Genomic DNA, 72089 nt, shown 5'->3' with positions numbered 1-72089 from the left:
CGCAATTGACAGGCGCAATGGAATATGATTATAAATTATAACGTATTATTTGTTCGTCGTGGCTACTACATATATGTTGTGCATAGGTGCGCGTATACGCGTATATTATTATTATAATATATTCGTAGGCATCATAATACCTTATAATGGTTGTATAATACGGTCGTTAAACAATATTGTATCGCTCAATTACAATTGTAATATATTATTGTAACACGAAAACGTACGTCGCACTCGAGTATATTATATTTAAATACATACAAACGCATACAACCATATGCAAACTCGTAACTATATCATTCATTTTATACATAAAATATTAATTTATAGCGCGTCCCGCTGCGTTTGCAGTCATCACCCGCCCACCTGTTTTATATTATATTTTTAACCCAACTAGAAAATCGCTCAATCAGCCTATGCCATTAGTGTTGTCAATACTGTGATAACACAAACTTATTTTTGATAAGAAAAATGACTTTTGATGGAAACTAAAATTGTTAGATAGTTAAAACACTTACTTTGTTGTATAGTATATTATGTAATAGTATTCGAAAATAAATAATCGGAACTATTTTTTTCTGTCGAGTTATCTAAACCCAATTTAAAATTGAAAACTTGTTAATATTTTTGGAGAATTTGGTTATCGACGGAAAAAACTCACAGTCACACGCATGGCAGGGTTACACTGTAAAATATAATATATATATATATATATAGGCGTATAGGCAATTGGCGTGTTTTTTCTCTATGGTTTATTTTGAATTACTAAATTACCGACGACGATAGCATACGTACACGCGTCATTGTAAAATATATAACATAACAGGTATATAATATTATAGTATTATATGTGCATCGAAAACTTAAGAAAAAAAAAGGTCACCGATACGTTAAAATATCTAGTTTTTTCGTGATATATTATATTAAGTTTCAGTGTATGGTGTATAGTAGACCGTAGCCGAGTCGTACACTATTTCGATTTTGGTGGACGGATGATGGTTTGCTATTACTAATTTTACTAATTGCTATAATTACATTTTACCGTGTAAACAATATCGTGTCGATTTCATTCAATGATATATAAAAACAAATTGTGAATATTTTCATTAATGTAACGCTACACGTTAGTCCACCTCATTGTATTTTTTTTCCTTAAATAACTGTGAAATCGTTTAAATGTCAATAAATACGGTTAAACCGATTCATGCTAATTCCACGCTAATTATTGTTATATTTTGTTTCTGAACATTTTTAATGTCACTGCAGTACATGATATCACATGTGTTCACATATGGGGAGGGAAATGAATGATATATCCACCCCGTTATTAATTTTTTATCCCTAACCTGAATATAACTTTTAATTTTGATATTGAAATATTTTTCATTAAGCGATAATATTTTTGTAGTTGATAAATATTTTTATTGAGTATCAACAATTAAAAAAAACTTATTACATTTCACCTAAAGTTAGTTAGAAATAAAACATTTAAAACCACTATATTATTACAAATCTAAGAATACAGCAAGCAAAACTAAAACCGTAAATTTCATTACAGCCCTCATAGATATTATACGTTTATGAAATCGTTTAATTTCTCAGTGTCTATTTAAAATGTTGTAGCTTATACCCTAAAGGTAAAACTTTCTTATACCAAATAATTTTTTTGGGTGATTAATTGATTTTTGAATTTTTCCGCGCGTTAAACTATAACGAAATTACAAGATATAGGTTGCACGCGGAACTATTGGTTTTTTTTCTGTCGTAAAGGGATTTTTGTTTAATACGGATGGACGGATCCTTTATAAAAATGTTTTATAATTTATTGTACCTGCGTATTCACGATAATTCCTGAACTAATATATTCATGTATAAAAATTCTGAAAACCTATCTAGTAGAATTAATAACAATAATGATAATGATTGGAATTAGGAGCATATAAATTAATATAACTTTTTATTTTTGCTGTGTTATCGTGTATTTTTTTTGTTCTTATCATATTATCATGTTTCGAAAATCAAGAAAAATAGTTAGACTTTTATAAATAAAAATAAAATCCATTTTAAATACGTGCCACGAGGTAAAGTACCTATTTATTAAGATTTAATGTTTATCATTCTATTGTAAGTTTGGCGAGGATAAAGGCTACAACCACATAGAAAGCTTTAAAATCTAATTTTTTATTTCCTATCATTAAAAAAGTCTTGGAACGTCACTTGCAGACAATAAGAGTGGGGCAGCGCATCTTATTTATACGTTTTTCAGAGCCTAAAAGTTCAATACATTTTGGAACCGAGGATAATGTGTTGCCGGTTTCATTTAAATTAAATTGTTTTTTATATATATGGAATACACAAAACGTAAATGGACAAAAACAGTAATATTCGAATCGTTATTTTTATCATTCTATAGGTACTATTGTTTTGGAATTTCAACTTATTATGGTCTCAGGAATGGATTTTTTTGTGGGCAATTAACTCGATTGCATTTGCATATTGGCAAAAACTCCGTTTAAGGTAAAGAAAAAAACAAAATGGGTTCCTTACAATATACTTTGTACGTTTCTGAAGTATTGTGTATTTTTCATATGGTATCAAATAAATATATATTTATCCCATCAAGGCATCAACTCGTGTAAATTATTATTTTTTTTTTAATATTTAGAGTGGATTTGTCGGATTAATTCGTATTAATTGTATTATATTGTTATAGTGTTAAACGATACCATATTCTGTAGAATACATGTTATGGTATATCATTATAGTTTTTTAAAATAAATAACCCGATAATTATTAAGAAGTCCTATAAATTACTTTTATTACTATTATTAAATAGTTATTAGGCTTATATTATGATATAAATTTTCGGTCAAGGCCCGTACATAGTTGAATCGTCACATGGCGTGGAATGGAGATCTGCTATAATATATAATAATAGAGCATTTCTAAAGTACACGATTTAACCGAGAGGAAATAAAGTCAACGACTTCGCCTTGAAGATAAAGTGAGAACTCATAAAACCATTGTAAAATATCCGTATATTTCTGCGAAAACGGACAACGAGTTGCACGTGAAGGATTATATTATATTATAGGTTATTCATGTACTCTTATGATTATAGGTATTAATGCGGATCAATACTTATTTTCTTTTCACTATGCCTCATCGCATGTTAAAGTTTCAATTGACTTGCTTGTGTTTTGTTCGCAAAATCGTTTCAGTTACTGTGTGCAACATGATAATTTAATAAAGTTTATCATAAAGATCTGTATTATTATTGCATAGTTCTATAAAGGAACTAGTTAAAGATCAAGGTCAGTTATTTTATTGTAATTTGGTCGATGGTCTAGGTTAGAATGGTTAGATAAATATCAAAACTTGCAGTATTGAACTGTGAAAAAAAATTATGCGACGATCGTGTCATCGCATTGTCTTTTTAAAAACATATTTTATTTTTTCTAATGTAGAACCAACTATACAGCTTATATAATATTCGAATAATAACTAAGTGATGCAAAAAATATGCATATTTGAAATCTTTTACAGTTTTGTGTCCTATCAATTATTTGTTCTCTGTTCAGTTTGATTTTAGTAACTTTTTTTCCAAACACAACCATAAAAATATATTTTTAAAAATTTAAAAAAGTGGCCTTGTAAAATATATAGTCCTTGTACTACAAAGCAATGTTAATCCAGAATTTTTTTAAAGATATATTGTATAGGTATATGTTGGTAAATAACACATCTATAATTTTTTTGTAAAGCAGCGTTTGATTAAATAATATAACTAAATGGTTTTGTATAATTTATGTATTTAGGCAGATGTATACAATAATAAAACATAAATAGCATACAAATTAATTTTAATTCTATTCTACTGAGAAAATAAATATTAAATGCGAAGTATCTTTAACTATAATAATACCCATTGGTCATTAAAAAGTAATTATATAATACGCGTATTACCATTTTTTACAAAATTATGGTATTCGGTTATTATGCATTTTTAATGTCGTAATAATAAAGTATAGTGTACATAAATATAAAAAAAGAACATTTTTTTTAAATTTGTTTTAATTTTTAAGGTAATACATATTGACGTGTTGGCTAAAACGTATTTGTCGGAGTACTATAATCATGGTTGAAAACCCAAGTTATTATTATTGTTTGCGTAATTGCGTGTATAGGTAGTAATTTAAGTTCTTCAATTGTGTTTTTCAATGTGAATTTTCACTTTTAAACGTTAAGCAAACGCAATGTACCTATTAAATTTGGTGGTAGAGAATTGTTTTTCTATTTTACGATTTGTTCTAGTGATCTTCACATCCAACGCAGCCGTCACAATTACGATAGGTGTACCTACACGCGCGACATAAAGGTGTAAGCAATTTGTGTAGTCACGAATTCGTCATTTGCTACGCATATTTTATCAGTCCATGTACCTATAATATACAATATTTATACCTAAAGCGTATTATTATTTGTCTTTCGAAGTTTTCGTTAACAGAAAAAATACAGGAACTCGCGTATCGTTTAAAACTTAAATACCTAGCGACTTTGCAGTATAATATATTTACTAACTATATAAATCCATAAAGTATATACTATATACTATACTTTGAAAACCGACAAAACTTTTTTTTATGAATATAAAAAATTAAATTGTAACGTATTTTACATATATCTCGACAACGTTGTTATGATCGGTAAATAATCTGTTCAAATTGATGCAGCAATCTGCACGGTTGTCGTATAAAATATTATCCTTGCACGTGGTTTTCACATTTGATTTTCGTAGTAATATAATATCATTATACTTAAGTAATATCTACCTACCCATTTTAATATATATATATATATTTAATATTATAATGGTGTATATTACTTACACCAGTAGATGGTGTCGGTGGTGACATAATTAAGAAGGAAGGTTATGCACTTCTCCTGCGAAGTATATAATTGTTTATTCGTTATCATTGTGGTGTAAAATATAGCAAAGCAATGCCCATTTTCAGTTTAACTAAAAACGTAAATTTATTATCTAATTTATTTAGATTCTGTTTTGAGAAAGCTGAATAAGCTTAAATGATTTTTTTAAAATTATTATTAGTTATAATTTTATATTTTTTAATGTCTGTAATTAAAAATTAAAATGTATTTTCTACTCTGTATATAAATATACGTAATTTGATTACAGATGTTGTAAGATACAGTAATATTATTAACATCGAAAATTTATTGTAAAGTTAATTCCCAAACTAACCTCTAGAATTTAGCGGGCTTTGTAGTAAGCTAAAAGCATATAAACCAACAAATATATTAATTTGACAAAATAGTAGATTATTTTTTTAATATTATTATTAATATTAAGAATAAATAAATTCAACAACAATGATTATTAGCCTAAAGTAACACTTACAAAATATTATGAATTTTTAAAATACTAGAGATATCATATGATACTTACATATTTTTAAAACTTAAGTCTATTTGTTTGAAAAATTTAAAAATATTGGCGGTGTTGTTTTGATTGAGGGCTTTTTCAAGTGTTAAAAGATTGTTGAGGATAAGACGTGAAGTATTTGGTGCAATGGATAATCATGTACAATTGTAAGGGGAGTTTTGCATATTATATCGCACGATTGACCGGGTTACTATATTGTTATTAAATTGGAATAAGTAAGATGAGAGTGGCTTAATCTTACTGTATTTATAAATATTTCTTCTCATCTAGACGAGTTGTCAGTATACGCACATTTAGTAAACTTTTTTTTTACTTTCCTCGTTTTGTTGTTGTCTGTAATAAAATACCGGTGATTTTGTCATGTTTTTATTATTCGTTTTTGAACTTCATTCATCAGGTCTTTAGTTGGGATTTTATTATGAGATTTATACTATCAAGTTATAGATGTAATCACTTCATACACCATTATGTCAGCTTTTTTGTTCTCTCAGTTTCTTGAGATTCCTATACTTGCGATGTATATAATAGATTATTATAAGAACATTTTTATACGATAAATTAAAAAAAAATATTGTTTTTATTCTAAATATAAATTACACTTCAGAGTACATTAGTTTAAACTATTAATCACATAGAACATAATTAAACAAAATAGTGAACTCAAAGTTATTTATTTTAATAACCGTTAATAGGAGGTATATTATTACACATAGTCCTTACTCCTTATTATACATATCTTTATAATAATATATATACGTAACACGTATTGCTCACGTATGTACAGTTCGTCTTCACGCATATGCAAGTTTTTTGTTATTTCGTAATACGTACATCCAAACCCAATATCTAACCAGCTAACATTACTCTGCTCCGAATAAATATACATAATAAATATTTTCCGTTTATTGTTGTCGAAGGCATACTAGGGAACGTTATTGGTAAAAATAAGAAAATAATAATTTAGTGTTTCGATAACCGCGCGGGCGTCGTTTAACGCGGAGAACGGGTGATATATTATGGCCGTCGTCGCCACTTAAATAAATACGACTAGGTATTTTACATTACGGTCAACAGCAGTTATACGAGTTATTGGTTATTTTTATTTTATGCATATATATATATTAAAAAAAAAAAACGAGGCGACGGTTGCTATGAACCGAAGCTGCGAAAATAATATTACATAATACGACTCGTGCCGGCGTAACAGGCAATGATAAATTTAAGCAAAGCCAACATTATCAGAGATGCGATCGAAACTCGCTAACCCTGACACAAGAATTGAAATGTTGGCGTGCAAGGGCTTTGAACTGATGTGATTTTTGTTGTTGTTTGTATTCGTGTTCCAAATAATTGCTAAATCACGACAGACACACACACACAATAATTGGTGTCCCACGATCAGTAGCACATTCATCATAATAATATATTAATAATATGTGACATACGCGGTATACCTATATTATGATTTATGATACACCATATGCGGGGTGATACATTTAACGTAAGACACTCATTATTTCAGAAAACGATAGTTTTTGAAAATGTTTCTTTATCATAATTTAAAGTTAAAAAATGTTCGAACAAAAAATTGTATTTTTAGTTTTTACCATCTTTCTATTGCTAACGATGTTTTATGTTATTAATTTTTCCAATGACAATATACATTTATAGTTTTATATTCTAATGCAGAATATTACTATAAAAATAAAACATTGAACAAGCCAGTTTTATAAATAATATAACAGTAATAATAAGTAGTTACAGTTTAGATGGATGGAGTTTCATAATCAATATGGTGCAAGGTACACCGTTCCACCCTGCTTGCTAATTTAAACTTTAAAAACTTATAACCTGATAAACTACTCGGTTAAAATTCGATTTTTCTACATCGAAGTACCTACTGTAAAAAATATTTTTCTTTGGAATGAGTATTGATTTTAAATTGCATGTCGTCATTAAAATTTATAAGAAAAATGTTGTTTTTGAATGACTTAAAATTATGTGAAAAAATATTTTCAAAAACGTTAATGGTTTTTGAAATAATGAATGTAGTTCGTCAAATAGATCACCCGATACACTTTACTCGTTTATTTATAATTATATAATATAGCATCTCATAAACCTGAATTTAATTCCAGTTTTAGCACTTACATAGTGATACTTCAAAACTGATATTGATAATTTATTGACAAGAGTCTATACACGTGCCTGCTCGTCATCATCGTTGTGTGTATATATTTATACAATACAGGTAAATAATATCATAATTTATTAGTATATTATAATAATTTATAAAATATATTTTTACTCAAGATTTTTCAACCGTAACTTTATTTCCTACAGTTTTCATTTTTTTTTTCTGTATAAATTAATATTAATGATATTAATATTTTTTTTTGCAGTAAATTTTACACACGATAATAATATTATAATCGCACGTCAATAATAATATTAAATTACAGTCGTCTATACAATATGTAAAATATAATATGCTATTATGCTAACTATTTTCATAACAACAACTCAATTCCAGAAAAAAAATATATAGGTAGGTAGAATAATTATATTTCTGGAAAACGATTTATAACAAATATTTAGTTGTATATACTTTAAATTCTATAGTACGAGTACACATAAACATATTATAATGGACCAAATCAACTAGTTTTCGATTAAACACGTTTATTACAGGTATTATAGCTATTTACAAAAATAATGTGGTTTTCCTGATTAATATTTATCATTTTAAGTGCAATAACACTAAATAATTTAAAATATATTATATAATATAATAATATATAATATAAGTTTTTTAAAGTTGTTTAATAGAATTATTAATAAAAATATTGATTTAATAACAATTTTTAAAAATGCCCTACGTCATATTGTGTACAACATCGTGTAAACCTATTAAAATCAGTGCATTGCAAGGTCCCAGTCCCCAGATACTAGATATACTAGATATTAGACAAAATTATAGACATAGTGTATATTATTACCGAATGTATTTCAGTAAATACTTATACTAGCTACCTAGTATTATAAAAATAAAACTATAAAACATTGGAAAAATCCGAGCTCATCACGAATGGTGTTTATATTGCTGATCCTTACCAAATCGTTGAATATTAAAAAAAATAATTTTTACAATATTGTCACCTTACGAAACATAACTGCTCTAAATAATAATTATCCATTTTACAAAATGCCATTGAAGTAATTTGTTACTATATATGTATTATATTATAGGGGCGGCCAAACAGTCGATCATGTTAGAATTTATTTCGGCCACGCGCACGAAAATTAATCAAGGTTGTATAGTGAACAAATTGTCGATAAGTTTAATCTGTATAATTTTCTATGGAAGTCGATCCTCAAAGGTGAAGTATATTTTTATTAGTTCGAGACCAACAAAACTTTGGCCACTCCTGGTATATCATATACATGTATACATTGTACAAGTACATACATTTTTAATTTTATACACTATTATGTTTTTAATATAGTTTCATGTAAATTTCAATAATACAAAATCATCTTAAATGTTGAATAAGTGCGTTAGCGCAATATATTATACTGTGTAGTTTGTAGTTGACGAACAACTATGCAATTGTTTCCATCTGCATTCCGCGATATGTAGTACTAAAATAATTATTGTCCCAAGACTCACTAAAAGTTTATCTTGTTTCATATATATTGTTGATCTATTCATCTACGTCAATCCATTGTCAATGAGATTCACTAAGTTTATGTTTGTCGATTTAATACATTATAGCAGAACTATACATTATACTTAATCTGAATTGAAGAGAAGTATAGTTCTACAACTATTATTAGAAAATTGATAATATTATTTAGTTATTATGATTAGCGTGAAATTATATAGAAAAAAATATTTAAATATATATATTATTTAAAACCTCATAATATTTTGTTAAACAGTAGACCTATCATACGATTTGCGAAGGTATATTTCTTTTTTTTTTTTAATATAAATTTTCATAAACATAAAATCTGTACAATTATAAGTAAGTAGTTAATATTTTTTTTCAGCCAATTTTCATAAATCATTAGACAACAATAATTTATCTAATAATAAGAAAATAGGTAAAAAATATCAAAGTATCTTCCTACGAACACGAACGAGAGTCATTAAATTAAACCGTATAACATATTATTTTATTATTGTAGTTGTACAATAAATAATGAGAAAATAATATGCAAGCATGTAGGTATTATACAGAGCTACAACATAGGACTGTAAGTATACAAAATAAACTATTAAGTGTTTGTAAAATGTAAATTCTGAATAATTGAATAATTATATTCATTGGATTCGTCATAGCTCACAAGTAGTCGAAGTCGGAATGTATAGCATTTTCATGCACATTATTATTCTTCAATATAGATAGGTATTAGGTACCTATCTATACACCGTATAATGTACATTCACGTATTTATACAGCTTCAAAAGTCGTAAACTAGTAACTACCTCTGTACGTTTCATTATGAAAAACATCGTTAAAATTAAACGTCTTTGTAACGACAGCCGATTGTACCTACATGTATATTAATACGTATGTAATGAGTAAATAAAAAAAATCCTACCGATATATTTTTATTATTTAGGCTGCCCCTCTGCGTGTATTATATTTTAATTAAAAAAAAAAAAAAATTGATCTGCGATCACAGAATTCGATATTAATTGCGTGTTGCTTTTTCAATAATATAACTAAAATTCATACTCGAAGAGCGAGCGATGAATGTATATGGATTTGATAAAGGTCAAATGGCCACGAAGCTCAAACTAATTTTTGAAAAGGTCGCCTTTGAAAACGTTATAATTAACGTGATAGGTATGTACTATATATATTATGTATAATAATAATATACAATGTTATGTAACACTGATCTTTACGAAGCGACGAAAGATTAGTGTAACAGGAAATGTGAATTTCGGGGACGGTGAAAACGTATAGATAAATCCGCCTTTGGCGCCGTCTCGATTATATATAATAGTGTTATGTCCTTTACATATTACATCATTCGATATTCGTTCGTTAACAAGTCATAAAACGAAACGCATTTTCGTGGAAATATATTATACATTTAGGGGCAGACTACGGATAGGTTACAGGTTTTCGGTATAATATTATATAACATTATCCCCATTAAATATATTAAACCATTCTCAAATTATTACGCGTATAAATACCCGAAAATATTATAGTCTGTAGTTGAGTGGCGAGGTTAGCTCAGGTTGGCTTCGAACTCTATAAAGATCAAACGGAGCTTTAATGTAATAATGTTAAACACTTGATTGCTCTCGTCTTTCCCCGTTCTTATACTTTTTCCAGGGTGAAAAGTTGTAGACGTCTAATCGAATTGCATCTATGTTAATGTGCTCGTATAATATATTTATATGTAATACTAATTTGAATATTGTAATTTGGCATTAAAAAATAGCTCATAACTGATTTCGCGCGTACCTGATCTCCAAACAAGCTCTCATATACCGCAGTTATCAATGAAAATAACTGTTTTATGTACTGCGCGAATAAGATAAAAAATTCGGCTCTAGGGACGCACCCCCGCACCATTTAACCCATCCCACACCATTTAACGCACCTCGATCCATTTATACTCGTTAACGTGATGGAGGATAAATTCACATAAATTATTTTAACCTGTATTAGACGTATTTCAAGTTATCTTATCACATGAATACATAATGATAAGGTATAGTAAGAACATATTTGCATAAATAATTTTAATGTTTACAAATAACATACTGATATATGGCACTCAAATGTAACGTAAATATAAATAGAGTTGCAATATAAAAAACCTATCGTTTTAGTACCTACCGGCTAGTGGCTACTAATGTTAAGAAGTCGACATATATGTATCTAAACCGAAAAAAAAAAATAAAGTTAACGAAAAATAATTCAGACTTTCTTCGTTCTTTGCAAGTATAGTTATGAATTGTGCATAAATAAAAATATAATGAATATATACGTATGCCTATCTTATCATAATGTATTCATGTGATAAGAGAACTTATCCATAGGTTTATACTGGTTAAAATAATTTATGTAAATGTATTCCCCATCGAGTTAACGAGTATAAATGGATCGGGCCGCGTTAAATGGTGCGGGGGTGCGTCCCTAGAACCGACTTTTATATCCTACTTGCGTGTATAACTATTTTTGGTGGATATTTTCACTCAAAAATCGTATATTATATTCTACCTATACTTAATTCAAAATAAGATCATAATCGGCAACCAACTTGTGCGTAGGAGCGTATCTTCACTACACGGTATACCTATACGGTATTACATCAAAGTACACTTTAATACCTATATTCAATGTGTTTGGGCCGCGGGCACGAAAAATATGTCAGACACAGCACTACAACAGTCTGAAGGTCTGCCGGTCACTCGGTATAGCGACGACTCTCTCATCAATATCAGACCACACCTGACAATTTTCCTCGAACAAAATTCTGTAACAGAATATTTTATAATTTTGCGAGTTGTCAATTAGTGATGAGTAGGACAGGGATTTAAATGCCACGCACAAAATTAAAATACCCAACTATGTAATCAAGAATTGAAAATATTTAATACAAATTTTAAAATACGTGATACAAAATTGAAAATTATATTAAAATATATATATATTTTTTAATGTGAATGAAATACTAAAATAAATAATTTTTAAATCAATATTAAATTAAATCAACTTTTTGAAAATATAAAAGTTAATTACAAAAATATAACAGTGGTATACTATACCTATTTCAAATTATTGCAAAAATAAACAACAAAATATTTTGCGACATATTATAATAATTCTAAGACCCTTTGGTACCAAAATCTAATACTATAATATTATGTCTTTACTTTGTATTACTATAATTGTCAATAATATTTTTTGTTAAAATTTTTATGATATAAGCTAATAAATTATTTTTGTTTTGAGTATTTTAAACAAAATTGTGAAATAAACAAGGAAATTTTATAAATAATGTAAAAATATGTGAAAGTTTTATTTTATTACAAGTACTGTGAAACAAAATTATCTCTATGTAATTTAATTTAAATATTTTTTTTTTTCATATCATTATGTCACTATTTATTGAGTGTATTTAAAATTAAATCATATCTTGATTTACAAATATTTAACATTTGGACAAGCGGAGCAGAGTGGAGGGGTTCAAGCCGTTTGAGGGTTTGAGGGTACATTCTCTCTCCCAAACGTTTTGATACACTATTGCGCTAATATAAAAGCTTAATAATTCAGAAATTATTGATTTGGATTTCAATTTTCGGCAATTTTCAAAAAAATGTAAAGTTTAACAGAAATTAAGTACAATTTTTTTTTTGTTAGAATACAATTAGTTTGGACACTTTTTAATAAGCACACAAAATGTTAGTACTTGAATATAAGGTCTTAATTTTTACATAAAATTCCAAAAAATCATTATTGAAGGAAATAACGATATGCAAATTGAATCACTCTGTATACTTTATATTACATGACGTGTTTTTTCAGATAGATCTTACACAATTACAGTATGTTGAGAAAAGATGATTCAGAGACAGATGACAGGGTAATTAATAATCAACAATAAAATATTAATGTGTGCTTAATAAATAGGTACCCGATGATTCAATTTAAAAAAAAACAACAACAACAACATTAAACAGATATCAAACGTGTAATAATTGTTATACAAGATATATAATCATATATAATAACATATAAATAATTTATGTAGGAAGTTAATTAAAAAAAAAAAATATTAAAACATTTGCTTTTTTTTAACGAAGGTAATATTATTATTCCTTGTACAGGCACCTCTTATTGGCCACCGAACAATTTTTCCGTGATCTTCGAACAGTCAATATTATTAGATAGTTTCACCATTTCACGTATGAATACAGAACTACATTAGTAAAAACTAATGATAATTTCAAAATTACTAGTGAGAGTTAACAAGTGGTTTAAAGGGGTGCCCGATTTTTATTTACACATATTATGTATATTTTTAATGAAAACTTATTTCGTCTTAATGAATTTGTTGAAGAAGTCGTACTTTCAATACTAATTAATTAAATTCAAATTTAAGTTGAAAAATGAGCGATCAATTAACTAATTGGGCTTTCGTGGGGTGAAAATCGATATAAAAACTTTCAAAATACTATATTTTGATTAATTTTGGATTTTTATTAAAATCAGATTCATAAAAACAATTAATATTGTCTTTACTTTCATTTGCCAAAACTTATTTCTGTGAAACTATATATTCTACTCTTATCATTATAAAAAAAAAAAACAAATCAATTACATAAAAATATACACCAACGCAAAATTCAAGTCCCTCTCATCCAAACAAAGAAAAGCATAGAGTTCATGTGGTTACCGTCCCATATCGGTATAGTAGGAAACTAAAAAGAAAAAAATATTCGCCAACCGCGCGACAAAAACCATTCTAAATCCAGCCATAAATAACATTTCAACAGACGAAATTAAAATCCACAAAAAAAATTTACGAAATATGTCAAAATCATTGAAACATCAACGAACGAACTCAAAAACATAGAAAATGACACGCAATCATAAACAAGACATAGCAATCACCCAAAATCAAAATTGGACACACTTTCCTAACACATTCTTACTTGATAAGCAAAGAAAACCAACCAATGTGTGACATATGACTTAAAGCACTATTTGTAAAACACATAATTTTGAAACGCACAAAATATACTACGACGCGTATAGACCTCAACATAAAAAAAATCCCTCAAAGAAGAGCATACATTGAAAATTATCAACTTATGTCCTAAATATATCATTAATATTATAAATAAATTGTAACTTTTCATCGTAAAACCACTAAAACACATAGGTATTTTTTAAATTTTAAATAAGCCCACTATGTAATGTAATGGAAGACCATATGCCAAGCTAATAACTACTAATGTTGAACTCTAGATTTGTATATAATAACAAAAAAATAATTAGCCAAGATCGAATGTTGAAAAAAATTTACAAGTCACTGTTTTAAATACATGTGAACCCTAAAATGGAAAGAATTATGTCAAATATACAAAAACAGGTCGTTCTCATTAAAGTTTAAATTTTACTATTTTAAAATTATAATAAGTATCTATACAGTTAAATGAGTGTGTGTGTATGCGTGATGTTGGGAGACCGGTGCAAAATAGGTATTGAGCACAACTTACTGCCATAGTATATACGACGCCGTTTGCGTACAAATGACGGCATCTCTTTTTACATGCTGATCATTATCGCAATTATAATATAGGTGTACTAAGACCGATAAAATCAAAATGCGACGACTTCACACATTTTGTTTGTTATCACGAGACGATAAAATGGAAAAATCACGAATTACTGTACAGTACACACAGGTCATAGGTACGATAAAGAGTCGCATAAGTGCACACAATATTAAATAAGGATGCGCGTCTTTATTAATCAGAAGTCAGAAATATCATAATATAATATTATGTGTAATTTAAATAATAAACTTACATCATAATATTTATCGATTAACGAATTTCCGATTAATTTAAGATTAACTTGTACATATTATTATGGGCACCGAGAGCTACATAAAGGTTAGACACATATTATATTATAGAGTATTAATAGGACGTATTATCAATTTATCGTAATAATGTAATATCATACAGATTTGCAACGGATTCGTATATACTATTATAATTATTAAAATAATGCGATTTCATAATATTGAGTATTCTAACGATTTTTTTTTTATAACATAAACATACAACTTCATAATAATTATTAATTAATAATATACAATACAAGACCTACCTGTAGCACGTTGCGCGCGCGCCACAAATCATTTTGACAATAATAATAACAATAATAATAATTATTATTATTATTCTCGTAATAACCGCCTGCACGGTAATATATTATTATTTTAATTGCTTTACTACGCGCTTGCGAAACGATATACTCGTATTTTTTTATTTAATAAAAATATTATAAACAAGGCTTAATTGGTATTTATTTTCGTAAATCTTTGCCGTGCAAACGTTTGTCATATCACAACAGACAACAGTACTCTTCCATACTCCTTATAAATTACTTCACCTTATATGTCGTTACTCGGTAAATTGCAATAATAATTGTGCGTAGGCATGCTCTAAAAATGATAGTAATAATTTTATTATTATTAAATTGTTACCAAACGACGAATAATACGTATCGCATCCAAAGTGTTATAAACTCTCGCGCTATATTAAAACAATATATTATTATGTCTGATTGTCTGTATAGACTTTTTGGTTTGGTTATCTATCAACCGTATAATCCCCTCCCTATCAATATATTGCGTAAATGTATACAATATTATTACGACTATAAGAACTTTTGTTGGTTTTTCCCCGATAATTGAGTGGCATAAGGACACGTCCGGTGTGTATATTATTTTAATAATATAATATAAAATTCTAAGTTCATTTGTATTTAATATGACATATATATGTGTGGTGAAAACATAGTCCTGGACACGAAATAGTCGGAAACGAAAATTTAAAAGTATTAGACATTCAGCGAGGTATGCACACGATTTTATGATCAGATTTTGAGTTCGTGCCTTCGTGGTATATTTTTGGGTTTGACCAAACTTCTAGGGATACACACGATATTATATGTTATTGGTTTTACGACGATGATGGTGTTTTAACCTTAACGCAAAAATATTGCATCCGAAAAGTTTCACTTGAGTTAGGGTAATCGATATTTATAGTTTTTTTTTGGATTTTTGAAATACATTTTATAAAAACTACCCACAAAAAAATATACCCAAGAGTATTGTAGTACTCTAATCAAAATCCTTTTTAATGCAATTGATTGAAAATTATACCGGCTATCTATCTTAATACCGAGTCATAGATTTCTAAAATAATCTCTATTTATTATTTAGACGGTTCTTTCGGTTCTGGTACAAGTAAATAGGTTTAAATCGTATATGAATTTAAAAAAAAAAAACATTAATATTTACTAAAATTACTGTATGAATTTATTGGCTACGTTCCAAAAAATGAATTCTCAGGTAACTAAAGTTTCTCAGTACTGTCCTCCGCCGTCACTATGCTAGTGACCATAATATATTTAATACCGTGATTTAAAACGTCATAATATACTACACCATTGATTTTATATATATATATATAATAGACGTTTCACGTGTCTCGTTATAAAACATATCATTATACCGCTCCTACTGTATGTACTTTTATAGTTCATAATAAAATGTAAAATCGTGTACGCAATATAAATAAATATAAATAATATGTATTATATAGCACCCGTTCAATTATAATATGAATACCAGAACATCTATACATATAATATATATAACATGATAATATATTTAGATATAAGCGAGAAAAAATTTAACATTTTTTTAGTGCGAGTTCTTGAATTTTGCAAATCTAACCCACCTTTTATAATATAATATATAATTTAAGTAGCCACTGGCCGAGTAAATATAAAACACTGTATAGTTCAAAATATGTATTATATTACGCCCGTAGTGTCCCTAATATATTTCGTAATTAAGAGAGCGCCATATATGTACCTAATGTATAATAATATTATATGATATTTACCATTCGTCAAACAAAAATTTATATGACTTTCGACAGCGAGTCGTTTTACAATATCATATAATGATAATACGGAAGGTAATAATATTATGTAGTTTATGTTGTGTACACACATTTTATACAGGTATATATAATGGTTATATTATATACTTTTTTGGTTTGACACAAATCGAATTATAATAAAACAAACGAATATAATACAATAAATACGTATTTATACAATACATTTTATATATTAACGTTATTATTAAAATGTATTATTTACATTTTAAATTTAGAGATTAGATCGAAATTAAAATCAAAATTGTTTAATTCGTTACGAGATTTAGGCGAGCGACATATCGTCAATAGCTGTTATTAATAGCGTTATATTATTTCAATATTGTGCTATTTTTATGTTATTTAGGTGTGCTGCAATACGTGACGTGGCAGTCGAAAGTTTATGTATTATTATTGATTGTGCGTTACTATAGTAATGTATAAAATATAAATAATCGAAGATATTATAAAATATGTGGTACGTATCGCGTTCTATAAAATATAGAGTGTTTATATTATGCAGATATTATATGATAATATGAATCGATCGGACCCGATGACTGACAGTGACACTGTCCTTAAACGCCAGTTAAATAACTGCGAATATATTTAATAACACCGTTGTGCTGCACAGCGTTGCGGCGTTCATCATACTATTCTGCAAATAATATTATATAATTAACGGCGTTTTAATAAGCGTCGGTCGAAGTTAAATGGAAAATGTTATCGCCGTAAATATTCAAAATACCTATTATATACGACCGCCGCTGTAGCTATACGTATCTATATAATAATAATAATAATAATAACAATATTAGGTATAGCTGATAGGTAATACCTTTGCAGACCCTATAATAATCGTATTTCTCATTTTCGCGTCGATGCGATGTATTGAATACATTATCTCCGTTACCGTGTAATGTTATTATTACCGGGTATATTATTTACCATTATCATGATACGTTTAAGTACGATTAAACGTGACTCGCCCCTTAATAATATTATTTAATTGAGCCGACTTTGAGTTTAAGCGGGATGGATTATAATACATAGCGGGTATGATATTATTACTCGCCAGTTATCTAAAACAAGCATATTATCAAACCCGCGGCCTGTGGCCATCAACGATTCATTAAAAACCCAAGTTGAAATAAAATGTTTTTTCTTTATTTTTTCATGCATATGTATATTATTAAATGACCCGCGTAATATTCTATTCGATTTTTTCGCTCGGTTCATATTTAACGTTAAACATGTAACCTGACCTATAAAACATAATATTATTATTATGACGTGTTCGGTTCGAACCGACTAAGACGTAAATCGTCATCGTCGACGACTATAACCCACCGTAATAAAGACAGATTATAAATAATCGTTTGTAAAATTCTCACAGATAAAATGTAGGTATACTTCATTGAATACGAATTTCGCGCGATATCTATATGTGGACAGGTATATACACTGTATATTATCATAATATTAAGTAAGATATCCCGTAGTATTATCACTTTTACCTGGAACTCGATATTAATACACTAGTATATATAACCCGTTGACCTATATATTATAATTTTTTTAATATGTATACATGATAAATTATTAAATCTGCATAATTATAAATTATAATATTATATGTGCGCCTTGGCAAAAATGTACTTACCAATAATTAGCATTCGTTACATATCACGTTTGCGACGAATTATAATACGAGAATTATATTATATTATTAGCATACAACATATTATTATGCGGGATGTGGAGATATTTATCATAAGTTACAAGGGATTCATTTAAAATCTCAAGATTAACCAAAAATATAGCCCATTTATTATTTGTAGATGATTTACTCATTGTAAACATCAAAAAAATAATTTATAGTCATTTAATATAAGCATAATACTGTTAGTTGTTTCTTTCTGTATTGTCTCTACATCTCTCTTCTTCCTTTCTGTGCTGTGATTATTATACAATATAAAGCTGCATTACCTGATTATGTCGCGAAAACATTAAACAATTATAATGTAAGAATCACAGTCTTTTAACGCGCATTTTCACATCTCGTGAAATGTTTGTAAAAGACCATTTTTAAGTACGCATTTATACTTTAGATATCGTTGTGGTGATTCGCGGTGCGGAAGTTTTAAACCATGCGTGGTATACGGTTAGGTATACTAGAATTTCAAAAAATTATTAATTATCTAAAGTTGTATAATACACGACGATAGTCGTGATGGTACGTACTACGTGGGAAAAAATATGATTGGTTCATAATATTATAATTATTATAATGTTATGATTTATATAACTGCAGTGTAAACGTATGGTGTGTATAATGAATAGGGTACATAATATCGTTATTAGCTAGTCAGCGAACTGCGATTGTGTTTTGTCGGTTTATAACAGAATCACATTTTTGTATTACAGCACGTGTACGTCGCATGACGAGTGTAAAAATACTGCCGACTCGATAAAATAGTACCGTTTCGTAGAGGTTTCCGAATTTTTTTTTTTTACGCATCTTCAAACGCGTTTGATGTGTGTACGTTCTTTTTAGTCTAGTCTCGTTTAAAACGTTCCGACGCTCATCGTAATTATTGGCATGTGGCTGCCGTGTTGTGCGTATGTCACTCTGAAATAGATTGCACACTGCGATTTATTATAACATAGACAACAATAGTAATACGATATAATAATATAAACATTTTACTTTATATACGTATACCGTCCGCGCAGTCGTATAATGTCATGCATCATCTATGTATAAACGCAAGAGTGCAGAACGTTAACGAGTTAAGTTAGTTGAAAAATAAAAGTCGAGTTACTTATTTTTAAAGTAACTTCAAACTTAAAGAATTGATATTCATTCCATCACACGGAGTTACTAATCAGTCGATTAATTTTATAATCGCGTCTAGTATTTTATTTTCCTAATAAGAATCTCGTGTATTTAAAATATATTTTGTTAATATACATATACACAACTTTATATAAATTTTATAGAAAATTTCGGATCTCAAAACCTACTAGATAACTCGATTGAACGTATATAAAGAGGCGTTTATGTTTTAAAATCCTATTAAACGTTATTATAATAACTTCGGTAAGTAGGAAGGTACTATCTATCATTTAATGGTTTCCTCTTCCGTGATGTTTTTTATTTATTAATATTTAGTACCATTAAATTCATTATATTTACTGTATAATATTTTTGTTTTTGTGTATTAAATACACAAAAAAATATTATACTTTTATCAGATTTTGTTATTGCAAAGCTTTAGCAAAAATCGCAAAAAAAAAATAGTGCAACTGGTTAAGGTAAGTCACATTTACTAGTCTAAATAGGGTAATGTGAACGTATTTATTTTACAATAATGTGTTTTTTTTTATTGCAAGACACTTATAGTAGAAAATACTGATATTTTCAGCTTTAATGTCTTTTCTGATAGAGATGTAATTCTAATTGAATATGGTTTTTCTTTTTTAGAGAGAGATCTAATGAAAAAATACACTGTACTTTTCAATTTTTCAAATAATTAGGAAAAAAGATAGTTTTTACACAAAACCAATTTCAACAATATCAATTTTCTCATTTTGTTATAATTCAAAAAATAATAATCATAAATTCTTAGGAATTTTCACCAAATGTCTATTACTAGGAACTTATATCAAGTATAATATTAAAAATATTCTAAATTTCATAGACTTTAGAGATTGGTTTTCTATATATTTTCACTCAATCAACAAACCGTAGATTTAATGAAAATTTTAAAATTATTTTACAGATAAAAATTTATGAAATATTCAATTTCTATAGCTACTCTGTGAGAATTTGAAATTTTTATGCCAATTATATTTTAAATATACAATGACATTTTGAAAAATTCAGATTAATTTTATGCTATATTGCCCATTTATACCACGAATATACACCGTTACACGGTAAATCAGGATTGTCTCAAACAGTGAAATGTTAATAAAAATAATACATGATATAAATATATAATATTATATTACAATAATTCAATTTTAATAATATAATAAAATATGCACTGTTTCTGGTCCATTTATTTAACTTGACGTCGTACGAATATTATTTTAAAGTACCTACTATAATAGTAATTTATAAATGTGTCATAAAATATACTTAGTAATATAGGCCAACAGGCCGTCGGCCAACTTCGCTTAGAATTATTTTTTGTATACAGTGTCAAATTTAATACATATTACATGCATTACAGATTATAATTTATTTACTGTGACTAACTCAATTATGGGATCCACCCTAAACTTACTGTACAGTAAAGTGGTTATACCTGTCATTTTCTCCCTTTTTCCCTTAAAATGTAATTTTTATAACTTAAAAATAAAGAGAAAATACTTTTAACTTTGAACATAATTTATAACGAACCAAAATTATTATTAATTAATATTCCCCAGCCTTGTATAAGTGTTATATAAATATTAATTTAAATTATTTTCAGTTATTTGTTTCGGTGTTAGTAATATGTTTTTTTGGGACGTGTACCTATACGTATAAAACAATTATAAAATCAAATGATTTTTGATAATTAGGACAAGGCCATTTGTATAAAATTTGCTCTCGCCTATCTCTCGAGACATTATTTAGGTCTTCTACTTTATCGACTTGACGCGAAACGTGATATCAACGAACACGGAACCGTCTTGACGGAGTTTGATACTAAAGCGTCGTATACATGTATTTTTTTATGAGTCAATCGAGTGATTAAACTATTTTTTTCTACAATATCAATATTCATATTATATATTTTACGATTCCAAAACATAAAACTTATACATTTTTTTTTTCATTTTTAGATATTATAATATGCATTCGTGTGACTATACAGAAAACATAATTTGATGATGACACGTGCGTATGTGTAGATATATATTACATTGTATTGTCATTTGTCATGAATTCTGTAAAATCAGATTATACACAGTTAATCTCAACGTCATATACTATATTACGCTCTTTTGTTCGCCTCGTTCCAACTCTACTTTTAAAATATTAAGTAGATACTTATACAAGTAATTGCTCGGCAAATTCAGATTTTTAAAACAAATATTTTATAATTATTTTTTTCTGTTCAAGTAAACAAAACAAGAAAATATATGAATTTATTATAATTATAATTGTGATTGTCTATGATACTTTATTAAGTTTTCAAACTATTAATTAAAAATACAATTTTTGTTTGAAAAAAGCAAGGCGTATACAAACTTGTAAAACCACTTACGGTTAGCAGTAGTCTGAATATATTATATTTTATTGTTAATAAAAATTTAATAGATTTTCAAATAATTGCATAATTGTCGTCGACGCTGTTCTGCTGCTGTAACATAATTTTTTTATTATTATGTTTGTTGTGTGCTTTTATTTTGGAGCTTACAGCGTTGCCACTCGACGAGGTGCATTTTATTTTATATTTTGCAATTTATTAATATTTATTATAATAATATACGCGTATACTCCAACAGCATCATCATGTGAACAGAGAACTAATTGCGTCAGAAGAAATCATTGTTTTTACCGCAAACAACATAGGATTACATTCGAGATACGTTTCCGCTGGACCTGTATCACAATATTATTACGAATTGGTATATGTGCGTGGTCTTTCGATATAATTTAATATATATATATATATAAATATTTATGTTTTAAAATTTATTCGATCGTTTTGTGCGAGCTAAATTTAATATCTCGTATAATAATATTATTATATGATATTATTGTCAATCGTTGCTGTATATTATGATGAAAATCGATTGGCGCCGGGGTTTCGCATTGTTTTCTTCCGAGGCAAGTTTCGCGACGACAGAACACGCACCATAAAAACAACACGACGACGACGAGAAAAATAAGCTGTTTTTCAAGGCTCTAGGACTACGGCTACGGTATATAATATTATTATTATTGTTTTTCTGCGTTGCGCACCGTTCGAATGGATTTTTATTTTCATATACGCTGCAGGTGCCTGTGTCATTGTTATCTACTAGAAAAAAAAACCGATAATAATAGTATAATATGCGCGGTGTATCGATCCTCCGAGACGTTTGATGTAGCATAATCTATATTATTCGTCTTGATCGCGGTTATCTATACATGCATAACTACTATGGTCTGAATATATAATAAATTATTGTAAAACCATAACCAAGTCGATATTGATTTCAGTTCGAAAACAATTACACTGCGGGTCTAGCTATGTTTCGTATCTACCGATATAACATTATAATCAAAGGACGATTCGTTGTTGTCCTGTGAAAAGTTTACGATAGTGTGTGTATACAGTACTGTATGCTTCCATGCACAATTTAAAGTCTAAAAGTTCACGTTAGTCATCTAATAAATGTCACCGGCCGTCGATTTGTTTCCGGAAACCGGATACCGCGCTGCTACGCCTTTGTATACATCATTGTTACGACGGTCGCTTTAGTATTCAATTGCATTTCTGCGTCATTGTTTCTCTTTCCGACGAGTTCCACATTTACCACCGCCGCACACACAAAACAAAAAAACATGCAACACACACACGCACGGGAATTGTGTTTGGGATTTACACTGTGCAAAAGCAATTTCCTTTATCCCGACTCGTGGTGGTTGATGAATGATTGGGGGTGGGTAAGGTTCTTTCCGGTTTTTCGTTCGTTTTCTCGCTGATACACATCGTTAGATCTTCGTGTTTTGCACATTATATCTTACATAATTATATATTATTTATATATATATACGCCAGTTGCTCTGGAAATTGTATCTCCGTCCTCCTTTAATACGCCTAAGCGTGTCAGAAGACAGGTAAAAATTACGATTGCTCAATTCTTTGCTCCTTCCTCTCCTAGTTCCGCAACCGGTCGTACAATTTTTATAATATACACTGTGCACACTGCGTGTGTTTTAAAACATAAGGTAGGTGCTTGTGCACACTGCGTGTGTTTTAAAACATAAGGTAGGAGCTTGTGCACATTTTCAAGGTTTATTTTTTGCAAAATTACGAATACACGTGTACGAAAACGATTTATCGTATGGGTATTACCACTATATACTAATAGATGTTCGTATGAAGTATAAATGTATATTAAGACGAACATTGTGATGATAATAATAAGTAATAACTTTATATTGTTTATGCGCGTAGAGTAGTCGTCGTTATTTTGAGTACGATTACCATCACCATCGCCGTCGTCATTATCACGACTATAATATAATTCGCAGAACCTATACCGACGTACTTCCCAATAATATATACACGCGGTACCGTGCTCCGTAGCCGCGTGTATCGCAACGAGCAAAACGCATAATGTTATGTACTGTATGACCGTGTGTACAGGTACGCCGAACGTACGCGCACGCTGCCCAAAACGGCGAATAATATATAATATTATACACTCGTATACGATATTGTTAACTCCAATCACGCCGAAAGTTTATTAGCCAACGCGGCTCTCGATGGCTCGTCGTGCGACGCATTGTCATAAGTCGAAACAATAATTAATAATGAATTACGAACAGGTAATACAATGCACACACACACACACACACACACATATATGTATATATACATATATTCTATATTGCTGTCTATTGCCAAATGACGATGATAATGATTATTATTTGTTTATTCGGAATGCGCGTTGTTGATGATAGTAATGATGATGATGATGATGATGATGATGATGATAATAATAATAACTATATTGCTGCAAGTACACGGGCTATTCGTAAAGTTTTATGGGTAATTAAGTGCTAGGTGTGTATGTGTGTGTGTGTGCGCGCATGTAAGTATATATTATCAAAGCGTTTATTACACGTTTTTTATTTTCTAACATGTTGTACAAAGTGATTGTATTAATATTATGTATACGACTAAATGCATTAATAATGTATCATTATGAAATATGAGTTAATATTATATACTTATACGTACCTGTATCTGCATTTTTATCATTGGTATATATTTTCAAAGCCACCAAAAAAATATCCATACAATATGATAATTATAACGAAAAAACAAAAATAAGGACAAATACAACGTGGACTGCAGGAAATTAAGTATTTTTTTGTCCTCTCTTTTTAGCAGTCATCATAAGCGCAATTTGAGGGTATTTGGGTGTGCTAAGCATCCCCAATTTAGAAATTAACACCAGCAAATTGTTTAATGTTAAATTTAAATTCTTTGAGTGTTATAATAATTAAAAATTGTACTTTCTAAACACCGCCGTTTGTAATGAGTATTAGTCCCACTATAATAATGGTAGGCCTAGGTAAAGGAGAATTTAAAACCATTTACATTGTCTAAAATATTCCGATGGTGTCTTCTTTTAGAACTGTGATAGAAAATTTAAAACATAAACATACCTAGAAAAAATTTTCGAATAAGCAGTAGTCAAAAGATTTTCAAATCGTTGGTATAAAAATAAAAATAAATACAATAATTTTAATTACTAGGTCTTGTTCTAAAAGAAAACATAGCGTGCTACTTGATATTTTCTCTGGTTCATAGAAAAATAATGAATCATTGATATGTTTTATGTTGGGTTCAATTTTTTTTTATTATTGTGATGTAATAATATTATTCATCGGTTACTAAGGGCAACCTATAGTCTGTAACGCGAAATTATAATTTTATAACAAAATACAAAATTGTATCCAGCCCAAAAACAATATCTATGTTAAGAAAAAAAAATCGAATTCATTATTTGTACAAAAATATAATATACTATGAATTTTGATTTATGAGTAAAACTCGACTGACCAGATAATTTACTTAGATAAAACTAATTGTATTCAATATTGCGTGCCTCCAAAAGACAAGCATGTGATCAAAGTTCAATTAATAAGTAGTTAAATAATTACATATCGCTAATAAGTTATAATATTGCTGATAATTGTAGGTATTTACAATATTAATATACAGTTGTCAATTTCGTTAGATAAATCATTTACCTTTTTAAAATGTATATTAATACTATTTTGAACTTTATTTATTCATCACGTCGCATTTTTTCTTTTAATCAATCAAATGTGCCTGGAAATTCAACCGTGAACTTTGTTTTTATTGAAATTCTAAAATAAAAAAAAAACTTATTTTGGAATATGGAACCAAAAATGTACGCTCAAAATTCAAAGAACATATGACTTCACAAAATATAGAGTTGATATATATTGTAATATATTAGAAAATAAAATGTATAATAATTTTAATGAAAACTCGCATATTTCAAATGTAGGTACTTATTAATATTGAAATCAAACTACTATTTATGGAGTTCGAACCATACTTAGATAATATAAATAAAATAGATATAATTAAAATAAATATATAATCTATAATAATAAATAAATAAACACCTAAAAAATTAATATTCTATAATATTAACAAATCTAAGTATAAAAATTTCAATAAAATATAACAATTATTGTTATATTACAGTATTTATATTTCAAATTGATATAGATATTTTATAATTAATTATTATCAGTTTCAAATGTTTCGATAATAACCTCGAATTCGAAAATAAATGAGGGTTACATCAATTGGCCCATTAACAAACGATATATCTATATATATTATACAATATAATATATTACAAACGTGTGTATCATCTTATATTTATTAATCGTTATTTGTTATCACGAAGTCCTGCCGGTCAGGTTACTTATAACTCTTTTTGATTACTTTACAAGATTTATATTTATTTATTATTAGTTTTGCTACCAAGTCATCAGTAAAGTAAAATTTATAATATTAATATTTTATTTCAATATACTCACGTCGAATTTTGTACTCTGAGTATAACTAAGTGTTTTGACTAGCCGTACTTTCCTCTGTTTGATATTAATTTGTCACCAATTAAATTATAAACACTATATTAGAGATAGCCAACATTTTATAGTTACTACATATACCATGTAACATACTTAATAAATATGTATGAAAATGTTTCCAAAAACGTTAAAACTTTTCGATAAAACTTGATGTTTACCATTAGAAGAATCACCTTGTATATTTATTTTACATTCAAAGGAGTAATTCGTCGAGCGCCAATAAATTCGCGTACGCGATTGGGATGTGAATTCACACCTATTCGTACATACAATAATTATAATAATAACACGTAGGCATAGGTGTATCATAAAAATATATGTGTACCTAAATAATCATAATTAATTTTACAATACGATAATAAACGCACGTGTGAGTACCTATATAATATACATAATAATTTATAATAGATAGGTCCCATACATATATATTAATATAATGTGTACGATTGTCGAATGCGAATTTATGTCTCCGGAACAATAAATTGTTTATAACGACCTCAATGCAAGTATATGTGCATAACACACATGAAATAGCGGTTGAATACCGCAGTATTTTAATCGAACGATATAGTTTATAGAGCGCCTAAATGAGTATAATTTATAATAAGAGTACCTACTTATTTATTATATTTGTATGTCGTGTAATTCGTTTAAGTCTCGATGTGTATAATAATAATAATTTTAATCAACCAAACAATTTTATAATATTATCGCTTATCTTTACAGGATACCTACAGGATAATTATTCACCAAGCATGGTCATCCCCGTTTTCCTTTAATAATGAATTTATTCTTATTTTCAAAACAGAAGCTTGTTTCATTAAAGCACACACTGTTTAAGTAGTCAAAAATTTAAAAAGATAATTTTTTTAATAAGTGTACTTAAAAATTCCAAAAATCTGATTTTGAATAACTGTATTATTGAAAAAAAATAGGTTAGCATACTTGCAGGATAATCATCCCGTATGGGCAGCACATCTACAATATAAAAACTATATTATATTATTTGTGTGTACACTCGTACAGTATATATTATAACGATAAAATTTTTTTATCACTCAAATTACATAAATCAAAAAAAAGTAAAAAAAAATCGTAACGTATGGTATAACATCATTTTGATTTTATGTGATTTTTTTTTTATTAATTTAATTGTTTGTAAACGACAAAGATCATACACAATTCTAATAATGGAGTTTATATCATTAGTTATTTAGGTTTATAATTTAATATTTATTATACGTTATCGAAGTTTTGTGTTACAAATTGTAATGGCCTCATAATAAGGTTCTGTAAAAGTGTAAAACATATATTTTAAGTATACCTATCTGACATTGTTCTGTAGACTATAAACCTGCACTTAAAGTTCTCCTTCTTTCTACAGAATAAAAACGGAAAAAATTACGAGAATCGCGGTGTTCAATCCTGGTTGAACAATCGCATTGAAATCAGAAAAAATAAATTAAGAGTACTTCATTATTGAGATTGGATTAAATACAGCGTTAATATTTAATGAGCACAGCAAAATAATCAAAAATACATAAGCAAACCTATTAGTCTTTAACTATTACTCATTTTATTATAAAAATAACTATCCACATACTAAAATATGATTAACACTAATAATATTCGATTGATTTTATAACGTATGTAATGTGTATTAATGGTAATATGTTTAATACTATCACAATATTATATTATGTAGAAACTGAAAACTAGCTGACTTTTTGTCACTTTCTTAGGCATAAATAATAATGATAATTTAATTTATTATAATATTGTACTGAATATTCAAAATATTATTATTATACTTATAACAAAATTATAAAATGGATTTACGAACCATATTCAATTATAGTTAAAAAAAATACCAAATTTTTAATCTTTTACCAATAATATCAATAGTTATACTTATTTAAAAGTATTTATATACAATTATGTTAAATATAAGTTGATGATCAGTTGATTAAGTTTAATTTACGATATTAATTTTTGAAACAATAATTTTGTAATATGTTTATTTTTATAAAAGAAACAAAAACATATTTAATATTTAATTACTTTCATAATTATTGTGTTCTTGTATGTTTGAGTTGTTGGACTAATTAGTCTAATTTTAAACATACTACTATACTAGTTACTCTAATAGTAGTCTAAGGTAAATCTAATTAAAAAATTCATTAAATTAACGTCACGCCAGCTTGAAAATAACCTGCAATTATGTAGTGCATATTATGTCGGAACCCAACACTTTATAAATGAAACACATTTATATTTTATTACACTATATTAATATTATAATATACAATTTTTCTACGATAATTTAAATTATAAACTTTTTTGCACAGAAAATTTAAAATAAAAATATTTTTCTTAAAAATCAAATTTGTTTAAAATTACCACCAGCTTATTGAAGTATGTATTAATATATATTATACAATTTAGAACTTGCTATAGTTTTAGTGTGTTCCTAATAGCCAATAGGTATACCTTCTGTGATACAACAAAAATTAGAAAAATTCGATAATTATAAAATTTATTTATTGTGCCAAACATGTAGTACAATTAAATTTAGTCTATTCTACATTAGCTATGTACATATTGATAGTAAAACTTAATATGTAATGTTTTATTATAATACGTGTGTATGTACATTGTATTGTAAATTCCTTTAATTAAGTATAAATTCAATTGGATAGGTAACCGATAACCTTTTTTTATACACATGACTAAATAAGTACTTTTACGGGATAACTGCAGTCTGCAGGTCACATACAATATACATATTTTATGTAACTCGAACATATACTGTAATCATCATACACGTTATATTAGTATTAAAGGTACCTAATATCTTCAATACACCTGTGTATTATAATAAACGTGTATAAGTACACGTTTACGTACTAAATTAGCAGTACAAATAATAATTATTACATGCACATTTAGCTATTGAACGAATGAAATTAAAAATCATAGTAATTGTTTAACCTTGAATAATGTCTTATTATTATCGAGATTAAAAACTAGTTGCACGTAAGTAATAAGTCGGTATATATTGAATACTTACTTATATGTGTTACGTTATAGTATATACTATTATCTGTGTATCTTGTGTATATTAAAAAATTGAATATATATATAGTCGTATATTAAGTAAATCATGAAAATATTTATTTCAAAAATTCAAAATTAGATATACTTTTTATTTGGTATGATTTTCAAATATTTTTCTGCGCACCAGCGACCTCATGATAATAATAATACAATATGCATTAAATTGTTATTTATTTTATGTATAGGTACATATTATAATAGAAGCTGAATCTACAAAGGACCTAGAGTGCTTAGTAATGAAAACTCTTTTGGTGTTAAATTACCTCGATAACGTAGATTGTTTTATATTATTATTATGTTTAATAATATGAAATGCATACCGCGTAATTACATAATATTGAAATATCCTTTTTATGTTTATGCGCCACTCTCGAAATCACCTGATTGCCATTTTTATTTATTTATGCATACAAATACTACCACGCGGTGGAAAATCTGCTACAAGGTCGACGAGCTAATTTCGCAGTAACCACCCTATTATTGACGCAACTAATAAATCGGTTTTTAACTAATTAAATTGTTCACTTTCTCGTAGGTATTATATTTAAACATATTATGTATTTCTTATTATGTCGCCGAGGAACGATTTAGCTTATTCTTACATCCGTTTCCATCATAGCAGTTATGCTCGTATATAGATATATATATATAAATGTATACAACATACATTTTATATTATACGTATAATATTATGCATATAATACTTATATTGCATATTGCAGTAGAATGAGAATATCATTATACAAATTACCTACTCTTCCACTGTTGTATATGATGTATATGTATGTATATATATATATATATATAGCTTTATTTGTTGGTACTTAGATTTTAATAACCATATATTATATAGTAAAATATAATAAAACGAATTAATAATTTTAAATTTCAATCCGTCAAATTCTCGAGATACACGCCCACCCTTATGGAGTACTGCAGGATTCACTCCTATATTTATCAAATTAATATATTATGTAATTTTTCTTCTCCTGAACACGTATAATGAATAACTAAAGCAATGTTAAGCGTAGAAAATCTGTGAAATTACTTTTTTTTTAATCTTTTGTCCTCTGTTTGCGATACTTTTGAATATTCAAACTTGACTATAGTGCTTGAACGTCACTGATATTGAATACAAATATACTCGAATACTCGATACACGAGTATAATACTATTATATAGAATTCCTCGTCTTACTTTTTCCTCTGCACCGAGTGTTCATGCGAATCTGCAGTATACCACAACATACAAAGTTTGGATTATGGTTTTTATTATCAGACTAATCAAAAAAAAAAAAAAAAATCAACAATAATAACACATGAGTGGGCTAAATTTTCGAAGCCAAGAAAATAAATAAAAAAGCTTGCAATTTTGAGGTATAAAAGATGGGTCTGCGTATAGCACAATGTAGGTATATCATAACAAATCTTCCCAAAAATCGTTAACTTCAAAGACTTTAATCAAGCTTAGATACGTAATATCTCTATTGATTTTGGTAATATATTAGATAATATTATCCGTGTTTGTAACGAATAAAATATATTTTTATATTATACATTTTGTATTTTATTATAAGATTTATACTGATAATGAATAAATAATAATACTACCAAAAATGAAAATACGTCGTAATTTAATTTTGTCGAAATTTACTCAGGGCTTGTATAATAAATGTAATATTGTATAAAATGTAAATAAATATAAATCCAAAAAATGTGAAATTACATATGAATACTGTAGGTTTAATAAAACTATAATAGATATACTATTATAAATATACTATTTATATAATGTATTATGCGTATATATATATACGATAACAGGTAGTTATTTTTCGACATTGATATTATTATTGTTAGATCGTAAGGCGATAAATGTTATGATTTTTTAGTTCCACAGTTGTTAAGCAGATAATTGTAGAACGCATATGCTTGTAATAGTATATCTTAATTGTTTTTTAAACTTAAATAAACATGATATACATCAGCCATAAATCCAAGTGAAAAGAAATGTCATTCCTCCCTCCCACAAACTATACTGGTCCTTTGCTTGTCAATAGTTTTTAATTATATCGTTTTACTAACAATTATAGTAACCTAAGTTTTGAAGTAGCTAAGTAGCTTATAATAATAATCTATTAAACAATCATATCGTAATACCCTTCAGACAATGAATAGGTATGAATTTCGTAAAAATCATGTAAACATGTTTCTTTAATTGGGATGTGGAGAACAAACTTTTTTACACATAAACACTGACATATCATTGGGACATTTATTTTGTAATAAATTCTTAAGAGAGGATCTCTTTCTCTCTCTGTCTATCTCTCTCTAAATCCAATCATGATACATAACACTTGCAGGTTTATAATATCTACATTATTGTGTACCTATACGTATAGGTAATACATATTTATATACCTATCGTATATTATTATATATTGTTTAGAGCGAAGTTACCAAATATTTCTATGCATATATTAATTAATAGGTTTATTTACATATTATATTATTATTAACATGTTTTTTTTCTAAATAATATTTGTTGTATTTATTATTGTATATGTATATACGGGTTAAGGTCAAGAGACAAATGCAGTACACTTCAAAAATAAATTATGCGAATAAATATTATTAATCGATTACTTTAGTAAGTATAAAGTAGTAAAGTACTACTGTGTTAGATACATATATATATAACTATATATCGTGGGTTGACGACGGCAAACCGATGATGACAATGTAAGAAAATATAGTAATACTAATATAATATATATAAATATTAAGTTTTCAGTTAGAAAGTTTTCGGTAGTGTAAATGTGTCATTTACAAAAGATTTGACAATGCGTAATGGCCATTATTCATTAGTGATTAGAGTGTGAAATATTTGGATCCTTTGTAGCTCATAATACGAGTATTATAGAAGTTGTCAATTAGTGTTTTACTGTTTTAATTCGTTTTGCATAACATTTATCGCATACGTACTATTATATTATTATCTTAATAATAGCTATAGTAATTTCATCTTTCAAGTTTACGCAATACTCACCGTACGTCCAATAAAAAAAACAAGATATCCTGATTCCGATATGAGTAAACAAAATGTTTATGAACATTTCGAAATAATCATCCTGCGGTTTACTTAACCAAATGATGCATTATAATTTATAACTTATAATATTTTATAACTATAACGTTTATAGCTTGGTGTCACATGTAGTTTCTACTGTGTACCTACGTGTAATTTATATGGACGTACAATAGTTATGTATTTCAAAATAAAACAAAAAAATAATAATAATATGCATGGACACGTGGTATTAAATGAAATCGCAATTTCTGGAAAAAAATATTAAGTAGGTCCGTTGAAGTCACGGTTATCCATCTACCATGTAGAATATATGAGAATACGAAATTAACGGAGTGGATCAATAGTCTTCGCACAAATGTAATAGGTACCTATAATAGTCGTATATAGCAAATAAATTAATAAAACGTACTAGTCTTGATCAATTAATGATACGCATCTGTTTTACATTTATAGGAAAACCTTACCAACATATAACTAACTACCAAGTATAAATTATGTTGAACTACCACTTGACGTTAATAAACCAATAATAATAAATATATTAAACAAACACTATTAGGTCAGACTTGGGTTAGCCACCGATCGGAAAATCTAATGCAATATTATTTATTATTATTCTGCGACGTGTTGAATAAAGTTTTAAAATAATATGAAACCCAAAACTCTTTCGCCACGCCTTGTATACACATAAATACACATAACACGTATACCCATTCTCAGATACTTTGATTTTAATCATAACTATATTTAATTATTGAACCACGGATTTGATATTTTAACAATATTTTGTATCAGCAGATACAAACTATCAGGTGACATTTACTATAAACTATAAAGTATTACAGTAAGGCGGTAATTATTAATAACTTTTAAAAACCAATAATAGTACTAATAGTAGTAGAACTTACTTATTGATAAAAATATATAATACATTATACAGTACTTATATATACGGTCTACGACACTAAGTAGTGAGTATACGGGTTTACTAAGGTACAAATGAGACTTGTGGATATGACAACATAAATTGAGTAATAACTCAGTAATATGGTGTACAACATTATAATATACTATTAAACAGCAAAAATATTTATTTTAATTTTACTTTATAAGAATGGATATATTTATGGGATCTTATGTTTTCCAGTGGTCACAAAAAGTCAATCTCCCGATGTTCGCCACATCGTACATTTTTTCTAAGTTATCTATATGTAGGTACATCAAATCATATTTTACATTATTAATTTTAGTCATTTACTTTTAAGTACGTATAATATTCATGAAATTTATGATTTTTTTGGATTAGGTATCTGGAAATGATTGATGAATATTAGCGTGAATTTGTTGCTGAAAAGTGAAAGGATACAACAAAGAGATGATATTATATTAAACATTTAGAAGATCTACAGGAGAAAATAATTAGATTACTACCTATGACTAGTCTTTTAAACGTATATGTTGCTATGTAGGTATCACATATCATTAGGACTGTGCAATATGCAAACTACAGTCATAGGTATACTATTAAGTACTATGTATACATTATTTATTTTGAATGGTATATCATGATATTAATATTAAATAATGTTGATAACTGTATTGGTCCATCGTTCAAAATGTGATAATTCGAAACTGTTTCAGTTAATATATTATAACTAGGTAAGTATTAATAATATTACAAACCTATTAGATACAGACAATCTCGCTACTCTCCTTATTTAATGAGTATAATGGTAAAGGTCGACTGTCTCCGCAAATTTTCCTGGTAATATATAATAGTACATATTTTCGATCAATAAAAACCTAATAAAAAAACTTGCAGTGTATTTAGGTCAGTAAAACATTTTTAAGGATATAGTTAGATACTAGAGGTCATTCCCATCCGGAAATATAAATCCCTTCAAATTATAACAGGGGTGGCCAACTTTAATCGACTTGTGATCGACCTTCAAAACTTTCTAGGTTGTCGCGATCGACTAAAAAAAAAAAAAAGGGTTAGGTAAGGTTGTATAATCTCGTTTTTAATAGTTATTTAATGCTTTTTTCTAAATATAATTTTTATATTCGTGGGATATACAAATATGTATATAGGAGGTACAAATTTACAAAAAACAAAAAATATTTTAAATGTTTTCTGAAAAAACTTCAAAAATTTAAGAAAATGCGAAAAGGTGTCACGAATTCATCTCGAGATCGACTGGTTGGCCACCCTGAATTATAATATCAAACGGTTAAGTATTATTTTCATAATATCCCGAGTTGGACCAATTGATTTTGATGATTTTATAAAAATTACTTTACACCGGACCAGTAAAATCATCTTTTAAATTAGGTATCATTATTGAGACATTTAACTGAATTCAAAGTAATAATGTGTAAAAACTACTATTAATATTTGACCAGGTGAATAAATTATGATACGACACGCAGACTAGATTGCATTTCTTAGGTCGATCTCTATTCGATAGTTAGGTCAAAATGTAAAGGGTATGGTACAATCATTCGAATACACTGAAGTAAAGATTGTAGATGCTGCCACACCGGCACAATAACTATACTGTCTATACTATAATAGCCAATAAGTAGACAATATCACAAATTATCTAGGCGTTAATTATAGTTGGTAACCTACTAACTTGGACGCCTGGTAAAATAGTAAACCAATCGTAAAAATAAATACAAATAATTGTCAACATATTTTTATAATATTATGCATTTATGTAGATAAATTTAAAAACATATTAAGCATTGTTTTCTGTGACAGTAAATTCCACTAAATAGTAGTGTGCAGATGACCGTAACGAAACAAAATATAAAAATATGTTTGATAATATAATAAGAACTAAAAATACAGCGGTTGGAATTTTGAAAGACAAAAGGATCACACCAATACGGCAAACGATAATATTTTATTGATAATACTTAAGTTTTTAGTCCGCATGTACACGTAAAGTAGTCAAAAAAATTCGATTTTTAACTTAGAGGGTTAATTAAGGATTTAACACAAAAACAAATAACCCCTTAAATTTTCACTAAATGGTTATATTGTATAATTTCTATGCATAAAATAATTTTTTTTTAATATTTTAACTATTTTCAAACTCTTTTTATAGGCAGTTTTCGATTTTCTATTTTTTTTTCAATGTCGATAAAAAATGCTTGGAAGTTGAATACAATAAAGTAACTAATAAATGCTTTATATCTCAATTAAAAATTATCGAATATTTTTTATAAGATTTTAAAGTTAGAATTTTGACAAAATTCGTCAATATCTCGAAAATTACGAATTATTTTGTAATTAGTAATTCATAAAGAAATATCTGTTTATACCTAAGATTTGAAAATTGTATTACTAAAACACAAAGTTCTTTAAATGATTCTCAAACAATTTTTGTATTTCTTGATTATTCAAAAACGAATTACCTTAGATACTCAAAATTTTCACGAAATGTTTGTGTTATTATTTTTTTTTTATATAATATGATAAAATTTAAAAAATATTTTGATAGGTTTATTTATTTAAGTTTTTTTCTTCTATAAATACCAATAAAGAATATTTGATGTATCAAAATTCTTAAATATTTAATATAAGATCCCAAATAAGTCGTTCTTATATCTGTATACAAAATTATTAAAAATATAAAGTCACAATTTTTTTTTATACGCATTTGAGGTTTATGTTCTTAGAAAATTACGTAGGTACCCATTGATATTAATTATTTTGTTATGAATCAAAAACGTTATTCTTGAGGAATTAAAGCTTTTACATTACCTACTTGCCTATATCTTTATATATTACCTACTTGCCTATATCTTTATACATTTTTCTATATACAATGATATTTTTGAGTTATTTTAAGATATAATTTATTTATATTAGCTACATGAACACGTTTTTACTGTTTTACAACCGTCTTAGTTATATTAGTTAGTTAATTACCAAAAATAAACAAACTAGTATTTAGCAATCAGGTGATATGTTTTATTTATTTATTTTTTTTATTTAAATATTAAACTATAGATAATACACACTAAATGTATATGAATTACACAATAAATAATAAATTGTAAAATAATTGTAATACATTTTTTATTCAAAAGAATTTTTTTATTAATTTTGTCCAAGAACATTTGTCCACCCGGACAATTACCCATTAGTGATCCCCCACTTTTAAAACTGGCCCTGGCATTAATACAGAAAGAACTTAAAGAAGAAAGGTGGAGGTCTAATCATTAAAACAACAAACAAATATTTGATGAATTCCTAAACAACATAAAACATAGCGCCAATAAGTAAAAATTTATAAATTTATTTTGAAAAAAAAAAATGTAGTATTAACATGTCATGTTTACAAAATAACATATTTTATAGTGGTGGTGGCCTGTGTCATGGTGCACAGGAAATAATAAAAACAAATTAACTGTATTATTATATAATTTAAAAAGATATGCTATAATTATATATCTGGTAAGCAGAAGGAACATCTAATTTAAAAATATTCAGTCTAAAAGTTAACAGGCAGATAAATATAAAACCAATTTGTAAAAATTATCATTAATTGTCTTGATATTATAAACTGATGCTATTTTTATCCTTTTTAGATTTAAAACACAATGGCCGCAACATAAAATAATTGCAGACGGACCGACAAGCATCGTCTCAATCATCTTTATTTTCAAAAATTTTAATTAAATATTGATTAGTATTTAAACTCAAGGACGTTTACATTATTTACAAGTTCAAAATAATTTGTTAAAAGTTATAACAAATAAACAAAACAATGAATATCTATTATTTTTTAATATTAAAACATTGTGTGATATTATCTTTATAAAAATAATTTATAATATTAACATTTTAAATGCCGCCCCAAGCATTTGCTTAAGTCAACTACTTCTTGAGCTGAGCCTGAACATAAAATTGATGATATAACATAGTTTTTTTATAAGATAATTTTTCTACAACTTTTAAACAAATATGAAAATATAAATAAATAATAGTTTTAAAAATTGGTAAGTAATGGTGTTAAATTATAATATATTTAAAACAAGTCTCTTAATAGTAGTAGATCACTTTTAATACATGTACAGTTTTAGTAGGTTGCACATGAGTATATATCACTAGTACAGTAGTACCATATTTTTATAATACTTATTTACTTCATTACTGTTGCACTTCTAAGCCTTTTTTATAACATAAGATTTTTTTTGATTTTTAAGTAAAATTATATTAATAAATAATTTTATACTAATGAACAAATTATGGATTACTTTTAATAATTATTTAATACTTTAGTATTACAGTTTTAGTAAGAAAACTGTTTTGAGAATCAATTAAAGTAATTTACTTAATTAAGATTATTGTTAACCACCTTATATAAATAACAGTATTTATAACAAAAATAAAATGTAAGATAAATTCAGATTTCTCATAAAAATAAAAACATATTTTTCAATTAATCATATTCTTTATGGTGCGACCAGTCTTGCTTGTTTATGGTTTTTTTTAAACCATTCAACAGTGTCAGCAATAGCTGTTTCTAAATTGGTAAATTTAAAATTCGGTAACAATTTTCTAAGTTTTTCATTACTAGCAGTTTTTTTTATCTGACCATCTGCAGCACTAGTGTCAAATTCTAAAACTCCTCGAAAATTAAATGATTTAGCAATCATTTCAGCTAATAACCGAATTGTTATTTCATCTTTCTCGTCCACTGCAAAAATACAAAAAAAGATTTTATAGACTAATTGTTGTATTGACCATTGGCAGATTATAGGCAATTATGTGTTATAGTAATATCTAATAAATATACATTCTCATTAAATACCTGATAAGATAATGGGTTCAACATCATTATAATTCCTTAGTACCCAAACAAATAGTCTGGCAAGATCCAATGAATAAATGAATTGTCGCAAAGGTTTTCCAGAACCCAGTACCACAAATTTATCATCTCCTGAAAATGATGTGGGTATAGGATTTCAATTAATAAATTGCAATTTATATACAAAAACTATTTAAATTTGAAATTAAATTTACAGCAATTTTTATACTTTGCATGTTATAAATTATAACATTTATTTTAGATTATATACTATAAAAACTATATTAACTGAAATATTACTCAATAATTGATAAAAAAAATTAAATATAACATTTTAAAATCAAAATTAGTAAATATCAAATGCATACGCTTAACAGTTAAAATATACTTCTGTATTTTTCTATTTGAAAAAAATGTTTATAAGAATAATTAGTAACTGAACAATAATGTATTAATGTGTAAACTGGATGTTCATCTGATTCATCAAGATAACATTTATTTAAAAAAAAAATGAATGTATTATTTTTATTTATATCATAGTAATAAGTTTATCTTTTAATTACCTTTTTCTATAGCTATGTGGAGTCGATGAATGAGAGCTGGAACTACATGGGCATTTTGTAAGTCAAAATTGTCATGTGGCCCAAATACATTACATGGAACAACAGAAGTATATATCACTCCATGTTTTTGATGGTATGCTTTATTTGCGATGTCTAACAGTCGCTTGGCATAACTATAACCAAAATTGGATGGATGAGGAGGTCCATTATGAATCTGAAATAAATTATATAAAACATTATTTTATTTAATCCCATTAAATATTTTATGTTGATTGATGTAAAATAAATTTGAAAACAAAACTAAGTGACTGTTTAAGCAAAACATTACATTTCAATAAAATTAAAATTAAATGATATGTATTTTTAAGTTAGTAACTTCATAATTTTAAATAACATAAAAATAAAATTGTGAGAAAAATCATTTTACACAAAGTATAATAAATTCTGTGGTGATACTTGCTGATAATTAGCTTATTAGATGTCATATATAGTAGATTTAAATGAGCCATAGAGAAATTTCAGCAATGGTTATAAACTAATAAATTATAATAAAAGTTATTATTTCTTTACTAAAATACTAATCATTTTATATAGGATCTATAATTTAAATTTCAAATTTGAGGTTTGTAATAAATGTAAATGTAATAAATTGAAAATTGAAAATTCAAGTTCAATTATTTGGATTAAAAACCTTGGTCCAGACCAGTTTAAACTATAGAACAAATATTATATAATGTTATATTATTTTACTAATCAATATGATTCAAATTGTTCGAACTATCAATAAAACTTGAATAATTTGAACTATATGTTAATGAGTGACAAAGTTCACTTGAATGGTTTCTAATAAACAATCAAAGTTTGAATGTTATGCAATATGAGACTATACAATTATTCGATACTACTCATTACTAATAAATAATAATTATATAATAATCAATTTAATCAGTTATTTTTCTGAATTCTAACCAGCATTTAATTTATTATACTTGAATACCATAATAGGTATACATAACCAAACAAACATTTTTTAAGTATAAATAATATTTAACTTCTATTATATTGAATTATATTTTAAAATATTTAAAATTATAAATAATACCATAGTTTCATTAATTGGATATGATGTTTTGTCTGGAAAAATACATGTAGATAAACATGAAACGACTTTTTTTACATTGTACTGAAAACTAGTTTCTAGAACATTATCGTTTATGTGTACATTTTTGCGCTGAAATAAAATAAAAAAATTAAAAATTATTGAGTGAATAATTAATTTATAAAATTAAATACATTGTCATATTGTATATTATACTATTATAATTTAAAATTATTGTCTTAAGTATAATTTGTTAGATAGGGAATATAGTACTTAAAAAGTTTATGTAGCTATGAATTTGTTTTGGATATTTGATTATACAGTAAATTTATGATGATTTAGACAAATTTAAAACAAGTGTCATCTAAATTAGCAATTTGTCAGGTCTACTGAAGGTTTTCTAAGAGTAATTAAACATTCAAATGACTTTGTCTGCCCCCTTAATTTATTACATATTATTTAAAAAAGAAAAAATCATTAGGTGCTGAATTTTACTAATTATTAGTGGAAAAATCAATTTTCTAAACCTACACAGCAACAAAATGTCAGTGTTGTTTATGTTTTGATGTTCCATATCTCCACCAATAACAAAACAGTATTTAGTGCACAATTCAGTATTCACTTATTTCATAAACAAATTGTGTTTGGGAAAGTTAAGACAAATTATCTATTTATGTACTATCCAGAGTACTACATTAATCAAACTAACTTCTACTGTACATAGAAATATGGAAATCATCAAGTGTTAAGAATACAACAATTTAATTTTTAACTTAATAGCACAAGTTTATGTCAAAAATCTATAGTAAAACTGATTTCATAAAACTATAAATTATTTAAATTATTTTATTAATCTTTGATCTGAATAAATAAGAATAAATTAAAATGTATTAAAAATAATAGTCTTTGGACTTTGAGGACATATAATTTAAAAAAATATAATTTTTTTTTAAATAAGTATATCTAAGGGATATTAATTTTCAATTTTAAATTCACAAACTGTAGTTTATGGCATTATTGAATAATTGATTATAATTTTTAAATTAAATATTGTTACAAAAATATGAAAAAAAGCAATAAAAATTTAAGACAATACTTATGATTTTTATTTTCATTTATTTATAATTTTATCTGAGTAATTTAATGTAAATTGGAGGTACCAAAACCGGGAATTTAAATTATAATTTTTATTATTATAATTGAATTACTTACCAAAAAGTCCAAATTGTTGTTCATATTATGAAATAGACCGCCAACCATAGCCGCCAAGTGTATGACATGTGTAGGTTTATATTTTTCAAATAAGTCTTTTGTCGCTTGTACATCACTGAAACAATTTCAATAGAAAATAAAATGGTTCGAACACTATTATCTGTTATTTACTTGAGATCTGCTTCTTTTGAATTAGTAAATATCCATTTTTCATCAGGTAATGCTTCATTTTGGGTTTCAACAATTGTTCTGATGGCACTGCCCACCAGTCCTGATCCACCAGTAACTAAAATGACTTTAGCCATTCTGAAAATAATATGTTATATTATTTTATATCTGTCGGAAATAGACGACTTAACACCAAGCTGTATCCAAACAAATATTAAGACTGCGACATAGAATTAGGACAGGAGGAAATGTTGGCAAACTCACGCGTCAATTCGATATCAATAAATACGTAGTTGAGCGAATAAGTGTTTGAATTATGGCTTTTGATTTTTAAATCTTGTGTATTTTAAAATTTAAAACAAACTTGTATGTGCAACATTTGACTGTTAACACAATGTTTTCTATTTTGTCTTTTTATCATAATATACAATTGTATAATTTGATCCAAGATAACGTACAAGGTTAGTAGATAATAGTATCTCATAGTTCTCCGTCATCCGCACAGCCACCGGCATCGACCGACTCCGTTATCACCGCGTTTCGTTATTATTATCTCGATATCATCGAGTTTTAAAATTGCAATATATCGGTATTTTTTCAAAAACGTAGACCATGTCTTGTAGCTTAAAGTCCCATTTTATGTCTTTATCCTCATTTTTCAACCGTACCATTAGTGTTGCAATTTCGTTCGACGAGCTCGAAGCCATGAATACAGATACGGCTGTCAAACGACGTTATTTCGATTTTTTTTTTTTTTTTTTTTAGTCGCTTCGTTTTGAGCTTTTCACACCAGTTATTTACGCGTTTTCGCGCAGTGCGAGTCGTTTTCTGTGGTCTGTCCGTGTGATTTTACTGATTGATTAGAACTGCAGACGCTGTACGACGTATGAGGTATGTATCGAACTTTTTGATTATTCGCTTTAACAGGTTTAACGTATATTGTATTACTGTACGTGTTTTAGGCTATTGGCTCATTACATTCGTGTGCCCAATAAAAGTCGTGTTCAAGGCCATCGTACACTTTTGTTTCGTTACGTCAACGTCGCATATATGTTTATTTGGATATCAAAGAATGGTTTCGGTGAGTTTTTCTTTAAATATTGAATGTATGTATATTATGTATATAACAGTACCTATTTTATATAATGCAGGTTTATGGCCAATTTTCGCAGAGCAGTGATGTCATTTTGCCGTGCAGTGTTGATTTACTCACGTACAATATATATAATACAGTTAAATATTACTGTTTTGTATTCAATAATTTGCATTAAATCATTTTTATTTTATTGTCTTATCCTTGGCAGCCTAACCAATCATTAGACATTTAGACTTATCTTTAGCCTCAAGTTGTGCTTGGTGGCATAGAAGTGTGTGTCGACAATAAAGTTTGATTCCACTTTACTGTATATATATATACTTCTATAAAGTATATTATCATGTATTAACAAATATAAGTATACTCATAGTGCTTAGGTGAATTAGTTATTTTAGGTACCAAAGTAGCTACATTAGTTTATTATCATGATAAATAATTATTTGAATATTCAATATGATATAGTTATAATATTTTACATAATAATCAAGCTTACAATTACAATTGCAATCGGAAAATAACTTTCATTAACTAAGCACGTGCAGCAAACTAATTATTGACATAGCTATTATGATTTATGACTTAGTTTTACACTAAATTATGTATTACTTTCTTATGTATAAGAGTATATGGCTGGCAACTGGTGGACCTGCGGAAAGAAAAAAATTGGATCATCAAAATATCTCAATTAGTTTGTATATAATTTATTATAAAGATTTGACAAAAAATTTTTTTTCAAGCCTCATTTATTTATTATTTTAACTTTCGGACTCCAAGAAAAATTACTTGCCGACCATATGGCTGGTATATAGGATAATTGGTTAATATTATATAAATCAATTATACTTGTATTATTTAATATTAAAACAAACCTAATAAAAGTCATTAATATTGACTATATTGATTCAATATAGTATATAATTATTTACTACAATAAGTACAATGTGTATGCATGTTCATATTTAGTAATAATATTTTAATTTTTTTAATGAGTACATAATTAAGTGTTAGTATACATAGTGTTTTTGATGTTAATAATTTGCAATATTATATCATATAAGGTAAATATTATTAATTAGCCAACATAAGTATATCATATTTATTCAAGAATAGATCTAATTAAATCAAGCATAAAATGTGTTTAGAATATTTAGATGAGTTAATGTAGTTAAATGAGTTCACCTCGAGTATAATTTATAGACTCAACTGTATAATTAATATAATTTATTAAATAACTAATTTTTATAATTATTATATGGGTTTTGTATATATTATTTAAATAAATTTAATTGATTTTATTTATATTGTATAACAGACACCTAATTAAACATAAATATGCAACATTAGACATCATGTAAAAGGCTTGAATTTTGAATAAATTTGTTACATTTAAATAGTGTATGTTAATAAATGTATAATAAATGTTGGCTATGTACATAATATATGTCAATATACACAATTGTTGCAGACAAACACATTAAATACCTAATAACAAATATTCTATTTCAATGTAAATGTGAAGCATACATTTTGCTATTGACGATATAATGTATTGTATTTCTTTTATACCTAATGGCTAATATAGTAATATGCAATATTAAGCATCATGTAAGCTCAAAAATATTAATTAGCCACTATGAATATATTAAATTTCCTCAAGAGTAATTATAATATTTCATCAATAATTTATTATTAATTATTACTAAGTAGTACCTATATTATTTAATTTGATATATTTTAATTTAGGTAATTATTCAATTTTTTAATTGTGTAACTTTTAGAAGAAAGGATTACCTATATATGAGTTGGTTAGTTAAATAGCAATATCTATATTTTGAGTTTAATTCATAAGCTCAAGTGATTATATATTATATCAAATATTTAATTATAATTATACAGGGTTTAAATTATTAAATACATTTAATTAATATTGTATTTATAAGGACATCACAACACTACTTTTTATTTTTTTTATATTTTTAATTTTTATGGTGTATTATTGTAGTCAACACGATGAAAAATATTTTGGTAAGTAGAAAAAATGATTATTCAACGAGATGATGCGAGTTGATGAATAGCCACGTGACGTCATAGAGTTGACAACTGAGCATCCGCCAATGTTTTACGTGTAAAAGTAGTTTGATTTACACAATGATTTTAATACCTTAAAATAGTATTTCAGAATTTTTTTTTTTCATAATCCCAAGTATATTTATGTGCTTAAGACAATGGTGTGATTTAAAATTGAATATATCTTGTTGTTGCATACATATTATAAATTATAGTTTAGTAAAATCATTGAGTTCGCGACTCGCATTGTATTGCCGCGCAAACCAAATTTTACTGAAATTGACTTAAGTTATAATCACACCAGTGTCATAAACACAAAAAAAAAACATTTAAGGTTACATAAAAAAAATTTAAAAATATTATATTTAACGATTGAAATCGTTGTGTTAATCTAGATACTTTAGCACGTAAATTATATGCTGCTGTTCCGATTTCAGCTCTATGACGCCAGTACGTCACATGCATATTTTCAAATGCTTGTAGGTACCTACTCATTGAATAATTAGTGCGAGAACCTCCCAATATTTTTTAGATAATGACATACTTTAAATCTAAGCAAACTTATTTTTAGTGTTGTGATGTCCTTTTATATACCTGCCTAATTAAACACAATATATGTACCTATTTATATTTAAAATATATGTAAATGTATGATTAAAGTGATATTTTAAGTGACGATCTTATTATAATGCAGTTATTTTGTATGTTATGATATGCAATTTTAGAGATCAATTAAGGGAATTACTATGTAATTCTTTGAATAAATTTGGTAGATACAAGTCATAGGCGTAGGCGGAGATCGGGAGCTTAGCCTCCCCAAGATAAATAATTTGAAGTTAAAGCCCCCTTAAAAATATTAAACAAACAATACCGTAATTTTGTACAGTTTGAAGAATTTTTATCATTATTTTATATTCTTATATCCACAATTATATAATTGTACCTAGTACATTACATACGTCAAATATACTATTTACCAATTTATTATTTACAGTAACATACCGAACAATTAAGACATTATTATTGATGATATTGAAGATATTAAAAAGAATATTTCACCTCAAGTATCTCCTAATCTTTATAAAATGATACAACTTGCTTGTTCAGCTACGTGCGAAAGTTTTTCTGCTATGAGGAAAATAAAAACATGGCTAAGAACATCTATTCATAAAAAAAAACTTTTATGAATTTTTAATATAATATATTGAAAAAGATAAGACTAAAGCTTTAAGTAATGAAGCTATTTTAAATATTTTTAACAAAAAATGTAATAGAACAATAAAATTAAGTTAAAAATGATAATAGTATTTTATTTACTATTCTTTTTTTTTATGTTTGTAATTATTTAAGTTATGGGTCTGTTTGGCATCAAATATTTGAGCCCCCCTCAATATTTCATAGGATCTCCGCCTATGGTCGTAGGTTCTCAAGATTGTACTGCAGGCAAGTAGGTATATAATTAGTACCTAAGAACGAATGTTGCTCAGACGATGTCGATTGTCGGCGGCAATATGACCATTGCGAACCATTGCATACGACGACCGCTTGGATTTTTTTGATATAATTTCTTAAAATCCAAAATGATTATGCATCATCACTGTAACTGTTATAATAATTATGTATTTTAATATACTTTTTTATATACCTATAGTTTGTATTTCTGTAAATTAATGTAAATAACTTATTAGTTATAACTTATTACACGATATGAATTACAAATATATAATAATATTTTATCTATTGTTTGTCCAGCGAGAGAACGCGACGATTCTGCGCAACCTCTCACGTCGCCATGTTATCAAAATTGGTTCGCTTATGTTTGGGTATCATTGAGGAATGCGCAGAAAAACGGGTTTTAATCGGTTTGCAGCGCGTTCTCTCGCTGGACAGAGTATAAACGCGATACGTGCACGTAAATTGATTTTTATTTTTTACCATTGGTAAACTAACTACAACATTGCAGTGTTTGACTGAACATTCAAACACGCGATTAGACTTATGCTTTTCACGTACAAAACAGCGCCAGATTTTCGAGTTTCGACGTCAGGAGGTATGACAATTCGGCTATGGTGGATTGCATTATTTATATTGTCCGGTATAGGTATCGATTTATATTTTATACTGATAACTGATTGATGGCGGACTAGTAGATATTCAACTCAGTTTTCATGAACTTTTACGCGTTGAAAACAAGATCGCCAAAGTACCAACCTACCAAATAAGCGGTACTAACGTCGTAAACATCGTTATCACGATTATATCATCCACCTCTTCACAAAACTAAACTTATGGCTACTAGACTTCTTAGTTCTCACTAAGTTTTCTCTTTCTCTCAAAGAGGCCAACTCGTATCTCCAACCTAAGGTTCTTACTTGGAACAATTCACAAGGGCTGCTTACTTACATACAATTAGTAATTACATCAATCAATAAATATTTAAATTGATATTACAAAAAACTAAAAGGCCGTCGAATTCGATAGGTACTACCTATATTATTTTGAGCATTGCTATTGCACCATATCGATTTATCACCCATCAATAATTAAATTATTATTTATATTAGTGAGTATAGTGACTAGTATGGATGAGTAGAACGTTGAACTCCCACGTACAAATTTATATAATTTCCGTGGAGTCTTGTTGACGAGATAAAAACATTACTAACTGACAACAAATTAAATGAATATAAATAAATAATTATGGAGAATCGTTTTTGTTGGTCGAGCGTGATATTGAAATATTTACCTAATTAAAAATTGTTGAACATGATTAGAATGTTTCTTTTATAATATGAATAGACGAATTATATATGAGGTTTTCATTCAGTGTATGGTGTATATTAACCACTACAGTAGGTAATTATTATAATAATTATATTGTAATTAAGTATAGAAATATTATAATTTATAATATATGATTAGATAATGATAATATATACCTAATATAGATAGGTAGCCGATAATATTTTTGTATTATCTTTTTTATAACCTAATGATTTTCAATTTATATTTAGTTATGTCATGTATATTGGTAATATTCCCCTTAAAAAAATCCTAGATAGATACGCCCACTATAAAATACATTTACCTGTTTTACATTGATATTAAATCGGTTTTACAAATCTACAGACTATCGTTTTAGGTAATTGAGCCCATTTTATAATTTATTTAATAGTAAAATATTAGTATCTGTGGATCTAAAGCCGATTTAATCATTGATATTTAATACATAGAAACGACATGTCGACATTCCTATTTTCACCTTAATATAGGTTTTTTTTCTAAGCTTGTAGCATAATGGAGTGAGTAACGAGGTTCTCATTCGCACAGAAACGTCTGAGTGATAAATAAACGTATCAGTGTACCGCCTAACATTTAAAGAAAAATGAAAAAAAAGAAGCAATGATTACGCCTAATGTTCTGGTTAGTAAATAGTAATTAAATAAATTTATAAATATAATATTAATTAAATATTTGATCACTGTTGTGTTGGTAAACAGATTTTTATACAATAGTATAATACCGGCATACCGCATCATAAGTTATTTATCAATATTCAATGGTTTTAATGTCATCATTATTAAAATGGAAGTAATTGATAGAGTTAGCAGCTGGCATCACAACGTTACATAATATTGGGGGCAGTCTACATACTCAATGCAGATTGTTTGTAGAAAGCCAGAAACTATATATAATAATATAAACTATAACATCAAAACACATACTGTATGATTGTATTTAGTGTATACTGTGTGTGATGTGTGTGTGTATACGTCAAACAGAGTGTTCGAAATTCCAAAAGCATTTTCCACGGTAAAAGAATATTTTTTTAATTCAAACTTCTCTACATTGATCAAAGGGGATATTACCATTCGATTATAAGAAAATAATCAACAATCATTTTCTGAAGACTTACAAAAACTTCAAGTAGGTATACAAAATAATAACTTCATAGTGTTAGTGTCCCTATACACCATACATTGCTTATAATATATTGTATTTGTATACACAATAACAGGCATGCCCAACTTTTTCAGCTTGCGGGCCACAATCCAAATTTATATTTATACTGCGGGTCGTACATACTTCACGGTTTTATTTTATTAATTTTGATAAAATATATAATACATATAATATTATTGTTCACTTACCGAATTTATGACTCTAATCGTGCGTGTTTAAAGTACTGAAATATTTCCACGCTAGTCGCTAGTTTGTTTTCATCATTAGAAACAATAGGTTTACATTTCTTGTTTGTAAAAAATAATAAATTTAATTTTAATTATAAAAATGTCTTAAAATAAAAAGCGCAAAATTGATATTGAATGCCGTGTTTTCAATAATAATTAAAAAACTTGTAAGATGTTTTGTCGTTTTTAAAAGCTTATTAAAAAAACATTTTTATTTTTATTTAAGTATACCTATAAAATTTTTTAATTTTTATAAGGGGTGATGGGCCGATTGGTATACTTTTGCGGGCCGCGGGTTGGACATGCCTGCACAATAAAGTGTAATATAATAGTATTAAAAACCATTAAAATACAATTATATTATAATATCATTATAGTATATTTGCATATTAAAATATAGGTGAAATATGAATATTTTTAATTTGAAATGTAAGTAGGTACTTACGACTTACCTAGTGAAGAACTGAAGAATAATCATAATATAATTGATTATAAATACAAATAGTATTTATAATGTTTACATAATGTTATACCCATTATGTAACTTATATATATTGTTATTTTTAACATATTTTTACTCATATCATAGAATTTAAAATTCTAAAATATAGTAAATTATTGAGTATTGACTGAAATATTGATTACTTAATTAATAACGTGTGACTGAATGTAATTTTAAATTAAAATTATGACAAATATGCACTACCATGATTTAATTTTTGACCAAAATCACACAAGTATTTCAAGAAATTTAAAACTAAAATTATTGCAGTAATAACATAAAGATAACGCGATAAATTACTGCATAGACTTAATTATTATTAGGTCCATCGGTCTGTGTAAATTATGTGATGGCTGCAGTCGAACAAACAGGATACGAAAACAATTATTATTGTTTTGTCGTTCATCGAGCACATACATCGTGGCGACGTTTAACTAACGTGTTAAGTTTATTATAGTAAGTAAATATTACGTTCGTATTGTCATTGTAATATAAAAATATAATACAAGTATAATATTCAAGTATAGTATCAGCATCGACGGGCCGGCACCCGGCAGTTCGATCTGTCACCCCTATCGGTGGGCGGCGGCTCTGGGGTCGTGCCATTATCAGCAGTAGCTGTAGCTGAGCTGCGGCTGCGGCATCGGTGGCGTTGTCATTGGACACGGCCGGCTGTGGTAAACGTTATGTACAGGATAATAATATAGTGATAAGACGTCGCGCGCGCGCCGGCAGTCGGTCCGCGGTCGTCCGTCAGTTCGCGTCGCCGCCGGTCCTCGGCGCTATCGTCATCCTTACGCTGTATCGTATTACTCGTATAATAAACGTTATACTTTTGACATTTTCGATTTTCTCTCGTGACCGATACAACGCCGTGGCTTCTTTGCGCATCTCAATTTCAGTAGGTCCTGTATACTTATCGGAGAAACGACGGTAATAACAACAACAATAATAATAATAATATCTATATTCGCCGGGTACGTGCGTGCGCGCGTCGCCGACCACTCGATCGCGGAGCCCCAAGCCGAGGGTGGCGTAGACGGAAGCGCGAACGAGAGAGAAGAGAGTGGCGAGCGTCACAACTACGGACATCCGCGCCGGGAGCTGCGCTGTAGCCGCGCGCTCCGTGCTGCCAACGACGGCCAAACGAACGACGACGACGCGCGGCGATTGATCCGCCACATACACCGCAATAATATCATGTATTAAATTATCGAAATATAATAACGTAGGTAGTTGATAGATTCCGATTAAATATAAATCTAATAAGTAATTTATCACAGTGACGGCGTCGGTGATTATAAAGTACGGCGGCGGCGGTGGTATAGCGCTCGTACCTATATATACCGGCGTATCGCTTACACAAAACACTGGGAATCGATCGAGTATAATACTAGGATATGTAGGTAGCTGATATTTAATTTTATGGGTACCTATACATACAATGCGTGTTGTCCCGTCGTCGTTTTCTTATATCCTAACAATATTATATTATTATATATAGAGCTCGCGTGGTGGGAGGGATGAGTTTTCCTATATTGTTTCCCGACGGGTATAGTATAGGTGATGTAGGTACCTATTATACTACAATAATTGTACGGGGGCAGACGACGATCGGAATAAAAGTTCACATATATCTATTTGTAGGGTTTCTGTGTTAAACCCGACCGGCGGTCATGATTCGATTACCACAGCGTAATGTGCTTGATATTATGCAGGTTGTAGCCATTTTCCTACGAAAAATCTGTTTTTCTTCAATGTCCTCCTATTCCAATGAAAAAAAAAGTTATTTCGATTTTTGTTCTTTGAGTTCTACATATAGATAGTATTTTGTTTACAGTATATGTATTCTGAGGGGAGACTAATCTAATTAATAAATAATTTTATGTATAATACCTATAAACATAATATAATTTATAAACGGTTTGATTATTTAATGATGACTATTTTTTGATACAATTTCAATGCACATAACTTCTATATCATCAACAAATAACATGAAACATTATAGTTATCTTACAGTTGCTTAGCGTGAAATTTGGTGGCCCAAGGGGGTCATAAAAAGAGGAAGTATCCTTAAAAATAGAAATTAAATTATTAAAAAGTGATTCTAGAAAAAATATCACTGGTGGATATTATAACATAAAATTACTTTTCTGTTTTACTACTTACACATTTATTTAAAACAATTACATTGTAAGTATACTTAAAAAAAGCTTTTCAAACCTTCGTTTGATTAAAAAAATTCTCTTTTTTTATGTCATGTTATTAGTGCTGTGGCCCTTCAACTTTGTTCTATATATTGCGCCCAGAAAGTCCTTGCCTAAATGCGCTTGAGATTCATATGACAACATTTTTAAAATATGTTATAGTTATCGCACTGCATCACAGTCATCCATAATATCATTAATATTATCATAGAGAGGTAACATAAAATATGTTGAAAAAAATATTATCATCAAACACATTTCAAATTTGTCCACTAAACCCTGAATTACGACGTAGGTACCTACTACAAACTACAAGTATGTGTGCGATGGACCTCACCCTCATTATTGATATTCCGTAAATCGATCAGAAGCAACGTGCCTTTTTAGCGTCGACGCAATTGAGGACTCTATACAAGATTTCCAAGACATTGTACTGAAGAGCTTGGTCGGATCAGTTGTCTGCCACCATGTTACTATGGGTCGTCCGCGTAGCCCTGCCACCATAATAGAACCACGTTATTACCTAGTTTTGTATGGATTGCTATCGCACATGATGTCCATGGTCCGCAGGAGTGCATCGTGTGAGTGCAATTTAATAGGTTGGGGTGGCTGTTGCTTTATATTTTTAAAATTTCGAATATCAGTAAGAACTCCTTACAAGAAACGTTATAGTTATTTAATGTTCATACCTTATAGCTGGGGTGCCCAACTTTTTTCAATTTATGGGCCATATTTGAAATTTATATTGCGGGCCGTATACTTTACGGTTTATTTTGTTTATTTCGATAAAATGTACAATAGTACAATATAGGACCTAATATTTAGGTTATTAGGTATATACGTTTATTGTACATTTTATCTGATGTAATATTATTTTTTTGTTTACTTATCGAATTTATAATGACTCTAATAGCCCAGATTTCACACTAATTTATTTCTATTGATGTTCTAAAATCCAATACATTATTTTTATATTAAATTAAAAATGTATTAAAAAAGATATTTTGTATTTCTTAAAAGCTTATTAAAATACAATTTTTTATAAATTATAATTTTTATTTTTTTTTATTCCTTAACAAATTTCTAATATTTATAAAATGGTCACAGGTTGGTTGGAATACTTACTTCTACGGGACGGGCACGCTTGCCTTATAGGATATAGCTATACGAATGGAATAATTTATGCGTTTTTAAATATAAAATAATTTGCAAATTTTTGTGATTTTAAAGAATTATAATGTTAAAATTTGAATTTTAAACGCTTATAAAAAAATATTTTAAAGTATTTTTAATATTTTTGAAATTTTATGTTTTTTCAGTTGTATAAAAAAATGATTGCTTGATGCGTGGGTAATCATTTATTGTTTAATATAAAACATTTGTTTATTTCCATTTTTAAATCGTGTGTATAGTATAATACTTATAGATTATATTATTATCTTTAGTATGAGAGAGCTTTTTTTTACACTGGTTTAGGTTACTGTTATTTATTCAATTTGAAGAGAAACTTCCATGTTAGGAAAAGCACCACGAGATATTTTTAGAAAATAAATTATTTGTATGACATAAATGATAAAATAGTAGATATCATTTTAGTTCATATACTATATTATACTATAATAGAACATGCTATAAAGGTATCATTCAGAAAAATTCTATGTCATAATCATTAATCAGCTACTGATAAAAATTTGCCTATGTCATATGTGCAATCTAAATTACCATGGTAGATTTTAATTTGCGGGAAGTCATTAAAAATTTAAGATAAGGTGATAATTAGTGGCGGATCCAGAGGGGGGCGATTGGGGTGATTGCCTCCCCCCCCATTCTCTCAAAAAAAATAGTTTAAGTCCCTGATTTTAGTTATTGACGTAATTATACTTCAAGGGTAACACAATTATAGTGATATATTTTTTTTATTACTATTGCTATAAAAATATTTATTTTGTTCTGTACGAGACTGTGGAAAGTAACATATGTATTATGTATGTACCTAAATAAATACTTAATCAAAAATTAATGTGTGCCCTTTAAATTCTCCCCCCCTGTTATCTTGGTCTGGATCCGCCCTGGTGATAATATTAACTAATATTATAATAATAATAATATTGAATTTTGTTTTATAATTATTTGTGGTAAATCTTCGCTTATTCATTATTGACTTTTTTTTTATCATGATTCCGTTTATGCTTGATGATAATATCATATTAAATAAATAAATATTACTCTACTGTATACAGTGGCACATATAGAAATTTATTGTTGGTTGTGGTGAGGGTTATGTTCATTTCTCCTACTGTTAGTCTAAGCTATACTTCTGCTATATAATTCATGTATTAATTCATAAATTCTCGATTAGTTAGTTGGTAGGTAACTAAAATTATTCACTTTAAGTTCTACCATGTGACGTTGTATCAAATATTTCTATTTTAACTTCTAAGGCATTAATACAAGTAGCAATTTACTATGTAACCAACTTACTGTATATTTATGACTCATAAATTATGAGTATTCATAAATATAATATTAAATAGGTAAGCAAATAAGACAAACTTTTGCATAGGTAAACGTTGACTAAAAGCTTTGTAGTAATTATATAATCATAGATATAACTTTCCTGTCTTTTACGATTATTTTATTTTTTATTTTTCTTTAAGAAAATAATCAATAAAACTCATTATCTTAAAAACTATATGCTATTTATTTATATTTCACACTACTTTTAGTTTTAGTTTGAAACATCTCATGATGCAGTTTTATAGCATGTAACTATGTTAAGTTACTTTTTTATTTAATATGAATTTGGTATTTATAATCTAATGTAATTATTTACTAAAAAATATATTGAATATAATCAGAGACGTACATAGGAAAAAGTTTTAGGGGGTGTTTTTGAAAATCAGTTATTGAAAAGTAGAACTTTTTTTAATAAATATAATAAAACAACAAAATTAACATTAAAATTGAATAAGTAAATAACCATGCAAAAACCCAAGTATTTCGGGGGTGTTTGAACACTCAAAACACCCCTCTGTGTACGTCCCTGAATAAGCAAGGGTGCTCCCAAAAAAAAAAAGGGAACAAGGCAAAATAAAAATTCCATGTACAATAAATATAATTCCTCATATAGAATTTGAAAAATTAGTAATCTGGGTTCCTCGATATATGTTGTGTTAAATAAAAAATATTTTTATTTTAATAACTGAAAATTGTCGATTTTATTAACTTATATATATATTTAATTTTTATTTACAGTTTGAGTTGAAGATGGTTACTGTACGGGCACCGTCTTTTCTGGTTCGGCGTATATGCGCCTTCATATTTTTAGGAATCATGGGCTATTCGATTTTTCAAATGACCCGCAGCAATTCTTATTACGATATGTCAGATCGAAACATTATGCGGTACGTACAAATAATTCATTTTTTTAGTTCAGATACATATTCTTCGCATATAATACATTTGATATTAGGAATATTTAAAACTATAATTTATGTCCCATTAATCTAGTACCTAGGGCTCTATTTTGTACAGCGTGTGACAGTCGATGTACGAATATAATTGACCACGCACCGTTTCCGCCAACATTAAAAATGACTGTTTCCGCCAATTTTGAAAAGGTTTGTTTCCCATTTCCGCCAAACTTGCTTTAGTAAAATTATTATACTCATATTTCATATTTTTGGAAGATATTTTATATTTTAATATACTTATATAATATTATACACGTATAATAAACAGTGGCATGTCCAACCCAAATTAATTGGATTGGGATAGGCCCGTTTTGTTCTGTAGTGTGTAACGTGTTTATAATTATAATTATTAAGGAAGATTAATTATAACATGGAACATGGGTATGATAATAATATTCAATAATACTAACCATAGGCGGAATTAGACATTTTCATTAGACTGGGTTACTCATGGGAGTCATTTTGTACCTTTCATATCAAAAGGAAAAGATGGAGGGAGATAGGGAACACCAATGTTTTTTATTACAACACAAATGTATAACATAAGTAATTTATTTCAGGGCTTGAAACCGATTGAAATAATTTCGGTTTCGGTTTCGATTTTGTATACCGGTTTCTAAATTTTTCGGTTTCGGTTTTAATTTTTTAATACCGGTATTAAAAATTTAGGTTTCGGTTTTGGTTTCAGTTTCGATTTAGATAAAATTTAAGTTGAAAAAGTTAGGTTACCTCACCTTAACGATAAAAATTAAACAATACTTACCAATTAAAAGAAATATATTCATTACTTCATTACTATTAATAGAACAACTAATAATTTTGCAAATAATGAAATGGTTATCAACATTTTAGTTACGATTTCATGGGCATATTAATGGAATTTACGTATTTAAAATTTCAAAAACTCGTAAATTAAAAAAAAAATAATAACGGTTTCCAATTTTTTCTTATTTCGATATTTTAATTTAATACCGGTATCCAAGTTTTTCCGGTTTCGGTTTTTACTTAAATACCGGTATCCAATTTTTTTCGGTTTCGGTTTCGGTTTTAAAACGGTTTATACCGGTTTTGAAAACGGTTTCAAGCCCTGATTTATTTTATTACATTTAAAATAATATGTTCTTAGCAAATGTATAGAAAATACGGAGCCGCAGTTCCGCCCATGATAATAATTAATAACAATATTTTTATTTGTGATAAAAAAAACCAAACAGTCAAATAAAAATTGGATAGGCTCAAGCCTAAATTAATTGTACATCGGTAAAATATATAATATTTTATCTGTTTATTCAAAAATTATAATGAATAATAAATAATATAAAAAATTTGATTTATATATTACTCGACACTATAAGTATAGATTTATGTGAAAATACGCCATGCTGTATTTTACCATTTTATAATTCTTTATTTATGGTTATATACTAGCAACTAGCATAGGTAATTATAGATAACATAATATTATCTTGTGCCTTCGGTCAAAATTCGCTGCATACTGTACGGGTTTACCGGATACATTCGGTTAGCGTCCTAGCACGCTGAATGCTGATCATTGCGAACAAACGGGCACATTTGATGTCGGGAGGCGTACAATTAGTCTACTAATCTTCCGCCGGCTGTGCGTCTGGAGCTATTTATTCAGGCGCGTAATTTCAATGAGAAAACTGGCTGCGCTGAAGCCTCTTTATTTTTTTTTTCATAGTATCTTATGGTTATGAATACTTATTACTATTAAAATCTAAATTGACATGAAACAATTTGGGGATATTAATTTTAAAATCGAGGGTGATAAGAACACCCATGCCCACCCCCTCCAAAATTGCGATTATGCATGTATAATGTATTATGTAGATCACAGGCCTGTCCGAGAGGCATGCACCGGTTGTAATAATGCACAGTATGTATGCAAACTTCTCCAATTGATCTACTATTGATGATCATACGCATTTCACACGCATTCAGTAATAACGATGAATAATTATTATATCGTAATGTTGTTATGTATGTACACTAGATATTTAGTGTCGGGATGAGCTAATTCAAATTAGGTGGTTATAAATCTTAATCTATTGAGGAAGCACCGAAAGAATAAAAAGGGATATTTCCCCAACATTATCGGACGTTTCCGTGCAATGTTGCGTTTTTTCCAAGCACTGTAGTTAGGCGCCCCCGCGAAAAGGCGTGATAAACGATATCGTGTTTAAAAATACGGACGCAAACCCAGTCAGTATATGCACGTTCTACAAGGGTCAACAGCTACTACCAACGGAAAATTAACAAAGGCAGTAGAACAAAATTATAGTCCACTCAAATTTAAAGAGCTCGTTGGAACAATTATAAAAATATAATACAAGAACTGTAAAGTTTTTATACGGCTTGTATTAAATTAAAATAAAAAAAAAAAAAATGTTATTTCAATTTAATTGTTCTGCAATATTTTAATCATAGCAAATATATATCATAGGTAAATATTGGCGGAAACGGGAATAAAATTTGCCAGAAACGAGTAATTGCTATATTATAATAGTCTATTAGTCTTATGGGATATTTATTTATACATTATAATTTTATTTCTGTTTAACTTAATGTATACGCAGGATAAGTGTGGCGTTTTTGTTTTGACAATTTGTATAGTACTTAGATACAAAATAAATTACGAAGTAACAATTATATTATATTATATGTAAGTATGCATGAATAGTAAATATACGATAATATAAATCCGTACTTTATATTCGTATACAAAATGGACGACATATAGCATACGAATGTTGTATGAATTATTAATTCGATATTTTGTAGTAATTATTAGTTTCGTTTATAAAAACTATTATAGTACACATGGTAGACATCCGTTGAAACGCATATTTTGTGTATTGATCACGCAAATGTTTTATTGTACCTACTTTATACATACAAAAAAAATAAACATTTTTAAACAACATCTGTATGCATACGAGTACAAAATAGACCTCCGATTTTGTAAAAAATCAGTATTAAAATAATATACTGGTCATTTGCAATGGTTAACCTTCATGAAATATAATATTTATATATCTATGAATCATGATAAGTCATAAATAAACTATTAATGGTTTTTTTATGTTTAGAAAACAAATCGAACTTGATATTATTAAATCATCAAATAATGAAGTTCCTGTTAAAAAGTAACGTATAATTATGTCATATTATTACATTAGATTTAGATTATTTATTCATAGCTCTGAACCTAAATTATTTTATTGAGGTGTTGATATTTTAAAAACGATTCAATTCATTTTTTATTTATATTAGTAAAAGTAATAGCTTTTTTCTTATTAGATAAAGTAATAAATTTAGAATATTATGTAATTGTAAAATGTATTAGAATTTATAACGTAGTTATATATTATAGCATTATAGCTGTTTTATTTCAATATAAAATAGTCAATAGGTCAAAAAAATCATCAGTGGATCACTGTTATGGGTGTGTTAAATTGTAATTAAATGATATTAGGTATATCACTGAATACGAAAAACGGTTCTGAGCGAAGACGGTCTCAAGTCTGTCAGCCTTTATCACCATATTATATATTTCATGATATGATTTTTGGGGCGTAGACCAATTGCGCCTAACATACAATTTTTGATTAGGATCAGTATACCAATTGCGCTTGTATAACACTTACTAAAATGATTTAAAATTAAAACTTATTTATTGATCAATTTATTGCTGGTTAAAGTGACTAGACATAATATAGCGTCTAATACAATAAGTTCTGAATGAACAACTAACGTGCTTTTCACTCTTCATTTTCTTCAACATTTTATTCTCCACATCCAAATATTTTTGTCTATGTAAAAGCAATCATCGAAACACAGACTAGTATAGTAGTACGTATATAGCATATTGCAATAAATAGTACAGAACATGATAAATACATTTGTTTCAAACAGAGCATGTTTAACAAAAAAATTAACAATCAGTTAGGTTCGTGTTTTCTCTTAATTTATTTTTTTTGCTTTTCCCGATTATTTAAAAAAATTCTAAAATGCTGGGTATTTTTACTACTCTAATGTACCAAATAAATCCAATTTGTTAAAAGAAATCACCAAAGTTGAAGCATTTTTACTGTTTTAAAAAGTGATGGGAGACACAAAACAAACATACATCATTGCTAAATGCTAACTCAGTATATCCATTGCTTTGGTCAGAATCTGCAAAGTGAACATTTTTAATGTCTATAAATTATTCAATAATAGTAATTACAGTAATACAATTGACATTGTATCGTGTATGCTCCTTATTTAAATGGTATACATGTATTAATATAATGCTAATATGAACTATGTCTCTATTGCAAATATTATCCAATTAAAAAAAATCTGATTAATCACGAAAACTCATTTAATGCAATTATATTGTGTTGCTAGCATAATGGCACAGGAAAGGGTTACGGCGGTAGTCATCTAAGGTAACTTATAAGTATGTAAAAATTCCAGAACATCTCAATTGTTAATGTATTTTGGAATCATTACGAGACACATTCACGTTAATGATTTTTTTAAGGTTATTATATTATAAATTATCGAGTAGGAAGTTAGTTAAATTAATTTAAATGCCTATTAATTAAGAGGTAAAAATCTTTTCAATTGACAAATAATGACGTCAATAGCATATCTAATTTTAATGAAATCAATATTAGTTACCTATACTTTGTAGAAATTTAAAATTTAATAATAAAAAGATTTAAGTTTTTCACGTTTCGTCTTTTATAATATATATTATGTGATAAATAAAATATTTAACTAGCAATGGCATTCATACTAAGCAAAAGTCGGGAATTTGAATAGGATACCAATATTTTAGGACTATATGTAAATACTTCAAGACGAATGTATATGGTTCTTGGATATAGTAAGTTCATATCAACACCTTTCGTCTTAATGTCCGCCGACTCTCTATATAGTGAAGACTTATACAGTTATACAATATTATATTAAATTGATGTGTTTATTCTGCAAAGTGTGTTTTCTAAATATCATACCTTGTTCTGAACACAGAGCACGCGCCATAACATCATGAAATTTTGAAGTACTTATCATACACTCCAGCGCGTGTGCCAGTTACATTACAGTCATAATAAAATAGTGTTTAACGGAAACATAAGTGGCGTGTGTAAGGATAATTTTATCATATCTAGCCATACGTAGGTGCGTGATTTTTCATAATAAGTAATAACTAAGAAGTATCTTTATGTCCAAATAGCGATAATTTATAGTCCACTGTCATTGAATTTAATTTTAAAATTAAATGGTTTTAATATCGTTTCAGTAGCTATAAACCGTATTATTTCTGTCTTCGTTGACATAGTTGACGACAAGTGTAATGACATTTTTTTTAAAAAAGTCTGTATGTACGTTCAATTCCTTCTAGTCATACTGGCTAAGCTTTTTACAATTACATCATTAATCTCAATGTCTTTTCATTGTATTCAAATGGAATTATTCATCTTTGATCTTTGGTTTATTATTTTTTTTTAAACCTATTGATGTACTGTATAAGTAATTAATCGTGGAAACCTTAATTGTCTGTTGATTTAAATGTGCGATTGCTTCTAAAATCCAAGTACAATATTAAAAAACTTATTCTATTTATGTTCAACTGGTATGTGAACTCTGCCATGTTTTTTAAACAAAGCTATTTATTTCTGTGTTTACGACATTTTAAACGCCAAATATTTCGTGTATTCTCCAATGTAAATTGTTTTTGTAAACATTATAAACATCCATATAATGACAAACATGGAAATGTGTTCGAACTTATTTTTAGTTTATATTATTATTTATCATATTATTTGCTAACCTTATCATGCAGCGAGTCTTAATTAGATATATGTAAGGCATGTTATAAGTTACGTTTTTTTTGGAATATGTATTGGTGATATTGTTAAACTATAATATGCTGTTGGCTTAATATGTTATTGCACGCACTATTTTATGTTAACCGATTTTTTTTTTTTTTAAACATCGTATAAAAAATATCTACGTAGGTACCTCATTTATACTCTAATAAAATGTTATATTTATATAAACAAAATTATCCATTTAATACCCTATTCTTATTTTCTTAGTCAACGTTAGTGACTGAAATTAAAAAGAAAATAGTTTGTCACGCTATATATTATTGTTTTTGATTTAAAGTTTATATAGGAATAGTGAAGGTCATACCTACGAATTTTTAATGTATTTCTCAGTCTATCTTAATTTAAAAATTGTTAAAATTAAACAACAAGCTAATCTAAATACCTAAATAATTAACGATTTGGTATTATCTGGACTATATATTCGTTATATTATATAATAAAAAAGTTGTTTAAAATACAATTCAAAATTACGAATTAAAAAAAGGGTGGGCAAGTATACTATCGCTCTGCTGTATATTAGAGGTGGAGAGTAGGTCACTATAATAGATATGTAAAATTTGAATGCAATTTATCATTGTATATGAAAAACGAATCTGAGCAGAAATGATATATCAATCTAGGATATATTATATTATTATCTATACTTAAATTGTAATATATATTTTTTTAGATACAATTAATTTATTTTTTTCAAATACTGGTGAAAGTTTCAAGTTTCCACAACATATACTTTTTGAATAACAACAAATATTTTAAATCGTTTTTTTACGTGATTTCGTAAAAATTTAAATTTTATTCGCTCATAAAATATTTTCTCTATATTGACGCTGGAGTTTTTTTTACAGTTACTTAAAGAAAAACTTATGGAGAATCTTGTATTGGTTTTTTTAACCTTAGGTATAAATCACAAAAATTTTATGAATTTTCACCTTCAAAATTCCTTGCAAATTTTCGCGGTTTTGACATATTTCGTAAACATTTGAACTTTAAATGCTTAAAAATGCTTTTTTTTACTACGATTAGTACAACTTATTATAAACATTGTATTAAATTTTAAAGATTTTTCGGAATGCTTAATTATTTTTATCAGCATTTCAAAAAAAAAAAAAAACTTAGAAAAATCAAAAATTTCAATTGTCTATAAATCGCTTAAAAAAAAGTTAAAATATTTTGAAAATTTAATCGTAAATAGATAACGCTAATATAAATATTTAGTGAAAATTTCAAGTATTTACAATGATTTGAATGATTCGTTTTTGAGTTCTAGCAAAAAAAAAAAAAAATCGATTTTGTCGAAGACTGGTTGTGCGTAAAAATTCCCGTTTTCCCATTACTTTTTTAGGGCTTTACCTTATGCTTTTGAAAACTACATAATAATTACAATTATGAATTATATGAAAATATAATAACGTTATAAACGTATGTTTGTTGTTTTGTCTATTCAAGTTTGAAAAATGAAAACTATATAGCATGCCCGCATCCTATTTTGGATCCATTCGACCCAGTCATGATGAAATTCGTCAAAAAAGAGCCACCTTTGGTTTGCGATGAAGAGGAGGATTGGGTTACAATCAAGGGGAACATCGCACGTATTACCGATAAGGCGCTCAAGAAGTACGGCGATATCCAGTGCAAATTTATGGGTAAAATAAATATCATGAACCGGTTTTGAACTATATTTTTAATTTTATTTCAATAATTGTACGGTTTTCAGACGTTTTGAGAGCCAATGAGTTTTCTACGTCACTGGGTGTCGTGACCACGACTCACACAGAATACAATTTGGAGACATCAGATTTTTTCAGAGTTTACTGTGAGTCAGAAAATGGCAAATTTAGGTGAGATGCATTTAGTTTTTAAATATCTAAAAACATTTTACGTAAAATACCACATGTCCCGAATTTCCGAGCATTGTGTACTAATGAGGCATAAAATATACAGACTAAATATTCATTATTACTAGAGTTTTGTAATAGGCTTTTTTGGAGTTAGTATTAATCCAACTATAAAAAAAAAAAACGGTGTAAAAAGTAGATCATATGGATTTGAATATGAATAAAGATTCACGTGATCACATATTTTTTGATCATTAGTATTAATTAATAATTTAATTAATTAGTAAATCACGTTATTAATTACCGTGCATCATTTAAAACATAATAATTATTAAACGTATTCAATTATATTATAATATTTAAATATATATATGTATATATTATGATAATAATTTCAATAAAAAAATAAAGTTAAAATATCCTACTACTACTGTACCTATTATTAAATAAATGTTTCATAAGCAGTATTATAGTAAAAATACCGGACGGGTGAAGCAAATGATGCTTCGGGTTTAAAATAAATAACTAATTAATTATCACCGTTGTGAAGAAATTAGAAATCTTTGAAATATACTAAATGCATTGAAATTGTTGTTGTATTCAGTTGTAATAATAAACGTGTGTAATATGTATTTATAAAAAAAATGCATGTGAAATAAATTTATGGATATTCGTGTAGTTATATTCGCGGATTAACGTAAAATTAATTCACAAACTCCCATGAATTTAACTTCACCTAGAATGTAGACCTCTTGTAAAAAACTATCGGAGTAAAACTTCTATATATAGATAAATACGTAATTATTATATAGCTGTTAATGATCGTACAACGAAACGTTATACAGTTACAGTAACAGAAGCTAATTATAATATGTAATAGGTATTACAAGGATTGATATTAAATTAAACTCGCAAAACCGTTACTAAATATAGTTAATATAGAATATTTAGTTATTAATAATAACTTTTTAATTTTTTATATCCGTTGTTCGGTTTATTTCTATTTATTCACGACACTAATGTTTTTATATTATTTTCGTTCACACGATCATCAGTTCATATAGTATAATAAAATTTTTTTTTTTCAATTCAGTTGGGAGAGTCGCATGGCCGGTATACGATTTGACGAGGATGTGATAAATAGAGCTGGATGGGATCAAGTGCCCAAAGACGGGTTAGGACTCAACGTTCTTATGATCGGGCTGGACTCTATGTCACACATGATGGTGCAGAGAGTATTGCCCAAGGTGTACTCGAAACTCAAGTCTATGGGTGCACGCGTGTTAAAAGGCTATAACATCGTCGGTGACGGGACTCCGCAAGCGTTAATACCAATTTTGACAGGTACCTATAATGATTTTTATGAGCTTCAATGCATTATATTATTAAAATTATCGTCATCATATCATCATCACCATAATTTACATTAATTATGTTAAATACTATCTTTGCAGCCTAAAAAAATCTAATTAAAAATAATATGATCTAATAGACATATACTCATATTATGTGCTTACAATTCACCATCGTCGTATTCTTATCGTTACAGGACGCACTGAACTGGAACTTCCGGACACCAGGAAACGCATGGGAAATAAAGCGTCATACGTGAACGTCTATCCGTTCATATGGAATGAGTTTAAGAAACACGGTTACGTCACTGGTGAGTCAACCTAAATTACATTTTTGGATTTATATTTTGCTGAGAAGGCGTGTCGCGTTAAACTGGACCTCCAGCTACCGTTATCGTTTTGGATGCCGTTCGCATTTAGACCCGTCATGTCATCGGTGCCTGAGTCACGAAGTTGACGAATGCGTGACATATTAATGGAAACTAATATAAACTATAAATATTTTTGTTTCCAATCACAAACTAATATCCATTAAAGATTTGGTCACCGAGCTTTATCTTATGTTTTTGAAATCGCACATTAGACGTATTCTCAATATCGAACATAATATAAATTTGAATATCGTGGAATGTGAGAATTCATTGATCTAATCGTATAACTGATGTGCAACGTTTCGAGAATATTATTTGTACTACGAGTATTAAAAAAAGTATTAGATTAGGTATATTGTTTTATTTGAACCATATAGGGGTCCTTATTATTTTTTTTTTAGCAGTAAATATTGTGAAGAAATCAAAATGATCTTTCCAGAGAGTTAAAACTTAAAATTGTAAGAAATTATATTTTCTTTCAGTAAATTGATTATTTATTCGGGGTTTAATAGGTTATGCTGAAGACGTTCCAAATCTTGGCATTTTTACGTACAGGCTAAAAGGATTCGACGAACAACCGACCGATCATTATATGCGATCATATTACGTAGACGCGTTTCCAATGTTCAATCAACAAAAGCCTTTTTGTTACGGTTCTCTACCAAGGCACAAGGTAATCCCTTAACATTTTATTTTATTATCTTATGCATTTTATTTAATATACTTAACGAACAAAGCAAATTGACAAGATAATAATGCACAGATGCAATCACAATGCATAGATATGGTTTGATATATATATATGTTGCAGTTATGCATACATAGTGTATATTGAATTCATAAATAGTACGATTAAATGAAAATGGTATTAAAAAGGTATTGGCAAGTGAGTACCGCTTTACTGTATATTAGGTGTCAATCATTGTATACGAAAAACAATTCTGAGCAGAGACGGCCTGTAAATCTATATCACTAATAGTATATTTCATGTATTTTTTTTTTAATATAGCTATTAAAGTAATTTATTTTATTTTAAGTGCTACGCCCTATGCTAGATTTATTAGATTTGTTTACGAACATTTTACGCTTATTATATTATTAGTACCTATTTAATTATTATAATAGTATAGGTATACATTTTTATACTATATCATATTATTGTTATAAACTTTTGAGTAAATAATACCTCACTGTAAATACCGTAAAGCAGTGTAAATAGGGTCATAATATATAAATAAATAATATCTTAAAATAAATTAATCTACATATTTGAAAATTACATTGCATATATTCATAATATACATAAAAGTTTTATGTCCTTAAGAATAATATTTTTGAATTATAACGCAATAATCAACATTCAACATCGGTCGTTAAAACACGTAATTTCGTCTAAATTTAAACTATTACTATATAAACTACATAAAAAATAATTATGTTTGTATATTTTTTTAGATTTTCTAGTGAACTACTCATAAATTATTTTTTCTTATTTTAGCTATATAAATTGAAGATTTTATATATTTATATTTTTTACAATCAAATATTTGTAGTTAACACATTTTAATGATTTTGAAGAATTTTGTAAAATTTTTTAATTTTTATGATTTTCATACAGATATAAGAAAAACTTATGTAGGATCTTGTATACAATTTTGAAGAATTTTTTTTGAAATTTCTTGTACTTATAATTAGAAAAAAATAAAAAAAAATATTTTAAAAATTGTATCATGTATAGCAAATAATAATATAAAAATTTGGCAAAAATTTCAATAATCAAAGGTTAGGTTAGTTTAGGTGAAATCATTTTATCTATTAGGTACTTATCGTACCGAAAACAACACACTTCATTGTAAAATCAATATATTGATAATGTATACACTATTCACATGGCTCCACTTAAAATTAAAAATTAAATAGTTTATATTGCAATAAATTATAATATAAGTAATTATAAAAGGTAACTATTCTTACTTACTACAAAATGTTTAAGTATATCAGGAAAATATAAACAATTATGACAATTAGGTATTATTTTTATTATTAATATTAAAAATATAAATTTTAGTTTGCATCAAAATTCAAAATTGATTGTTTTCCGGTATTACATATACATTAGTATCGTTTATTCGTAGTAAAGTACAAGATATTAAGATATGAGCATCTTATAATACAGAATATTCTATTTTTAATTAAGTATGTAAGTTTATTTCACTACCTAAACCTAACTTATATTCACATCGTTTTACAATACGTCAGTATTGATTTTAAAGCTAACTTATTACAACAGTATATAAAAAACATATAATATTAAAGTAATTAATAAATGCTTTATTTTCATAAATAATTTTAAATGTATCTAATACTACGCAATAACGAGATTACGACGGATCGGAGGTCAAATCTTGTAATAATTATCAATGATAATTTACCTGATAAGGCGTTGGAGGAAGTACTGAAAAATTATTGTTGTCGTATAAGTTGATGGAGTTTCGAAGTCAACGAGAGTACTTACAAAATAATCAAATAAATAGATACTCATTTTGGTGAAAATACCTAAATACTATTTTCAGCGACCTATAAGGTTATCCAAATTACAAGCTTCCATTTATTTTATTATAAGGAATATTTTTTTGAAATTTGGATTTTATAATTATTGTCTTGATTTTTGAAAATTGAATATACTATATAAAATAGCGTAGGAAAGTTTAAATTTAGATATTTTAAATCAAATTTAGTTTTCAATAACTGATATCAGTTAATTTACAGATCATGCTCAACTACGTTAAAGACATGTTTCGGGTGTATGAAGACAAACCAAAGTTTATGTTTGCATTTCAAGGCGAATTATCCCACGATTATGCGAGTAAGGTATCAGTCGCGGAAAATGACATAGTTGAGTGGTTGGAATGGTTTGAGAAATCTGGTTACCTGAACAACACCATGCTGGTGTTTATGAGCGATCACGGCCAGAGGTATAATACGATTTATTCGATTTAATGGATTTCTTTACGCTATTTGTTGTCCATCACCTACAGGTTCGCGTCTGTACGAGACACGCAACAGGGAAAACTCGAAGAGCGGATGCCATTTTTCTCGTTCACACTACCGAAATGGTTTGATCGGAAGTATCCAAAAATGATGTCCAATCTAAACAACAATACTAACCGTCTGACGACGCCGTTCGACATATACTCAACATTGATGAATGTCCTGCATCGAGAAGAGCTTAAAACTGACGATGTGAACAAGCGTTCTATATCGCTGTTCAACGAGGTATTAGTGCAATAATGTAATTAACACATTTTTGCAGCCCAGGCCATATTATGTAGTGGTGACTGGTGATAATATATTATATCTAAAGTGGCGTATTTGAAATTTGACTAATATATAACGGAAAGTCATTCAATTTAAGTACAATTTTTAATAGATTCTCATTAATTAACTTTTTTTTACTCACTATATTTTATTAATTGTTAATTCTATTTAACGCTAAATTGATGATAATATTAATAATATATATGTATTATAAACTAGAGGTATAGGAGTCGATTCTGACCGGCAAAAGGTCCATGTAAACGAAAAAGAAAATTGGGAGTGCATGAGGTGTAAATAGGGGGTGTACGAGAGTTATTAAGTAAAAATGCATGTATCGTAATTTAATTTAATTTGCATTTCCTGACGTTTTAATCATTACAAAAATTAAATAAATATTGTCATTATTAAAGAAATAAAGGTATGAATAAAAATAAACTTAACACGTTTTTGTTTTAAAAATTTGCATTCCATAGTAAGCCGTATTCAAGTGAGCAGCTCCGTGTAAGCTATAAAAAGCATCTAGATGAATTTACAAAAATTCAATTTTATAGGAGTCTACGAAAATTGAAAAAATTGGCACGTGGTCTATGGTGAAAAAACGTTTGGGAATCTCTGTTATAGACAATTACAAATAGATTTAAAAAAAAACATGGCCCATCCCCTAAAAGACGTATTGCTCTCCTAAAATATACCACTTGTGTAAATTTTGATACTTTTCCACATCCCACATGATTATTCAAAAATCAAAAGTGATAACTTGTCAATAATCTTAGTGTTACGATAAAATGTATTACAGTTTATAAAAGTATATATGCGAGCGACATCTGATAATCATATTAATTCAAATAATTCAATAACTTTATTTACGTCTTTTTCAGATACCACTGGGGAGAACGTGTAGAGACGCTTATATTGAACCTCACTGGTGTGCTTGTCTAAAATGGCAGCCAATGAGCGTCGATAGTCCGTTGGCCGTCGATGCAGTCGCACACTTTGTACAGTTTCTTAATAGGTGAGAAAATGCACATATCCTGCAGCTAATATATCTATAAAACGATCGATGCTTACATGTTATCTATCTTGCTACCAGCTACCTGCTAGGGGTCTGGTTTATAAGAACGTAATTAAATAAAAACTTATTTGGGTCCCCTTTATTACTAGTGTAAATTTTTACTAAGTTAAATTCAACCTAGCCACAATATAACAACTATAAATATATGCAACTTTAAATAATTAAATTAAAAAAAAAAGATAGAAAAATAACCACCTAGATGTATCTAACAAGGGTCTTCAAAAAGTCTCTAAAATGCGGGGCATAGATCCATAATAAACATAGAAATATGGTTCAACTTGATACCATACACGCGAAATTAATCATTTAGAGGTATATTATATATTTTATTTCGGGCAATTAAATTAATTAATTTCAGCTTAACTAAAATGCAAACGTGTGCTGTCATCTGGTGGACAATCTTTTAGTTGGGCCAGTTTTCTTTTATAATCTCAGGCCGGATTTTATTCGACAAAAAAATTGTATTTTTTTGTGGATCAAGCTATCCCAGTATCATTGTACGTTTCGTTATCGTATTATTTTATACTCAAACGTCTCGTCACACAGGTTTAATGCCGAGTACACTGACCTGTGTGCGCCGATAGAGATCGATCGGATCGAATGGGCTAACAGGATGGCGCCCAACGAAGGGCTATTGAAATTCCACCAGGCCGCCGATACCGATGGGTTCGTGCCCGACATGTCGGCCAACACGAAAATTACCGACATCTATCTGCAGATTAAAGTGATCACGCGACAGCCTGCCAACGCTGTATTCGAATTTTCGTGCCAGTATAACAGCGATACCAGCCGGTACACGATTTACGTGAGTTTTTCCCCAAGTTATACAACTTATATTGGTCCGATTTGAATTCAACGAACGATGATAAAATAAAATATAATATTTTTTTAGCTATATCTACTATTTTTTTTTAAACGTTTTTTTTAAACGTTTTAGGAAAAAGACATTAGCAGAGTTAATGAGTACGGAAACCAAAGTTGGTGCGTCGCAAAAACCCAACCACAACTCAATAAGTACTGCTATTGCAAAACACAGAATTGAGAAAGCTTGAAGTCTGCATAGAAATGTGATTTGGATACTAATATCTTACAAGTCAGCAGTTCCGATTCAGCTTCATGTCATTCAAAATTATTGTTGATTTTTCAAATTTGATTACGTTATGTGTCATAAAAGTCTCAACCGATATTCTTTACTATACCTACCTTTAATTATACTTATACTATTAGTTTAATAACGACTTACGTTTAACGTAGACTTTTAGTCGTTTATTTAAGTCATTTGAAATCCATAATATTGTATAATTTGATCAAAGTATTATGATTGTAATTCCATAGTATTGTTCAAAACCATTTTTTTTCGTTTTGAATATAAGTTTGTGGTTCAATTTTTAAAGACGATGTATTCACTGTTAAATATTTTGTGGTGAATAACATTTTGGCGTTGCTGATTCGGCGATAGAATTGGATATATTGTATAATATTACAACATCCATAACACTGAACCTAACCTAACAAGAGCTAATAAGAAAAAATACGATATGGCGATATATTTATAAGAGAACTTTTGTCCAAACCCGATTGAACAGTAACCTTTTTATCGTAAAACTCTAACTTTAAAAAAGCAATGTTTTAATATAATATTTCCTTTTATTCAAAATAATTTTACTTTATTATCCAAAAACCATAATTTAATACATTATTAACCGCCCTAATCAGTAATCAGTGATCCATTGGTTAGCGTCTGAGGAGTTCCGATTCTCGACTGAAAATCAATTGCTAATTTGAGTACCTTTCTTTCTTTATTAACATTTTCCCTTTGACCTAGCGTTTGGGTTATATATTTCAACAAGTTATTTTATCGCTAGAATTTATTAATCTAAAAATACTGTCGCCTCAAAGGCCTCGTTGTATTGGTATCGCCGTTTAATATTTAGTATTTGTTTTATTTTTATTTTAAAGTAACAAATGTCTATATTGTTTACCCTAAATATTGCAAAGTGAATCTAATTTATCTAGTCAGATTTATTTTTTGAGTTTTAAGCTACGTATAGACTTATATTTTTCTGGTCAATTTTAAGACGATTTATTTTAAATAATATGTATCATTCGCTATTTAAAAATTATGTTTTATACTTAAAAATGTTTACTTATAATATTCATAAATTGTATTTTTGATTTTATAATTACCAATATGATGTATAATATAATTTAATGTGAAAACTATGTTTTCTAAATGATTGTTATAAATTGTGATGTTTTAGTGAATATTTAGTGTTCATGAATCATCTATAAACATATTGTTGTTTTGAAATTGTTAGCATTTGTATTATATTTTTTTTTTATGGGGTTCAACATTTTAAGTACGTGTGTCATTCAATATAGTACTTATTTATTTATTTATTTATTCAGTATATTATTTGTATATTTTGTTTAATTGTTTTAATCTGTTTAAAAAATCATGTGCAAGTACTGTTGGACTAAACATAATTTGTCAATATCTATGCAAACCTCTCTTCTAAAACAAAATATTTGAATTTTTGAAATACATTTTTGCGAAACCTGCAAGGTAGACTACAATACATAC

General features: G+C 27.7%; 2 protein-coding genes across 6 annotated transcripts; one reads left to right on the top strand and one right to left on the bottom strand.

Moving 5' to 3' along the window:
• Positions 1-38498: 38498 nt before the first annotated feature.
• LOC113548032 (GDP-L-fucose synthase) lies at positions 38499-42514 on the bottom strand. The gene is made up of 7 exons (XM_026948678.1): positions 42378-42514; positions 42117-42251; positions 41946-42060; positions 40737-40865; positions 39635-39848; positions 39075-39203; positions 38499-38960 (listed from the first exon to the last, which is right to left on the bottom strand). The coding sequence occupies exons 2-7, from the start codon at positions 42248-42250 to the stop codon at positions 38716-38718; spliced, it is 966 nt and encodes a 321-aa protein (XP_026804479.1). The 5' UTR covers position 42251; positions 42378-42514; the 3' UTR covers positions 38499-38715.
• Positions 42515-48999: 6485 nt separating this feature from the next.
• LOC113556648 lies at positions 49000-71607 on the top strand. 5 transcript variants are annotated; one of them, XM_026961743.1, is made up of 14 exons: positions 49000-49203; positions 50292-50424; positions 55434-55582; positions 58762-58818; positions 63004-63200; positions 63272-63395; positions 64486-64736; positions 64942-65055; positions 65628-65788; positions 67885-68090; positions 68154-68391; positions 69312-69445; positions 70052-70310; positions 70443-71607. In XM_026961743.1, the coding sequence occupies exons 3-14, from the start codon at positions 55446-55448 to the stop codon at positions 70545-70547; spliced, it is 1983 nt and encodes a 660-aa protein (XP_026817544.1). In that variant the 5' UTR covers positions 49000-49203; positions 50292-50424; positions 55434-55445; the 3' UTR covers positions 70548-71607. The 5 variants fall into 5 exon arrangements, with proteins under 5 accessions (XP_026817544.1, XP_026817561.1, XP_026817537.1 ...); XM_026961760.1 differs by lacking the exon at positions 50292-50424; XM_026961736.1 differs by lacking the exons at positions 49000-49203; positions 50292-50424 and adding an exon at positions 50690-51170.
• Positions 71608-72089: the final 482 nt, after the last annotated feature.

Source organism: Rhopalosiphum maidis, chromosome 1, assembly GCF_003676215.2.
Source record: "Rhopalosiphum maidis isolate BTI-1 chromosome 1, ASM367621v3, whole genome shotgun sequence".
In the NCBI taxonomy this organism is placed as follows: domain Eukaryota; kingdom Metazoa; phylum Arthropoda; class Insecta; order Hemiptera; family Aphididae; genus Rhopalosiphum; species Rhopalosiphum maidis.
Note: the sequence above shows the minus strand (reverse complement) of the source record. Positions and strands in the feature narration are given on the sequence as shown.

Excerpts from the sequence above, each read along its gene's own strand:
- LOC113548032 (XM_026948678.1), bottom strand. The coding sequence starts at position 42,250 with ATGGCTAAAGTCATTTTAGTTACTGGTGGATCAGGACTGGTGGGCAGT. Across the intron at positions 40,866-41,945 it reads ACAACAATTTGGACTTTTTG|CGCAAAAATGTACACATAAA; the intron begins GTAAGTAATTCA and ends ATTTTATTTCAG. Across the intron at positions 39,204-39,634 it reads CCACATAGCTATAGAAAAAG|GAGATGATAAATTTGTGGTA; the intron begins GTAATTAAAAGA and ends CATCATTTTCAG.
- LOC113556648 (XM_026961760.1), top strand. The coding sequence starts at position 55,446 with ATGGTTACTGTACGGGCACCGTCTTTTCTGGTTCGGCGTATATGCGCC. Across the intron at positions 58,819-63,003 it reads AATGAAGTTCCTGTTAAAAA|TTTGAAAAATGAAAACTATA; the intron begins GTAACGTATAAT and ends TGTCTATTCAAG. Across the intron at positions 65,789-67,884 it reads GTTCTCTACCAAGGCACAAG|ATCATGCTCAACTACGTTAA; the intron begins GTAATCCCTTAA and ends GTTAATTTACAG.